General features: G+C 40.8%; 7 protein-coding genes and 1 pseudogene across 7 annotated transcripts; 3 read left to right on the forward strand and 5 right to left on the reverse strand.

The window, feature by feature from the left end:
- The first annotated feature begins 4,203 nt into the window (after positions 1-4,203).
- Positions 4,204-6,172, forward strand: LOC121980878 (pentatricopeptide repeat-containing protein At1g10270-like). The gene has a single exon (XM_042533142.1). It carries the CDS (start codon positions 4,296-4,298, stop codon positions 5,994-5,996), a length of 1,701 nt encoding a protein of 566 aa, XP_042389076.1. The 5' UTR covers positions 4,204-4,295; the 3' UTR covers positions 5,997-6,172.
- A 464-nt stretch (positions 6,173-6,636) lies between these two features.
- LOC121980880 (probable magnesium transporter NIPA4) lies at positions 6,637-12,858 on the forward strand. Its single transcript, XM_042533144.1, has 9 exons — positions 6,637-7,222; positions 9,095-9,151; positions 9,372-9,462; positions 9,551-9,711; positions 9,829-9,956; positions 10,029-10,166; positions 10,407-10,499; positions 12,367-12,472; positions 12,553-12,858. The coding sequence occupies exons 1-9, from the start codon at positions 7,048-7,050 to the stop codon at positions 12,654-12,656; spliced, it is 1,053 nt and encodes a 350-aa protein (XP_042389078.1). The 5' UTR covers positions 6,637-7,047; the 3' UTR covers positions 12,657-12,858.
- A 463-nt stretch (positions 12,859-13,321) lies between these two features.
- On the forward strand, positions 13,322-15,534 carry LOC121980879 (probable receptor-like protein kinase At1g11050). The gene has a single exon (XM_042533143.1). It carries the CDS (start codon positions 13,481-13,483, stop codon positions 15,377-15,379), a length of 1,899 nt encoding a protein of 632 aa, XP_042389077.1. The 5' UTR covers positions 13,322-13,480; the 3' UTR covers positions 15,380-15,534.
- A 1,106-nt stretch (positions 15,535-16,640) lies between these two features.
- Positions 16,641-22,946, reverse strand: LOC121979759 (beta-galactosidase 7-like). The gene is made up of 19 exons (XM_042531752.1): positions 22,802-22,946; positions 21,419-21,603; positions 20,180-20,275; positions 19,987-20,099; positions 19,814-19,880; positions 19,630-19,722; positions 19,409-19,552; positions 19,244-19,338; positions 19,059-19,167; positions 18,902-18,986; positions 18,722-18,840; positions 18,481-18,645; positions 18,231-18,412; positions 18,059-18,150; positions 17,865-17,974; positions 17,558-17,773; positions 17,294-17,439; positions 16,907-17,222; positions 16,641-16,832 (listed from the first exon to the last, which is right to left on the reverse strand). Exons 1-19 carry the CDS (start codon positions 22,944-22,946, stop codon positions 16,722-16,724), a joined length of 2,589 nt encoding a protein of 862 aa, XP_042387686.1. The 3' UTR covers positions 16,641-16,721.
- A 13,635-nt stretch (positions 22,947-36,581) lies between these two features.
- Positions 36,582-38,091, reverse strand: LOC121982987 (cytochrome b-c1 complex subunit 8-like). Its single transcript, XM_042535983.1, has 2 exons — positions 37,852-38,091; positions 36,582-36,871 (listed from the first exon to the last, which is right to left on the reverse strand). The coding sequence occupies exons 1-2, from the start codon at positions 38,019-38,021 to the stop codon at positions 36,823-36,825; spliced, it is 219 nt and encodes a 72-aa protein (XP_042391917.1). The 5' UTR covers positions 38,022-38,091; the 3' UTR covers positions 36,582-36,822.
- Positions 38,092-39,218: 1,127 nt separating this feature from the next.
- On the reverse strand, positions 39,219-43,429 carry LOC121980881 (bifunctional aspartate aminotransferase and glutamate/aspartate-prephenate aminotransferase-like). The gene is made up of 10 exons (XM_042533145.1): positions 43,174-43,429; positions 42,858-43,092; positions 42,657-42,750; positions 42,473-42,576; positions 41,552-41,800; positions 41,343-41,456; positions 40,932-41,015; positions 39,813-39,983; positions 39,611-39,724; positions 39,219-39,494 (listed from the first exon to the last, which is right to left on the reverse strand). Exons 1-10 carry the CDS (start codon positions 43,281-43,283, stop codon positions 39,354-39,356), a joined length of 1,416 nt encoding a protein of 471 aa, XP_042389079.1. The 5' UTR covers positions 43,284-43,429; the 3' UTR covers positions 39,219-39,353.
- Positions 43,430-65,795: 22,366 nt separating this feature from the next.
- On the reverse strand, positions 65,796-67,525 carry LOC121982988 (NAC domain-containing protein 37-like). The gene is made up of 4 exons (XM_042535984.1): positions 67,420-67,525; positions 66,944-67,165; positions 66,570-66,844; positions 65,796-66,452 (listed from the first exon to the last, which is right to left on the reverse strand). Exons 2-4 carry the CDS (start codon positions 67,104-67,106, stop codon positions 65,907-65,909), a joined length of 984 nt encoding a protein of 327 aa, XP_042391918.1. The 5' UTR covers positions 67,107-67,165; positions 67,420-67,525; the 3' UTR covers positions 65,796-65,906.
- Positions 67,526-68,623: 1,098 nt separating this feature from the next.
- LOC121979760 overlaps positions 68,624-70,854 on the reverse strand; it is a 6,580-nt pseudogene continuing 4,349 nt past the window's right edge.

The following is a 70,854-nucleotide window of genomic DNA, read 5'->3' on the forward strand; positions in this document are numbered from 1 at the left end:
TGGAAATAATACTAAATACAAGAGGCATACGATTCTAGTGTTTCGAATTTATTTTCGATATAGTGTTTCTTTGTTTTTTTTCTTGTGATTTGATTGTTCTTTTCGGTTGACCTAAAGTTATTTTAGGAAATTAAATATTAGCTTTCTATAAAAGGTTTTGTCTAGTCGGTGGTGGTTGCTCCCATATCCAAGAAGGCCGTGTGCCTCGCCACGTCAGTACTGGGAACCAATTATGGAAATTAATATTTAATGGAATTAATAACTTAAGGTGATTTGGGTCGAACGTGTTAAGTTCCGCAGGAGACCCAAGTCAAAACCTAAAAGAACAAATAGATTAAGTTTTGGATCAAACGTGTTAAGTTCCGCAGGTGATCCAAAATTTAATTTAAAAGAACACATGGTAGCTAGGAAAAGGTTCAGACCTTTGTACAAAATTTTTGTACAGTGGAACCTCTAGGTTTTCCGAGTAGCAACCAACACTTCCCTCGACCAAACTCAATGCCTTTCTCTTCGCTAAGTAAGCCACTTTCCTAAAAATCTCTGCATTCATCGATTCACGAATCTCATTCTTGAACTCAAGGATTCCTAACTTGGGATTTGACATGAATTTTTTGACAAATATTTTCCTAACCAACTTGAGGTAATGCATTTATTTTCAATCGTCCAAACACAATTGTTGTGTTTCTCTTCGAAAGTTTTAACTTGCCAGCACGTGTCGTTGGTCATCATCGAAACATGCATTAACCATCCACAATCATTGTTTCTACATTTTGCTCTAAGCCTCTTGCCATCATTCTTTACGAACATAACTGACATTCCTTTTCTAATGCAATAACTCTCAATTGCAAATTTTGCTTCTTTCTTTGAATTAAAAATCAGCCCAAGCTTCAATTGTGGGTTTCAGAATCAGTATTTTTATCATAAATAGGAAATTCTCGTATTTCATCATCATCATCAGAAGTTAATGGATTTCCAAAACCATCATCATTCACACAATCAACATCCCCTTCATATTGTTGCATCATATGAAGCAACTCATCAAAAATGTGTTTATCATAGTCATGTCTTTCTCTTTACTGACTCCTACATCATAATCCACAAAAGTTTCAAACAAACTATCATTTTCATCAAACTCATAATCACTTTCTTCAAATTCATCAACATCTTTGTTGATATTATCTATCTCAGACTCCCTGACATCTTTCTCCAGACTAATCAGTATGCTCCCCAACCTCGTCTGACCATCATTCTATTCAATGTATATTTCAACATCATAATTACTAGGAATATGGGGGATAATATCCAAAACATCTGTGTCATTTTCCAAATATCTTCCATCTTTCAATGTTTCTCCAAATTTATGCCAAAATTTGATAGATTGCTTGTCTTTATAGCCTATATCCTCCGCATAGCCCCACAATTCAATCATCCCTAAAATATCCCTATCAACATAGTCAAAATATTCGAATTATCCACCGATATATTTTTTGTCATGAAGACTAGATTTCATCTCCTCATTATAATAAAACTTAATTGTAAGGAAATCTGATTCACCACAAAGTCCTAGAAAAATATGCACAATTAATAATTAATAACTCAATGAATTAATGAGAATTATGACATAGTAAATCAGCAAAACATTAAGTACTTCATTTGTATATATCTTACCATAATTTGGAGTGTGATCCAAGCAAGTTTTACTACGTTGAGTCATTAAATAAGGGGAGAGCCAGTGTGATATCAACAAATCTACTTCACAGAGGATAAAAATAGTCTACAATGTATGGAAGCTTAGCTTGAGTTCTTCACTAGCTTTTTATCACTCTGCTTGGAAAAGAAAATAATGGAATTACATTACCCTTCATATCATTGAGTATGACTAGAATCATTTACAAATTTAATTTCATTCAAATACAAATTGAGTGAATGAAGTTTATATTTTACATAATCTCAACAAACGAAGTTTGGAAATGTCATTGTCGAAAACCTTTTGTTTTCTATGTTACAGAATTGGAGGAGCATACCTGTCGTGAAGAGCAAACACACAACAAAAGTTGCCCTAACTTGTCGGAGTTGCTCCAAAATCTCCAGTAAGTACCAAAGGAGGGGTTTTTGATCTAGCTGTACTTGCGTAGTTGTATCTGTATGAATGATAAACTAAAATCAAATAACAAAGAGAGGTGAGAGGGGAGGGGAGGGGAGGGGAGACCTATTAGAGGGTGAAATGGAAGTAGAGAGGAGAAAGAATGACAACAGTAGCAAAAATACACTACCTCTCCTTACATCGACGAACAATGCGTGAGTCTCTGCGATTTCTAGGGCAACTCCAGAATTAGGGAAATAGCGCAAGAATAGGTCACTTCCACTGGTTAAACAAGTCTTCCCGTCATTTTAACAGAGATTTGGACAGAAGGATTGATTTTGGAAAACGTTCGAAAAATGGAGGACTAAATTTGGTCAATTGAAAAATTAGGTACGAAATCGGGACTACGTCAAATAATGAGGGACTAAATTAGAAATTAACCCAAAAATAAATCTTTTTCGTTTTTTAAAACAAAGTGCATAATGGAAAAATACAGAAATTAAAAAGAGCAGAGACAGACATGGTCAATTTTACTTGGTTCGGAACCTTCGGCAACTTTTACTCCAAGACCCAGGTCCCGTTGACCTATCGATGGGTAATCCACTAAAATTCCTCTTTTGGTACCTCCGGAAGAGGGAATCAAGTGCAAAGATAATTCGGAACAGGTGCAACACACTACACTTGTCCTTTTGCAATAATTAAGTGTACAAAATAAAAGATTGCCAAACACTCTTTCGAAGAAGGTCGGCTTGAGCTTGGTGTTTGGGAAGCTTCTTAGCGGTAGACGAGCATGGCAACATCGTAGCAGAGTTGTAGCAGGAAGCTGGAGCATTTGGTGGCTTGATCGTTAGAGTGAGTTGTTTGATGGCTTGAAGGCGCCTTCTAATGCTTGAAGGCGCCTTTCATCCCCTGGAAGACGCCTTGGGTACTGTTCACCCAAGGCTTTTTGTACTCTACTTACCCTGCAAAGCGTGTTAGTCCAATAAACCAAATAATAATCTGTAAGACAAGTGTTAGCACAATAATACTAAGTAGTAATTAGACCCTATCTTCCCGAGACCAAGATCTAGTTAAGGTCTTAGTTTAGGAGTCCAAAATATACCTAAACTGGATCGACGTCTACTGTTCCTCAACCATGATACATCCTTACTGAGTCACTCTCTTCCAGTGACTTGCCTTTACTTGCAAACTTACAATTGGTTGACTAGTCTCTTGACCCACCAGGTCTTCATGCCAATTGTCAGGTCCGCAGACCCAACTAAACTTCTGTCGGCTGTTAGGTCCCGCGGACTCAACCGGACCTTTTACTAGATATCAGGTCAGCCTGTTGACCTATTTGGACTTCACACCAACTATCCAGTCTCTCGGACCTAGTTGGATTTTAACCTAGTGTCAAATCCTTCAGATCCATTAATTCCTGTACACTTGGTAAAGTACTTAGATCACGAATATACCTAACTTAACTCATTTGTCATTCATCAAAACCTGAGTTAGTGCAAATTGCACTAACATGGCCAACATTGACCCACTTGAATTTCTTCTTCTTCCAATCTTCCCGTTGGTGTTGTCTTTGCCTAATCTCTAGTTAAAACTTCTCAGTCAAATATCCGATCAACGTTGATCTACTTGACTCTTCTGGTCAACCTTTGACTGTCAACATTTTATATGGATAATTACATTTACAATTTTCATATATTATTAAGCATCAAAATTCAAATATTAAGAGTTAAATTTAAGTCAACTCAAATTTAATAAATCTGGTCAACCTTGACTAAACTTAAATAAAAAAAATAAAATTATTTGATATTTTAATTTCAAAAAATTTAAAATTTAATGATAACATTAATATTTTAAATAAAAATTGTAGTTAAAAATTGATGAATAATATATTTGATACTTTTATATTTTTTTAATCCTAACAAAAAAGTTAGAAAAAAAAATAATAAATTTTAACCGAAAGAATGTGTGCATATCGGAAGAGAAGAAATGGCAGAGAGTGTAAGAGACATAGTGTGCTGGATAATAAGTCGGAGAGTTAGGTTTGTAACAAACTGTGGGAATTAGATGGGGATTAATAAAAATATATTAGCATATTTTATAAAAGAAAAATTTTAAAATAGTAAAATCTAGGGTTCTTATTTCCATTCCGGCCGTTTTCATTGCCTCCCTCCGCAGCGGCTCCTCTTCCTTCGTTTTCCTTTCGTCCGCCGCCATGTCCTTCTTTCGCCACCTCCTCCTCCGCTCCCTCCGCGGCGGCTCCGTCTCCGAGCTCCGCAGCCCACGACACCTCGCTGCCATCTCTACCCCCTCCCGCCACTTCGCTTTCTCCTCTGCCGAGGAGGCCGCTGCCGAACGTCGCCGTCGCAAGCGCCGCCTTCGCATAGAGCCCCCGCTCCACGCCCTCCGCCGCGATCCGAACGCCCCTCGCCCTCCGCGCGATCCCAACGCCCCTCGTCTCCCTGACTCCACATCCGCCCTCGTCGGCCCCCGCCTCAATCTCCACAACCGCGTCCAGTCCCTGATCCGCGGCGGTGACCTCGACGCCGCCTCCTCCACCGCCCGCCACGCCGTTTTCTCCTCAGTCCGCCCCACCGTCTTCACCTGCAACGCCATCACCGCCTCCATGCTCCGCGCTGGCCGTATCGACGACGTCGTCGCTCTCTTCACCTTCTTTTTCAACCAATCCAACATTGTACCCAACGTCGTCTCCTACAACATCTTGATTAACGCCCACTGTAACGCTGGCCGTGTCGATGTGGCCCTCGATGTCTACCGCCACATCCTGGAGAATGCCCCCTTTTCCCCCTCCTATGTGACCTACCGCCACCTCACCAAGGGCCTTGTCGATGCTGACCGCATGCAGGACGCTATCGATCTTCTCCGTGAGATGCTCAACCGCGGCCATGGCGCCGACTCCATGGTTTACAACACCCTTATGGCTGGCTTCATCGACCGTCAAAACATGGAAAGGGCTCTTCAGTTCTTTGATGAGCTCCGCGATCGCTGCCTGGTCTACGACGGTATCGTACATTCGACCCTGATGGAGGCCTACTTCAAGCGTGGAATGGATAAGGAGGCTATGGACTCGTATCAATCATTGCTAGACCGGCAGTTCAAGATGACCCCTGCCACCTGCAACGTCCTCATCGAGACCTTGCTGAGGCACCACAAGCTGGCTGAGGCAGAAGCAATGTTTGAGAGTATGCTAAACAACCACTCCCCTCCTAGCTTTACGGCGATCAACACCGACACCTACAACCTGATGGTTAACCAGCGCTTCAAGGAAGGGAAGATCATTGAGGCTATCGAGACATTCCACCGGCAGCCCAGGAAGCCGGTCATCATGGACGTTGGCTGCTTCAATAACATCATCGGAAAGCTCTGCGCGAATGGGCTGCTTCCAGAGTCGGAGAAGCTGTTTGGTGAAATGCCTGAGAAGTCAGTTAACCCGGATGCAACAACTTACAGGACTCTTATTGATGCTTGTTTCAGTGTTGGAAGGACAGACAGTGCGTTGGAATACTTTGAGAAGATGATCAAGAGTAGTGGCGAAAGCCCTGGCTTCAGAGTCGACGTCGGAGTCTACAACATGATGTTCCATGGATTGGTGAGCGCAGGACGAATCAACCAAGCAATGGAGGTTTTTGGCAAGATGTGGGAGAGGGGAATCAGACCTAATCAGTCGAGTTACGAAGTTTTGATCACTGCAATGTGCAACGAGGGAAACCTCGATCGAGGACGAGAGCTGTTTGAGCAGATGCTGCGAGACCGTATAAATGCTACCCCTGAATTCAGTGCTTTCCTACTGGATGCTTTCGGTAAAGCAGGTCGAATCCAGGAGATAGAAGAGCTAGTTGGTGGCAGTCCAAGCAATGTTACTTCTCAAGCACAGCAGGTAGCTATTTCGAATTAGATACTTATTTGCAACTCAAAAACCAAAAGAGAATTGATCTTTTAAACTGTTGGAGGGAATTCCAGTTTAAGATATTTGTATGGGCAGTTTTGTTTAAGATAATGTCATAAGGCTATAGCCTAATTTGAAATCTACCATTGTATGAACAAAGAATATCTATTCATGGTGTTCACTTATCTATTTTTCTCATCTGGGCACCTGACCAAGATGACACTTGTGAAATTTGTTTAAGAAATTGACTGGATTTCAAATCATTTTATCTAGTTCAGTAGTTCCTCATTGGCTGAATCATGCATGATGAAAACTTGAAGTAATCCTTTGAGGCCTCCTACAGTTTGTTTTTCTCCATCCTTTGAATGTAACTCTTTGGGGTGTAATTGATTTTGAGGAATCTAATTTCTCTTTAGAAAAATCAATTATATAAATTCTTTTTAGAAAAAAAAAAATCTCCCAAAATTTCATGACCGCAAATGTTTCCTCTTCTATTAAACATTTTTAAAATATTCATTTTAAGTTAAAAGAATACATTTTGGAATAATAATTATTATTTAAAAATTAAGCATTTGTTAGTCCAAATCCAAAACCGACACACAGAACCACAACTGAATCCGATTGGGAGCTGTAACAATTGGCGGAACGGAACGGCCTAATTTGCCGCACGCGAACGGATTCACTTTTGTGACAACGATTCCTTTCCTTCTGTCGACCGCGACAACACGACGACTCTCTTCGATCTACTTCTCTTGTGATCTCTACGTTCTCGTTGTCCGATCCGTTCCTTGGAATTCAATTCTGATAATCCGATCTCTCACATCGTTTCCTTGGTGGTTCTCCGCCCGCTGCCGACGGATCTCCAGCGCCGCCTCGAACGCCCCGCCTCACGTATCTGGATCTGACGTAGCCGCTGCATGCGCCGCCGCCCGCGGGGGGCCGTCTGCGTGCCTGTCTACTGAGCCGTCACTGCGGCTGATCTCGTATAGCGGTTGAAGTGAGTTCCTGAGTAGTTCGGGAAGGGCGAGGTAGTAGCTAGGGTTCTTTTTTGGTGTTCGAGATGTCTCCCGCCACTGCATCGTCCGGCGGGAATTGGGTCGAGTCGTACACTGGAATGTCCTCAGATAACATCAAGGGTTTGGTACTCGCGTTGTCCTCTAGTTTGTTTATCGGTGCAAGTTTTATCGTCAAGAAGAAGGGGCTCAAGAAGGCCGGGGCTTCGGGACTCAGAGCTGGTGATTTTTTTTTTCTCGTTCTCTCTCTCTCTTTCTCTTTTTTTAATATTGTCTCCCAAATTGTTGATCTGCTGATTGCAAGTCTTAACATCAGTTAAGTAAATATAGTTTTAAGTTCGGATTTTCGCTTTTCTCCTCTCTCTTGTGGTGCTTTCTGCTCCTTTTCCCTCCTGCTTGATTATCAATCTGAACTGTATGATTTCTGTGATAATAGAATGTAAACTGATGTTTTATTGTCCTTAATTAAACAACATTTCACCTGATCACTAGTGCGATTAGGACATTTCTCAATGGATATTCTTTAGACATTTCTCATATTGGACTTCCTTTCATTTTTAGCTTGTGGTAGAAGTTGATACAACAGAGAGTTGGACACATCTCCAGTTAGTCTACTTTAGAAGCCATTCTTTCTCATACCTAAAAAAATATAATTTTTGATTTTATTGGGAAGCATAAAACGGATTTAACCAGATACCAGAACAGCCAACACCATTATCAAGCCTAGATAAATAAAAGGAGAGTTATAGTAGATTATTACTTGGATCATAAAACTAAATCAACAAGCCCCTGAAAATGTGTCTTAACTTTATTTGGTGGAAAGCAAATGATTTTACTAGCCATGTTGCCTGCTAAACGGAACGATAAGACTCACATTGCGGACCTAGAATAGTTGCATTGATTCATATGTGTGACCATTTAGTATATACCTATGTGGCTATGTCCAAGATTTATAACTGAAATTCATGGAGACAATTAACCCCCAGAGATTATTTGTGATCAATAAGGGGCTGCCTAAACTGTGAATAGCAACTGCCATAGAATTATGTAGTTAAAATTGCACCAATATATTTTGACTATCTAATGTTTTACTATCATTCAGATTGCTACTCTACTTCTAGTTATGGTCCTGTGTGCATAATTCAAAATTCAGATTCACGAATATTAGATATGGGTGCATGATTGAGAATGTGAAATTTACTGTCTACGTCAAAATTTTCCAAGAAGTCTATTTTTCTTATTTGATTGTTAAATGTGGATTATGGAATATTTGCATATTTTTTGGCTGGCAAATTTAATTGTCATATGATGCTCTTATTGCAATTATCCTGCAATTTTTCAAACATTTGTTTCTTTGTTCTGTGAATAATTTTTGTTTAAGTTCTTCCCTAATAGAAGAAGATTCAAGTGATTTGTTTTTGTCAAAATATTTGTTTATGCTTGTATTATACCAAGTAATGTTTGATGTAAAAGGTTATTGATGCAGAACTCTGCACCAGAAAGTAAAATTTTTTAAAGAGAGAATTGAATTAGATTTACTGCCTGTATGATTGCTATATATCACAGGTCAAGGAGTAGTTCTTTTCTTTCAGGATTTAAAAGAGTAGTAAGTTTAGAGGACCTATGGCATTTGATAATGTGGGTACTATTTACAGATATAGACAAGTTGGAGAATTAGATTGTGGTATGCAATGCTGGGGTATCAAGCTATTTTTTATATTATACCTTGATGGAAGTGATCTTCTTCAGGTGTATTATCATACCAAGTGGGAATTTGATATTCTAGGAAGACAACATGCCTGAAAATCACAAGAACATCGTATGACAATTTGAAAACTTTTCTCCCTTTAATTGAATCACTATTGCCAAACTTTTGAAATTCTGATATCTCTCAGTAATTACATGTTTGTGATCTTGTTGAAAGTTGTTCTAGCATTCATAATTTTGCTGGATGCTACATTCTTTACCTAATTTCGGCAAAACTAACTTATTACTGCAATCTGGCTGTTCATTTTTTTGTGCAATTATGTCTTCTATTTATTTTTTAAAAAATTACGTGAAAAAGTACCTAAATCTGTTTAAACTGGCAAACAGGAGCTGGCGGGTATTCTTACTTGTCTGAACCACTTTGGTGGGCTGGCATGATAGCAAGTGAGTACATCTTATGATTTCGGATATTTTGGTCTTAATTGGTTCCTTTAGTAATAAGATGGGTCATCATTTTAATTGCTATAATTAGAATATCACTATTGAATTGTGGCATACAATAAAATACTGAAATCAATCTAACCTGTGTGTTACAATTATTTGGGTTTATTTGGATACTTTTTCTGAAGTTTGAATGATAACAATATTTATCTTTTTGTAACAGTGATTGTTGGGGAAGTTGCTAATTTTGCAGCATATGCATTTGCTCCTGCCATTCTAGTAACTCCTCTTGGTGCTCTAAGCATAATCATCAGGCATGACCTTAATCATCACTATACATTCTGATACCTAGTGTTTCTTTACTCTGTCCAGCAATCATTAACAAAAAATTTGTGTTTCCAGTGCTGTACTTGCATATGTCATCTTACGGGAAAAGTTACATATTTTTGGCATTCTTGGATGTGCTCTTTGTGTTGTGGGGTCGACTACAATTGTGCTTCATGCACCCCAAGAACGTGCAATCGAGTCTGTGACAGAAGTCTGGGATCTGGCAACTGAACCAGGTATTAACCTTTCTCCCTTTCTCTTTCTGCAATATGTGCGTACTTAGGAGATATTCGTAGTCAGTAATGAGTCGTAGAACTTAGAAGAGCAACTAACATATGTTCATATTTGTACAGCTTTTTTGTCCTATGCAATAATTGTGCTCGTAGCAGCCTTGATACTTGTATTCCGATTCGCCCCTCAATATGGGCAAACACATATTATGGTCTACATCGGCATTTGCTCTCTTGTTGGTTCTCTCTCGGTATAAGACATATTTTCTACTTTTGTCAAAAATTTTGAGTATGGAAAAGAACTAATGTTATTTTATTGGCAGGTTATGAGCGTGAAAGCTCTTGGAATAGCTTTAAAGTTGACATTTTCTGGAATGAACCAATTGAATTATCCCCAAACCTGGGTATTCACAATTATAGTAGTTTCATGTGTCAGTACCCAAGTGAACTATCTCAACAAGGTATAAAGAGTGCCCTCTGAGCATCTTTTTAGCAATTTAATTTTGTCATGTTTGAAATATTAACTGCTACATCAGCCTCACTGGCACTAATATTAAAACATATTCCAATAGTCATTAAATCTGGTGTAGCAGCTTACTTCTTTAGCACAATTAGCACATTTTTAAAAAATTCCAAAAAAATGATAATGTTTATCTCTCTGAAGTTACTAATGTTCTTATCCCTTGTTTATATATTGTCAGGCTCTTGATACATTTAACACTGCAGTTGTGTCACCCATATACTATGTGATGTTTACATCATTAACCATTTTGGCTAGTGTGATTATGTTCAAGGTAACTAACTGCTTTTATCGTAGATGTTGTATCAGAGCTTCTACTTTGACATTTACTCCTAACTTTATTCTCAAGTTCTTGGTGCATTGGATATTGTATTGCTCATCTGCTATCCTTGTTTTATATTTGACTATTTGGGTCGGCACTATCAAGTTCAACTACTCCTATATGACTTTTTGGAACCTTAGTTTTATTTTTGTTTGAAGTTTACGTCATTATCATTGCCATATAATGGAAAGCTCTTAACTTAAAAGGTTGACGTGAAAACTTAAGTTTTCCAGCCCATATAATATACTCTTTGGTTTAGTTGGCTAAAATAAGTTTGATGAGGTCAATAATTACTTGAAGTCATCAATCTAGGGATTGTTTCAGCTCACATAATCCCATGCAATTAGTATACAATATTGTGTAATTCAATCGCCCAATGAACCAAAGACCATCTTAGGACTGCATATGCAATATTTGTTCCCTCACCGTGTAGGCCTCTCTCCCATGGAAAAGATGATCTATCTAATTACTACCATTGGTTTTCAACTTATTTTGCATGCACGAAGTTGTATGTTTGCCTCCGTTGGTACTTTTGATCCTTTACAGTAGCACATATAACAAATTTCTTGACCCCACGGGTCATGTGAGTTGGCAAGTAGTGGTTCGTTTACCACTTGAGAACGCGGGGTCGAACCGTGGGGCTGTCGGGGCGTAAATTCCCGGACCCTGTGCACCTCACCCCACCCACTACTTGCTTGCTCGGCTGCTATGATTTATCTCCCTCGTGATGGCCTGGGGTCGGGTGCGACGGGGGCACTGGGGGTGAGCGATTTCGCCTTTTGCCACATATAACAAATTTCTTTTATCACATTTCCTTTGGTCTATTTTTGTGTATATCCCATACCAGCCAATCAATTATGCAGGATTGCCGAACGAAACAAATTATATTAAAGTAATTGCCAAAAAAAATTTGAAAAAAAAGAGAAGTAAATGCCCGATTTGAGTAGCTCTTCATGAAATGCTGTAGTTTATGAACTGTAAGTACACAATAGTAAATTGAATCACAATTATTTGGGTCGGCTGTTTTTTAATTGAAATGATCCTTAATTTTTAAACTTGAGATGCATTGAGTTGTTTTTATCATGATGTTAGAGGTTTTTCTAAGTTTCAATCCTAATTTGTAAAGTTAACATTCTTTAGATTTAGCTTTGCAGTGCTAGTTAAATGAACTTGACCATTGTAGCGGTAGGTTTAGATGTAAAAAACATATGCAACTACTTATACGATTGATCCACCATATAATTCACATTGGGTATGCGGGTTCATACTAGAGTTGTTATACGATTGACCACCCACCATATAATTCACATTGGGTATGCAGGTTCATACTAGAGTTGTTATGCTACATTAACCTTGATTATCCATAATAACACCGGATAAGTACGCTTCAACCTATACAACCCATATAATGTATAAATCACATTGAACAATCTAATGCCTTTCTGAATGGCACTCCTAGTCATGCAGTTTAGGTGGCTGCATAAGCATACCCATTTCCAAAATGCATATGCATTTGAATCACTTTTTAAAACACTGGTCGAGATGCGCAAGTCAATAAGTAGACACTTCTCGTTACAGAATCTCTTCAATGATAAAATACCATTCTGTTTCGAGTGAACATGAAGAAAAGTGGTTTAGAATTGATGGGTATGGTTAACTTTAGTTAGGACCTTAATTTACTCTATATAGGATCATTGTGGAGATATAATATGTTTGGAATCATGTCTGATAAGATGTTTATGGATTTCAATTGTTTTGCTTTTGTGCCATGCGGGCTGTATGTGCACGTTAATGTTCTCGACTATCAATTTTCCCACAGGACTGGGATCGACAAAAGCCCACACAGATTGTTACAGAGATGTGTGGCTTCGTCACCATTCTATCCGGAACATTTCTTCTCCACAGGACCAAGGACATGGTGGATGGTTAGTTCCATCTCCAACTCGAATATGATCAGATTAGATTCTCTTGTTGCTGTCTGACAACCAGCTCCTTTATCTTGCAGGTTCGCATCACTCTAGTCGCCTCTCTAAACATGCCAATGAAGATGATGACTATTCTTCCGACGGCATTCCGCTCAAATCTCCAGACTCGTTTTGGCAACCATGACATATCGAGGTGATGCCCATTTTCTGCCGGTACCTCGTTTCATGACGATTAGTGTACCAAGAGAAACGGTAACACGTAGCCACGAAGCAAAGGCTCAAACCCCTTAGAAAAGAGAGACATTGCACATACAATGGGGGTAATTACATTTAGTTATATATGTAATTTTATTTTCATTTTCTAGAAAATTAGCCCTTCTGAGACATGAGTTCGAGTAGAATATAGTATGATAAAAATCGTAAAAATCTTCATGAAATGTTTTTTTTTTAAATATTTGATTGCAATGATCTTCTTCGAGAAGAACAGGGAGATGCTATTGCGTCCAAATAGCATTCATCTTGTCTAATTAATTGTCGACTGGTCAATGTTCCTCTGGCGGTCAGGACCAAGCCATAGCCGTCGGATGAAAGTCTCGCTGCTCTTGATTCTAGATGTAATCATTCTTCCGTCAGGCTCCACTAGATGGGCCGTTGTTTAGCTGCATGAATGACGACTGACTTTTGTAATTACAAATTCATTATTTCAATCTAAAAATTATTATATGCTTTTTGAAATTTATTAGATAATTTTAAATATATTTAATTTTTTGAAAGATGATCGATTTAGTGTCATAAAAATCAGAACAAATCAGAAAATATTCGTAATCGTAATGTCTTACCGTACAATTAATTGCTGCAGTCGGCCACGCAGCCCCCATTGCCCGGGACATTAGATTCGAGCTTAGCCGCCCCCTGTTGACGGTTTGACCTGCGACCTGATCTGGCTTTAAGAACACACCCTCTTCTTCCCGATCAAGCCGGAACCGACAACTGGAATATCGGCGAAGAATGGGGGCGATGTGGCGGTGCCTGTTCTGTTTCCTCCTTCTCCAGTCTCTTCCGGAGGTGAACATGGCGGTGGCCGCGGAGAGCACCTGCCCACTGAATCTGAGTTTTGTGTCGACCTTCCCCTGGGACGACGCCACCTGCCTCCCCCCCACCACCAATCTCACCGACTGCTGCCTCACCCTCCTCAGCCTCTTCGGCATGGGCACCGCGCAGCGCCTGCACGACACCGGCTTCTTCCGCTTGCCCGACGACCCCACCGCCGCCGCCTGCCTTTCCGACTACCAATCCAACATCTCCGCCGCCCGCCCTCACCTCTCCCCCTCCATCGTCTCCACCTGCTTCCCCTCCCCCGACCAATTCATCTCCACTTGCGCCGGAATCCACACCGTCCGCGACTGGAACGCTCGCATCGGGAACTCATCCAGCCTTAACGCCGCCTGCGACGGCGACCTCACCGACCTTGCTAGATGCGACGCCTGCGTCAGAGCCGGATTCAACGTCACTGCCGCCCTCACTGCCCTCGACGGCAACACCTCCAGCGCTACCCGCTGCTTCTACCTCACCGTCATCTACGCCTCTGGCGTCGTCAACCAGCTCGGCCCCGAGGATCCCCGAGCCGCCAGCTGCATCCTCGGCCTCGCCCTCTCCTCCCCCGCCCCCAACCGTCATAAATCCCACTCCGCTGCAATCTTCGCCTCCGTCTTCGGCGCTCTCGGTTTCCTCCTCGTCGTCGGCGCCATCGCCCTCTTCGCGTGGCGATACCGCTTCAAGAAGAAGAAGAAAAACAGCATCTCGACCTTGTCGGGGAAAAGCTCGAGATCGTACCCGCGGCCCAACACCGGCTCGATCTGGTTCGACATCCAGGAGCTGGAAAAGGCGACCGCCGGCTTCTCGCAGGGCAACTTCATCGGGCGCGGCGGATTCGGCGTCGTCTACAAAGGCACCCTTCCAGACGGCACCATGGTCGCCGTCAAGAAAGTGCTGGAGCCGGACGTGGACGGCGGCGACGAGGAGTTCCGCAACGAGGTGGAGATCATCAGCCATCTCCGGCACCGGAATTTGGTCTCTTTGAGAGGGTGCTGTATCTCGCAAGACGACAACGCCGAGGAAGGCAAGCAGAGGTACTTGGTCTTTGATTACATGCCCAACGGGAGTCTCAACGACCACATCTTCGGCAACTCCGGCAGGATGAGGAAGCCCCTGACGTGGTCGCAAAGGAAGAGCATCGTACTCGACGTGGCCAAAGGGCTGGTGTACCTCCACTACGGGGTGAAGCCGGCGATCTACCACCGCGACGTCAAGGCCACCAACATATTGTTGGACGGCGAGATGAGGGCGCGGGTTGCCGACTTTGGATTGGCGAAGCAGAGCAAGGAAGGGGAGTCCCACCTCACCACCAGGGTCGCCGGAACCCACGGGTACCTGGCACCGGAGTACGCTCTCTACGGGCAGCTCACGGAGAAGAGCGACGTCTACAGCTTCGGCGTCCTCCTGCTCGAGATCATGAGCGGCCGGCGGGCCTTGGACATGAGTGCGCCGGCGAATATGGTGTTGATCACAGATTGGGCGTGGACCTTGATCAAAGAGGGAAGAACAGAGGAGGTTTTTGACGCGGCGTTGACTAGGAACGAGGACGACGACGGCCGACCACGGCAATTGCCGAAGGGAGTGATGGAGAGGTTCGTGCTGGTCGGCGTCCTGTGCGCGCACGTGATGGTGGCGGTCCGGCCGACGATACTGGAGGCGCTGAAGATGCTGGAGGGGGACGTGGAGGTGCCGGAGGTTCCGGACCGGCCTCCGGCCATCGCTCTCGCCTCCGTCTACGGCGACGGCAGCACCTTTGCCGTTTCTCCTGCCTCGACCGGGCGTTCCCTGGACACCAGAGAGATGCTCAGGTAGCTCAATTCTGTCGTCAAGAACAGAAATTTCTTCAGGAAAAAAAAAGGGAAATTTGCATCCCCAAAGTTTTCAAATTTTATCACCTTAAATTTTGAGGGGAAAGTCAAACATTCATCTGAAATATCCTTTTAACTCAAATCTGGTTGTTTGAAATTCTTTCATGTCTTAATGCAAATCTTTATCCGTAGCCAAGTCAGAATCTATCGGACAAGCAAGTTCTTGTTTCTCTCCTCTGATCTTCCCGTTGACATTGTTAACATTTATGAAGCAGAGATAGAACATCACTCCATTATAATTCAACGTCGCTATCAATTGTTGTAAGATTTTATTTTTCTTGAATCTTTTAAGATTCACTCGTTGACTCGGTCAAATCAGTCCGATCTAGACTGCCCTGTCAAACAAGTCAATCCATGACGGGACGGGTTGATCCATAACGGGCTAACTATTTAACGGGGCGGGGTGGGCTAATCCGTCAATTTGACGGGTTGGAAAATTTCTAACTCAACTCATTCTAAAACGGATTGTAGGTTTGGCGGGTCAACCTGCGGGCCCATCAAAAATTTTTAAAAAAATTAAAAAATATTTCATATTTTCAACATTTTACTTCGAAAAAGTTTTCTATAATTAAATGTATATATAAACATATACTTTAAATATAAATGAACACAAATGAGTATTTATGTTGGACGAAAAGTATTATTTTTATTTCAAAACTATAACAAAAAAGATAATAAATTGGTCAAAAATTTAGCTTATATGTATTTTTCAATCCGTGGGTCAACCCAAGCCCGAGCAGGCCAATCCATGTGGGTCACGAGCCTAGGTGGATCGGCTCACGATGAATTTGGATTGATAAAATTTTAATTCAATCCGTTTAAATGGTTTGACGGGACGGAACCTGACAAGCTCAATCAAATTGATAACTCTAACTGCCGATTGACTTTCAGTCGATGAAAAGTCAAACTTCAACTGCTCAGGATAGTGTAAACAACGGCGCAAACTGCCCGTTCCTTGCGCTCTTTCCCAGCAACTTCTTGAAGAGCCTAAACAGAAATTTTCTAGGCCATTTTTTAAGGTAAATATTCATTTAAATTTATACGCAATCTATCTTTTATATTTCATTCTTTCATAAAAGGTCAAAATTAATGAGATAGTTTTACTGACTAAAGTCAAACAATGAGCGTCTGATGTTCAAGGTGACTAATGCTAAAAACATTGAACATAGCAATTCATTGTAAAAACATCTTATTTCCCTCTCTAATGTAACCACCATAGATCGCCACATTCATTAACTTTGATCGATTCAATCAATACTTTGTTTCGACAATAAGCTGCCTTTAGATCAAGTGCACTTTGCAACGACAAGGAGAGATTTCGAATGCCCAACACAAGGATCACCTCCAAACATGCTATTAGTTACGAAAATTGCACATTCTTCTCTACCGAGACAAGCCTGTTAAAACAATAGAGTATCATTGAAAAAACATCGATAAGATACAAGAAGTAACACGGTTGCGAGTAGCCTACCTTTTCGACGATAGCTTTTGATTCGGGAGAATGGCAACTACCTATGGCATAATTTCTTCTTACACAATCTCCAAAGGGAGTCCCATAACTCGCAAAATCTATCGATGAAATTCGTCTCCCTTGTTGACATTGAAGTTGAACATATGGGTCCTTGCTCTTCGAAAGCACTGATGGATAATAGGATTCCGATACTCGGCCACAAACACTAGAAATGGAGATGGTTTCGACTGTAATTGTTCTAGGATCACCACCGAGTTCCTCGAAGAAGACAAGGAGGTTGTTTGATGATTTTAGAAACGATCGAGGGATATGATACCTGAAAAAGTTTAGACGATTCAAAATTAGGAATGTGATAGAAATTTAAATAGTATGTGTTGTTGTTCTTACAAAGATTGTGTCGGTCTTCCACTTGGAGCTTTGAAAGATACCCAATATCTTCCAATGCTTTCTCCATTGATCCAAACCTCTCCCTTACCCATATTACCAAGATTGAGCACCACCGGATCATCGCCTTTTGGAGCATCAAACATCGTCTGCGAAGCATAAGGTGAGTTAACATTGATCGGTAAACCATTTATCGAGCAACCCGACCCAAACCAAACCAAACACGACTTGAACTCATGAGTTCATATACTAAGAACATATTGTTACCTTGTACCATATCAAAGGTCTATTTGTATAGCCTGATAAAGAATTCCATCTTGCTGTTTTCGAACCTTGTTCAGAGAAGATGAACATATCCTCTCCCCGTAAACCGACCTTATAGTGCCAAAGCCAATTTGTTAAATCTATCAAAGAACCTTGTGATCCTCGAATTCTCACACGTCGAAGTCCCACCACCCTCTTCTCAAGATATGCTCCTGAGTCCTTCAAACCGATCGATATTTAAAGCACAGATCATATCAGTTCACAGCATCATGGACATTCGGCTAACTAGTAGCAAGTGTATTGTTCTTACAGGAAGTCCAACCATAACACTAAGCAAAGCGATATCATTCTGTCCTTCCTTAAATTCGATGTGTTTATCGAAAACCGGTAGTGCTCCATCAGGATTCCCATGAACTGTGCCTGTTCATATGTAAAGGCATAGTTCTATGTTCATAGCAAAAAAAAAACAAAAAAGATAAATGATGAACAAGTAACAAAAATTACCTACTAATTTGCCATTTACAAAGACATGTAAGACATGTGCCCGAGAATCCACATGGAGTGTTTGCTGATTGTCGAAGTTCGAGTGGTTATAGCTGCAATTCAGATAAAGATTCAACTCATTCAGAAGAAGAAAAAAGGTTACAGAAATGATCAAGTATCAGAGTACTACTACCTTATGGTGTACCAAAGGTAATCAGTCACATCTTTCGTAGTTGCCATTTGTTCTAGGAGACCTTTTGCGGCAAATGAAGCCTTGTTTTGGTCACACACTTGGTCTGCAAATGCTTGCCATTGCTGATCTTGGTTGAGATACTGAACAGGTGTCGCAGACCGGTCACCGAATTGGGCACTCACCTAGCAAGAAAACCATCTTTAGTATAACTGAGTTCATAATAAACATTAGTGTATGAGACATGGATCACCTGTCCAGTACTAAAGGCAACATCCTTGCAGTTTGGTAACACACTGATTGATCGGGCCGGTATGCGATAAATAGTCTCACGGAAATGCAAAGCAGCAGCATTGCGTTTATCAGAATTTACAAGGAAGGCAACACACTGTCCTGAATCGGTTTCGAACACATGTGCCTGTGAAAAAGTTTTAGGCATTTTACTCGATCGAACAAACAAAACTTTGGTTGTGTTGTTCTTGTAGAAGTCTCACCTCTTGTTGCTGGCCAAGCGAAGAATTCGTATACATTCCCCAAAGTAATGCCTCTTGAGACTGCTTGATCACAGCATGAAGTTCCCTAAGGTGCCCCCAAGTGGGCATCCATATTAAGCCTAGATGCAATGCATGAGCATGGATGATCATGTTTCATTTTGAAGAAAATTGAAGTAGTACCGTATTCGTCGAGAGGAGCTTGATCGTAATAGTTCGTTGTAACGAACGATGAGGCAGATTTCCCAAAGTTTGTTCCTCCGTGATACTGAATTCAAATTTAGGAGGCATGTAACTGATAGCACTTACCATGTAACTTAGAGAATAAGAAGAAAGCTACCATGTAGTAGTTCACAAAGCTTCCATTCTTTTTCGCGATAAAGAGTGCAACCGAAAAGGCTATATCTTCAGCAGATCTTGGCCTTGGATCCTTTCCATAAACTTGATACCTATGCATCGTATGGCACATATATAGAAATGATTCTGAATAGGATGTATGAATTAAGAACTAGCTAGTGCACTTACAAGAAGGTCCAGTTTTCAGTCCATAGTGCTGGTTTTCGAGGGGAATTAGGCCCCGTAAAAGTCGATCCACAATTCAATCCATTGCAAGCATTGATCTATCGAAACAAGATGTAAAACCATATCGAAAACAGATTCATCTTGCTTTACAGTGACAAGAGGACTGACCACTGGATCAGGAGCATCATCTTGCTTGCACATCATCCAGGGAACACCGGTATTGAGGGCGACCGCCATTGATGCGGCCCAAGTGACATATGAAGGTCCCTTCTCATGGAATGCAGCCTCAACAGTTTTGTATTCATTTTCAATCTGCAACACCACCAAAAAATACAACAGAGTATCATATATAGAAAGTGTGCTCATGATTCATTGAGTGAGCACATTACCTGAGAAATTATAATAGGGCCACCTTGAGAGGCAAACAACCTCTCAGATTTTAGAAGATTCACAATCTTTGTCACAAATTTTTGCATGTAGAACTGCATTTGCAGAAACAAACATAGAAAGATTTTCACACTGTAAAATTCTTATGGAAGAAAAAGGTGTATTTAATTTGCCTTGAGCACTTACCTTGAAAGGATCATTGTTGCACCTATATACAATGTCAGGAACATCATGCAGCCAAAATGGCAATCCTCTGCACAGTTAAAATCAAAAGAAATTCAGCATTCAACTCAAATATTGAAGAAATGAGATTACTAGATGGAAAAAAAAAAAGAGAGAGAGAATAAAGCATTTCATACCCATATTTCCATTCAGCTTGTATAAAAGGTCCAAATCGAAGGCTCACATAGAGACCTTGAGAATGAACTTCTTTGATGAATCTTACAAGGTCAAATCGCCCACTAAAATTATACTAAAAAATGCATAAATAAATTGAATTTAGTTAATATTCCTACTTAGTACAATAAATTCAATGGATAAAATAAGACTTGCTTGTCCTTGTATAGGTTCATGGACGTTCCAAAATACATAAGTTTGTATCACATCGAGCCCTCCTTGCTTGGCTTTCGCAATTAGGGATGGCCACATCTACGAAGAATTTACTCATACTTAAGAATATTTTTCAAAACTTAAACCAAAACATAAAGACATGAACTATATTAAGCTCCTATATTAAGAAAAATGAAGGGGAATTAACAATGCCATAAAGGTTAAGTGCTTAAAAAAATAGAGCATCTACAAATACTAGTCTATGACAATTTGAAGCTTTATGTGCCTCTACTCCTCTCCTTTTCTCTCCATCTCTTCTCCTCTTTGAGTGAACTAATCGACAATTTTATCCATAATTGGTGTTCTTGTTCTTTTGGCATATGAATGCAAATTATATGCTCACTTTATTCATTTCAAAAAGAGAAAGAAAACCATATATTGATGCAATAATTTAGAAAGAGAAGTGTACAAGCAAAAATTAAAGAACAGCTTTTAAATTAAAAGTAAGGAATAAGAAATTTGGATCACTCATGTAATTAGAATTGCATTTATTCATCTGTTTCGACTGATTTAGTCTGTGTTAGGTGATAAACCCGTTTATGTTTAATTATCTTTCAGTAAAATATTAAATTCTAACAGTGAAGTTTCCCTTAATAGTAGTAATATGCAGAAAACAATTTCGACTTTTCACTAATAATTTGGTTTTACAGTAACTTTTAAACTAATATTTTCTATTTTCTTAGTTTGATCACTTCATCTTGAAATTCATAATATAAAAAATAGAAAAAATTTCAGAAATTTTTTATTGGGAAGCTTCAATTAAGATATATCAATGGGCTATTCAAAGTTTTACTTATATAATAAAAAAGAACTTAAAAAAATTCATTTTCAGCGTGTAATTATCCATTTAGTTTATTTGATTAAACGTGTAAACCACTCATCTGATAATTAAGTTGAATTATTCCAATCACCGAAAGAGAGACAACGATCGAATCAACTAATTAAAAACACAAAACACAAACAAAATATACAATCCATATATCTCTCTTTCATATACAACGAAGCATGCACGCTAACTTAATCTTATAATATATCTCAATAAACAATTACATTACAGTACAACTAACATTAATCTTCAATTAACAATTAAATAGCCTTTTTAAGACAAATTCAAAAACTAATTAATATTCAGGAAATCTTCGAGGGTAATGGATGGAGGCTTTAATTAATTTTGTCATTCACCTGAGGAGTGCTTCGAGGGTAATGGATGGAACCAGAGAAGAGCAACCTACGAGCTCCATTGATGATCAAAGCCCTTCCATCGTAGCTTACACCATCATCTCCTCCTCCTGCAGAAGCTATAGCCCAAGTCGACGCCAGGAAGAAGAACACCACCTTCTTCCTCAGATCGGCCTTCGTCTCCATTTCTGATCAATCTGCAAAATTATGTCTTTATTTGAACAGGAAGTAAGCAAAGATGGTGTGAGTGCATATATACATATATATATATATATAGAAGGACTTGGACTATATATATATATAATATATTAATTACCAAATAATATGAAGGATATATATGGAGATTAAATATGTGGGAATATTACTTGCCTTAAGTTTATGGAGAGAGGAAAAGAGTGATATTTTGATGACGTCTGATGAGTTGGTTGTTGTATTGTTATATATGGAAGAGACGAGTTAGCTGAGAAGAAGAAGAGGAAGAAGAAGAAGACGACTATAGCAATATGGAAAAACTAGAGCGGACAGAAGCCCCCTTTCTACAGCCGTCCAATGGGGAACTGATCTAATCCTGACCGTTAAACAGAAGGGAGAGAAGAAAAGTAGGGCTGGATTTTATTAGATGATGCCTTTATTTAGACCTATAGAATTTAATCCGAGTTAAAGAAGATTAATTATTTAACTAAAGAATAATTCTTAATTAAGTAATTTACATTTTAATTAAAAATTCTATGTAATTATTTCCCAATTATTTTAATTTTAAAATATTGAATTTTGTAATAATTCCCAATAATTAATTCAGATAGACTATCAATTAATTCTCGCTAAATTTCACTTTAAAATATGATAAAAACATTCTAAACGTTTAGAAAATTTTCAATCCTCATAAAATTATTTTAAAATTATATTTATTTATAAAATTAACTTACATCCATTTTATAAAATCTACATTTAGGCGTGTTTGGTGAGAGCAAATCAGCCTTGTAATCTAATTCTAACTAGATTTATTAATTTACTTGGTATCATTTTAAATCAGTAAAGATTACAGAAGACAATAAAATTTTACATTCTGTATTCCAAAGCTAATAGTATGTAATCCGGATTACATTCTAAGTCTAAGATTTAATATATCAAATATATCTTTAGCCAATTTCTTGCACCAACTAATTGTTGTTGCCGCCATTGGTCGCCGACGCCGCCGTCGGTCGTCACCGCCGCCGTCGTCGACCATCGCTAGTCGCTGCCACAACCATCGGTCGTTGTTCGTCATCGTCGTTGGTCGTCGTCACCGCCACCACCATCGGTCGCTGTCCGTCACCGTCGTTGGTCGTCGCCGCCATTGATCGTCGTTGCAGTCAGTCGCCTCCGGTCGCTACTATCGCCAATCACCATTGTCGCCGTCGGTCACCACCAACCGGACGCCCACCGTCACCACCGATCGCCTACCGGTCACCACCATCATCGCCGTCGTCGATTGTCCGTCGTCGATTGGTAGCCTCCAGCAGTACCACTGCTCGTCGTGAGCAAAGGTCATAAGATATTTTTGTCATTTTATAATAATATGAATTACATTCTGTTGGTGCAATTGACCTTTAGGGGTTCGATGTTTGACAGTGCACCCAAATCTGGTCAGTTTGACCAAGGGTTAATCCAAACAGAACTTGATGTTTGGAAGAGAGTGGTCTAGTTAGACTAAATGACTAGCAAGGAGAAGTAAGTCCTAACCGGAGGTTAGGAAAAGTGGAAGTCCTGGTGAGTGAAGTCAGACCCTAATAAGTAAAGCTAGGTGGTGGAAATCCTGGTGAGTGAAGCTAGGTAGTAGAAGTCCTAGGTGGTGGAAGTCCTGGTGAGTGAAGTCGGGCCCTAGTGAGTGAAGCTAGGTGGTGGAAGTCCTGGTGAGTGAAGCCAGGCCCTAGCGAGTGAAGTTAGGTGGAGGAAGCCCTAGTGAGTGAAGTCGAGCCCTAGCAAGTGAAGCTAGGTGAAGGAAGTCTTGGTGAGTGAAGTCAGGCAATGGAAGTTCTAGTGAGTGAAACTAGGCAACCCTAGGGGGAGATAACCCTAAGTTATATGTGACCGACTGATTTCTGGTCGACCGGACCAGTGAATCTTGAATTCTTTTAACACTATTTTACTATACTATTTTATCTATTGTGCTAACTCAATGTTGTAGGGAAGTCCAACTAAATCAACGAGTTGACTGGATGTCTGGAAAAAGGTAAGTAAAGGTAAGTTACTGGAGGAGAGTGACTGTGAGAACGCATCTCAGTTGAGGGACAGTAGGCGCCGATTCAGTTTAGGTACATTTGGGATCCCTAAACTGAGACCTTGACTAGTTCCTAGTCCTGGGAGGACATGAACAAATTACTTTATTTATTATATTTGTGCTAACACTTGTCTTGCAGAGTATTTGGACTAACACATTTGTTGTAGGGCAAAAAAACAAGCAAGTAAGCAAGCTGTCTTCAGGTGAACAGGACCCGAGGGCGCCCTCTATGGTTATGGAAGGCGCCTTGGTACTGTCCATGGAAGGTGCCTTCCATTGCTATAGAAGGTGCCTTCCATTGCTATGGAAGTCACCCTCCGCGGAAAAAATTTGACCGATTCACAGATAAGGTATAGCGAAGTCGGGAAAAATTCTATCCCATTAGAGGCGCCTTCCATGCTTATGGGAGGCGCTCTCCAAGCCTTTTATAAGGTAGTCTTGAGGAGGCATTGGAAGAACAACGATATACAAGCTACTGCGCATCCATTTGAGCTTCTGACTGCTCCAGGCTTCTGCTACGACTGCTGCAAAGCTACTGGGTCCGAGGACTATTTCGAGAACTTCCGATCACGACCGATAGATCGACACCGACACACGAACACTTTCACTTAGATCCTTAAGTGTCGATAACCTTTTTCTTGTAATTAATTACTACAAAAGAACAAGTGCAATGTGCTGCACTTGTTCAATTTTCTTGTACTCGACTCTTTCTTTCGGGAGTACCGGAAGAAGTTTTTAGTAGATTGTCCATCGATAGGTCCTTAGGACCTGGGCCTTAGAATAGGAGTCGCTGAAGGTTCCGAACTAAGTAAAAACCGTCTGTATTTTCTTGTATCTTAGTTCTTGCTTTCTTACTACGTACTCGAGTTTTTAAAAATCGAAAAAGAAGAGTTTTTAAAAATCACATGATTCATCCCTTTTCTCGTGCATCATGATCCAACACATTCCTTATAAAAAATAATAGACACCGAATAAAAGAATATAATCATCCTTAAAAAAAAAATTAAACGCATAGTATGACTCTTTCATCAAATATAATAATGTAATATTAATTATATTATAAATTTAATTACATTGCCAACTTAGATTATATAATGCCTGACTAATAAATTGCTAACTAAAAAGGTGGATAAATTACATTACAAATTTAATTACCTTACTTACTAACTTGATTATATTATGCCTGAGTAATAAATTGCTAACTAAAAAGGTGGATAACTTGTAGGGTGTATTTACTCGTCCAAAATATATATATTATAAGTACTATTAAATTATTATATATATTATTAAAGTTTATTATAGAATGCTACTAAAGTATATACTAGATGGTATTAAATTAACAAAAATAATAATTTGATATTTATTTATGTAGAGATTCATTTTAAAATTGTGAATAAGGGTTTAGTGTGAGTTCTATTTTAAAAACTGGGAGGTCAAAGAATGAAGGTCGCTTACATATGGTTCTGGAGCAATGACATTCAGTAGCTTAAGAAAATTATTGAAGCTTTCGTGCATTTAATTGTGGATAAAAACGAAAACAAAAATAAAAAATAACAAAATTGATCTTGTCTGAAGGTCAATCAGACAAAAAAATTAGAGATGTGGCACAGAGCCGACTTAAAACATAGGTCATTAAGGCCTATGCCTAGGGCCCTTATTAGATTGAGACCCATAAATTTTACATATATATATATATATATATAAATTAAATATAAATATTAATTTAAAAATATATGAATTTGGATATTAAATATTTAAAATTATGACTAAAATTAGTAGAGATTTATCTTCATTAGTAATTTTAATTTTTTACTAGTTAAATTATATTTAGTCAAAAATTTTAAATTTTTTATAGATTAAATTTGGATTTTTTTTTATTTTTTACTCATGTTAGATAATTGATAATTACTATTAAAATTAGATTTGTTTGGTAAATTTTTTTATTTTTTATTAAAATTTAATTAATAATTTTAAATTTTTTACTTATAAAACTTTAATTTATTAATCAAAATAAATTTTATTAATAAATTAAAAATATTTATTGGTTATACTTAATTAATATTTTTTTATAAAAATACTTATAAAAGTCAAAAACATATTTAATATTGTTGTATTATTTCTTTTTTAAATTTTATTTTTCTTTCATTATTTTTTTAATAATTCATCATCTATATTTTCTAACTAAATATTTTTGGCTAAATAAATGTTATTAATAATTTATCAAAGTTAAAATTGATAAAAAGACAGTTTAGTTCACGAAATTCCCGTCAATACGAGTGATCATGTCCGAGAGTCGAGGTGATGGACGCTGGGAATGTGGTGCTCCTGTTGACCGTGCGTGGACCTCCGATGAGACTAGCCTACAAGTACAAAAGCGTCAGTATCGAGCCAGAGAGTAGTTCCCCGACGAGGACCCTCCGACGCTCAAGTCAGATCTCCGGCGACAGTAGCAAGCAAGCAAAGAAACAAAAGTGGCAGCGTAACTATAGCTACAATAGAATAAGCATACCTTTGTCGAAGCTTGGTGTCCTTTATATAGGGCTCCCAGGGGTGTGTGTGCACGCTCCTCGAGGCGTGCATGCATCTCAAAGCTTTCCATGATAGGATGTGTCAGAAAAATGTACTTGACACCATATCTCAATAGCCTGAGCATATCTTGACAAGACAATGGAAGTTTCCGTCGTACGGTTCTCTGCCTGATCATACCGCTGACCATACTGTCTGTCTGCGGCATGGGTCTCGAGAAGGATATCAGTCGATCCTGCTTTTGTTTGCTAAGGGGTCGAGCGGGTGGGCCGCTCGGCTACTTCCGCTGTCTAGGCCAAGCGGGTCGGCCGCTTGGCTACTTCCACTATCTAGGCTTGCTAGGTTGTGTTTCCGTTTCATTGGCTGTGATATGATCTTTGGCCGATCGGGATGTCTGCCTGGCACATGTCCCGTCGGTCGACGCCTGCCTTAGTGATACTGGGCCTTTGAGCGTCGGAAGTTCGGTGCGAGACCGAGCTATAGTAACGTCAGTCCAACCATTCCTTAGTCCGATCGGCTGATAGGGTCGCCCGATCGGACGCTAGCCTCAGGGCATTGACCGTCTTGACTTTGACCCTTCACGTGGTGCTGACCCCCTGCAGGGTGGGGCCCCACCTTACCACTAGATCACTTGTCTCCCCCTTAAGTCTAGTCGAAGGAGGCTGCAAGTCCGACTGATTGGACAAGGTAGTCTGGTGATTGGTTGGCCGATCGGCCAATATGCTGGTTGGACCTCGATCGATCTATGTAGGATCGATATTTAAGGCCGCTCTACGTTCTGAGGGTTTGCACTTGCAAGATTCTTCCTTCGGCATCTTTGGATGAGTGCAAACTGCGCGGTCAATGCTGACGTAATCTGAATCTCTTCGGGGTTCATGCAAATCGCCACCATTAAGGCCGAGCACACACCCACGTCTAATAATGGCACCCATTAAATGCCACCCTGTGAGAGCGCGCCACGTGTCATCGTCACAGTCGTCGTATGTCTGAGGCGACAGACGTCGATGTGACGTTTGACGGTTTGAATTCAACGGTTGGATCTACGCTCCGATTACCGTGACCTAGATCGGACGGCTCCGATCGGCCGAGCCTAACCTTTATAAGGCCACTGCATCCTCCTCCTTCACTTTGCATCTTCTTCTCCGATAGCTGCCGACGATTCTGTGCGTGCAACCAGTGCTCCGGCGTCTTTGTGCTCCTCTCCCGCGACGACTTTTCCTTTTCATAAGCTCTTTCAAACCTTCTTGTCGTTAAGTTCTCACCGTCCTTTTCTCCGCGCACCATTGTTCAGGCGCGTGTTTTGCGTTTTTCCTTTTCGTCCCTCGAGCTTTCTGCTTTTCTCGCTTCCAGCCATGGCCAGTTCTTCTCAGCCGTTGGACATTGCGCTCGAACTCTGGTACACTAATATGGAGACCAGGTTCGACGCAAGTGACACTGCGAGCCTCGTAAATGCCTTTGACCTTCCATCTGACCACGAAATAGTTCTAGCCTCCCCGTCCGATCGACCCAATGACCCGCCGACCGGCACAATCTATTTTTTCCGAAACCAATTCGCGGTCGGTCTTCGATTCCCCATCCATCCTTTTATAACTGAGGTTTGTAATTACTTCTGTGTCCCTCTTGCACAGCTTGTCCCCAATTCCTTTCGCCTCCTGTGCGGTGTGGTCGTACTATTCAAAGTGCACAATATTCCCCTAACCCCTCGAGTATTCCATTACTTCTATTATCCCAAGCAATCCGAGCTGGGCACCTACCTCTTCCAATTTCGGGTCAGTTTGGTCTTTTTCGACAAAATGTTATCTTCCAATAAACATTGGAAAGATTACTTTTTCTACATGTGACTCCCCGAGCGACCGAGCTTCCGCACCAAGTGGCAGGTCGGACTTCCGCCTCAACCAAACCTGAAAAAGTATCGGGGTCGGCCGGACTACCTTCACGCGGCTAACCTGTTGGCCGGCCAAAAGTTCGACATTCACAAACTACTGTTAGAGGGTGTGATGTACATGTTTGGAGTGAGTTCGATCCGAACGAGACTCTCGAGTAGCCTAGGTATGGAATTTCCCGACCCTCATATCTTGAGTCTAACTGATTCTTTCCTTCTTTTGCAGCCCACATCATGTTGTGCGCCTAGGCAGCCAGTATAATGAACCTTAAGGATGCGGAGATCGAGGCGGCCGCAACTAAGGAAATGGTGAGCCTCGGCTTGACTCCTATCGGCTCTCACGAAGGCATCGTCGGGAGAGTGGGGGAACACCGACCATGGGCGAAGGCACCACCAAACGAACGTCCAGCGTAGACGTGGCGACCGACCCCCTCCCGACCTCTAAAGCGCAGCATGCCGCCCGAACCGAAGGCTCAGGGTCTTCAAGTGATGAGGTTCCCCTTTTCCGGCACAAGAGGCGTCGAACGGCCACCCCCTCCTGCTCTACCTCTTCGGCAGTGCGCGTCTTCGAGCAGGGGGCCACTATGTCTCCCGTGGTCGTTGCTAAGATGGTGGAGGCTACTTCCTCCGACCGAACGCCCTCCCTGTTTGCTCTGCCACTTGAGCCCATCGTAGCCTCACCGCTTGCCTCTCTTCCTCCGACTCGGTGAAGGATTCTACGGTCTAGCATTCTTCCTGCCTTGACTACTCAAGCCTCCGGCCCTATGGCGGCCTCCCAATCACCTCCGAGCGGCCGCCGATCCGTGACGGCCATTCTCCACCTCCCAACGGAGGAGTTTTTGGTGGTCGGTGATCAACCACTAACTCCAGAACATCAAATACTCATCCGCGGCCCGTTCTCCAAGATTTGGGAGGAGGCCCGAGCACGCGCCACAACCATGCCTCTAGGGTTGCTCACCAACAACCACCTACAAATGTCCACCGAGGGTATGTATACAATGATCCATTCATGATTTTACCTCCGCTCGGCATTAACCTTCTTCGGTTCTGCAGCAGTACTAGGTGGAGAGCGTGGCGATGTGTCGGAGTCTTGCCTTCATGGAGGACGAGCTGAAGAAGCTCAAGCTTTCTGGGGGAGCCTTTTCCTCCCAAGGGTCGTCCATTGCCCAATTGCAAGTCGATCTGGAGAAGGTCAATAAACTCCTAGAGGTTGAGTGGAAGAAGTTTGCTGATTAGACCATTATGCTGGGTCGGCTCGAGACTCAGGTGAAAACCTACGATAAGAAGATCGAGCAGACTGCCAACAGGAAGAACCAAGCCATAGCTGACCTGGAGTTGAAGAACCAGGAGGCTCAGAAGTTAGACGCGAAGCTGAAGGAGGAGGAGAACTTGCTGATCGTCGAACAGGACAACCGCTCGGATAGGGAGGTTGATCTTCAAGGGCAAGTGAGGACCCTTGAAGGTGCTCTGGAGTCCTCTCGTGCTGTCTTGAAGACTTACCAGGATGCCGAACCGAACCGCTTCGAGACCATGAAGCAAGAATACCTCCACTCGGAGAAATTTACTGAAAAAGTTGTTAATCAGGTCGTCCAGAGTTTCGAGCTGTCCATAACTGGGGTGTTCAACTAGTTGCAGGAGAACGAGCATATCTCTGGCTCTCTGACTGACGGTGTCATCGATCGGGCTCAGCTGAACGACTCGATGTCGGGCGAAGTCTTCGACTATCTCGAGTGAGGAGGGATCTTGTAACCTTTGAATGTTTGACTACCGCTCGACAGCTTTTGGTTTGTTATCCATGAAGTTATTTTGCAGTTCTTCCTCACATGTCTGCTTGTCTATCATAAGGCTTTTGACTATATAGCCCAGAGTGGGTGTCATGCTCGCATTTCAATGATAAATTCATCAAGGTCATACCTCTGGGTTTTAAGGTCGTCGCTCAACCCTAGGCTTTATAGTCGTCGCTCGACTCTGGGGTTTATACTCCCCGCTCGACTATGGGGTTTATAGTCGTCGCTCGACTCTGGGTTTATAGTCGTCGCTCGACTCTGGGGTTTAATGTCACCGCTCAACGATTTTGTGAAGGTCGGAGTTTAAGGTCGTCGCTCGACCGTCGATGGAGACCTGAGTTTAATATCACCACTCAACGATTTGATGAAGTCTCGGGTTTAAGGTCGTCGCTCGACCGTCGATGGAGACCTGAGTTTAACGTCGCCGCTCGACGATTTGATGAAATCTCGGGTTTAAGGTCGCTGCTCGACCGTCGGTGGAGACCTGGATTTAACATCGCCACTCGACGATTTGATGAAGACTCAGGTTTAAGGTCGCCGCTTGACCGTCGATGGAGACTTGGGTTTAACATCGTCGATTTGATGAAATCTCGGGTTTAAGGTCGCTGCTCGACCGTCGGTGGAGACCTGGATTTAACGTCGCCACTTGACGATTTGATGAAGACTCAGGTTTAAGGTCGCCGCTTGACCGTCGATGGAGACTTGGGTTTAACATCACCGCTCGACGATTTGATGAAGACTCAGATTTAAGGTCACCGCTCGACCATCGGTAGAGACCTGGGTTTAACGTCGTCACTCGAGGATTTGATGAAAACTCGGGTTTAAGGTTGCCGCTCCACCGTCGGTGGAGACCTCGGTTTAACGTCATCGCTTGACAGTTTGATGAAGACTTGGGTTTAAGGTCGCCGCTTGACCGTGAGTGGAGACCTGGGTTTAACGTCGCCGCTCGACGATTTGATGAAGATTCAGGTTTAAGGTCGTCACTCGACCATCGGTGGAGACCTGGGTTTAACGTCGTTGCTTGACAATTTGATGAAGACTCGAATTTAAGGTCGCCGCTTGACAATCGGTGGAGACCTGGGTTTAACGTTACCGCTCGACGATTTGATAAAGTCTCGGGTTTAAGGTCGTCACTCGACCGTCGGTGGAGACTTGGGTTTAACGTCGCCGCTAGACGATTTGATGAAGACTCGGATTTAAGGTCGACGCTCGACCATCGGTGAAGACCTGACTTTAACGTCGCTCGACGGTTTGATGAAGACTCAGTTTTAAGGTCGTCGCTTGACCGTCGGTGGACACATGGGTTTAACGTCGCCGCTCGACGATTTGATGAAAACTCGAGTTTAAGGTAGTCACTCGACCGTCAGTGGAGACCTAAGTTTAACGTCGCCGCTCGACGATTTGACTGGCCGTTCGTCAGTCCTGCACTCAAAGGGTGCAGGGATAAAGAAAATACATTGATTACATTAGCGCACCTCTCATCCGGTTCGGTATGGCTGGAGATGGTTCACGCTCCACGGACGTTCTAATCACCATTCGTCCTCATCCTCTAGGTAGTAAGCGTCCGAGCGAAGCTTTTCCATGATCCTGAAGGGTCCAACCCATGGAGCCAGAGGCATGTGATCAGCTTAGCTTTTTGCTCGGCCTCCAGATCGACCACAATGAAGGTAGTTGCTTTCGCTCGGCTCGGGTGGATCTGTACTTCTTCCTTCTCCTCGTAAACCAAAGTAGGGGGTTTTTCAGTTACGACGTTTACCTCCAGCCGGGGTGCTTTCTATGCGAACTTCGCCTCCGTCTTGACCATCTCGACATAGCAACGCCGAGCAGCCAACTGATCACCCTTTACCTCTCTTACCCGATCTTCCACCGGAAACTTGATCTTCTGGCAGAAGGTTGAGACGATCGCTCGGAATTCATTGAGGTTCGATCGGCCCAAAAGGACGTTGTAGGATGAGGAGGCGTCTACCACGATGAAGTTCGTGGCCCTCATCCTTCGGAGCGGCTCCTCTCCAAGTGATATGGCCAGCTTGATTTGGCCGATCGGCTGGACCTCATTGTCGGTGAACCCGTACAACAAGGTTGTCATCGGCAGCAACTCGGCCCGATCGATTTGAAGTTGATCAAACGCCTTCTTGAAGATGATATTGACCGAGCTGTCTATGTCAACAAATACACGGTGAATGGTATAGTTTGCAATTACCGCTCGGATAATGAGGGAGTCGTCGTGCGACACTTCAACTCCTTCAAGATCCTTAAGGTCGAAGCTAATCTCGGGCCCACTCGCATTCTTGCTGCTGCAGCCAACGACATGGATCTCCAGCTGCCGAGTGTATGATTTTCGAGATCGGTTGGAGTCTCCGCTGGTTAGTCCACTAGCTATAATGTTGATCTCGCCTTGCGCCTCGGTACTCCTATTTAGGGGTGAGCATTCGGTCAAAACCAAACCGACCGAACCGAATAAACCGAAAACCGAATAAACTGAATTTCTTTTCAACCAACCGAACCGACCGAATTTCCCTATGAAATCAAACCGACCAAACCGATAAAATATCGGTTAATTCGGTTTTCGACCGAATAGACCGAATTAACCGAATTTTAAAACTCTATTCGGTTTTACCTTTAAAAATAAAGATTTTATTTAATTAATTATATTTTAAAATAAAAATTAATTAAAATAATATTCTTATTCAGTTTATTCGGTTTAACCGAATTACAAAATTCAAAATCGAAACCGAATTAATCTAAAACCGAACCGAATTTTCAAAAAAAACCGAAAACCGAATTAACCGAACCGAATTTCTAAATTTGGTTGGTTCGGTTCGGTTAATTCGGTTTTTCCGAATTTTTGCTCACCCCTACTCCTATTCTCCTCCTCCCGAGCGGACAATCTGCTTTGCTAGCGTGCGGCTCGGTCGGGCTCGGCGCTTCTTCGATGGGGCTGCTACGATGATCTGCTTACTTCCTCTCACCGTTCAGTACCGTGGTGCCAGTGTCGTCGGTCAGGAGTGGGAGACCGACGGTGATAACTTCTGGGCGCCGGTTGGGCGACCAGATTGAATCCACGATAATCGCGGGTGTTGTGAGTTGCTGACTGGTGGAAGGAACAGAACATAGAGGTTCATACCTTCTCTTTTGATTTTGGACGCCCGGAGGCCACGTGCTGAACTGCATGAGGCCTTGCTTCCTGGTGTAGCCGTGTCCCTTCGGCTCGGGGTCCTCGTGGTGGCTGATGGTTGATTGGCGGACTTCGTTCGGTCGGTGTTAATGGTTCGGATGGCGTTTCCTTCCTCCTCGCCGCCTTAGCCTCTTCCACATTTATGTATTCGTTGGCCTTTTTCAACATGTTGTCGTAGTCCCGAGGTGGCTTTCGTATGAGAGATCGGAAGAAGTCTCCGTCCACGAGCCCTTGGGTGAACGCATTCATCATGGTCTCGAACGAGACCGACAGGATGTCCATAGGCACTTGATTAAAGCGTTGGATGTACGCTCGAAGGGACTCTCTGGGGCCTTGCTTCATGGATAACAAGTTGACGCTCATCTTCTGGTATCGTCTGTTGCTTGCGAAATGATGTAGGAATGTCGTTCAGAACTCTTTGAAGCTCCTTATTGATTCATTCGGCAGCCTTCTGAACCATCGTTGTGCCAAGCTAGAGAGCGTGGTGAGGAAGACTCGGCACTTGACTCCCTCTATATACTGATGAAGAATAGCAGTGTTATCGAACTTACTAAGATGGTCATCGGGGTCAGTCGACCCGTTATATTCTCTGATCATCAAGGGAGCGTAGTGTCTTGGTAGCGGATCTTATAGGATTTCCTCAGAGAACTGACGGTTGATCCGCTCGGGCGATGAATCAGCTCGGGGCGCCTTGCCTTTCCTTGCATCCCGCTCGGGTGCTTCATCTGAAGAAGAGTTCCTTCTTTGATTGGCTTGAGCAATCTCAGAGGGCATTTGAAACAAGGCTCGGTGGAATGGAATAGGCGCGGGTGGAGCCTCCCCGTGAGTGTCGGTTGACCCTTTATTCTGCCCCTAGATGGACAATTGCTCCGGTCGGTCTTCATGGGTCGCTCAACCTCCCGAGGCCGATGTTGCTTGTTGAGCCAACCGATCGACTAGCACTCTTTGCTGCTGCTGCTCGACTAATTTTGCCACTTGCGATTGTACAAGTGTGTCAAGCTCCTCTTGAGTGAGCGTCATCATGTGAACGCATCCAGCTTCATCCATCCTCTCGGCTCGGATGCAGGTGTGTTCCCACATACGATGCCAAATTTGATCCTGTCCAAGAGTCGAGGTAACGAACGCTGGGGATGTGGCGCTCCTGTTGACCGTGCGTGGACTTCCGATGAGACTAGCATGCAAGCACAAAAACGTTAGTGCCGAGCCAGGGAGTGGTTCCCCGGCGAGGGTCCTCTGACGCTCAAGTCAGATCTCCGACGACAACAGCAAGCAAGCAAAGAAACGAAAGTGGCAACGTAACTATAGCTACAGTAGAATGAACATACCTTCGTCGAAGCTTGGGGTCCTTTATATTGGGCTCCCAGGAGTGCGCGTGCACGCTCCTCGAGGTGTGCACGCATCTCAAAGCTTTCCCTGATAGAATGTGTCAAAAAAGTGTACCTGACACCATACCTCAACAGCTCGAGCATATCCTGACAAGACAATGGATGCTCCGTCGTACGCTTCTCTGCCTGATCATACCGTCGACCATGCTGTTTGTCTGCGACACGGGTCTTGAGGAGGATATCAGTCGATCCTGCCTTTGTCTGCTAGGGGGCCGAGCAGGTGGGTCGCTTGACTAATTCTGCTGTCTGGGTCGAGCGGGGAGGCCGCTCGGCTACTTCCGCTGTCTGGGCCGAGCGGGTCGGCCGCTTGGCTACTTCCACTGTCTAGACTTGCTAGGTCGTGTTTCCGTTTCGCTGGCTGTGATTTGATCTTTGGCCGATCGGGATGTCTACCTGGCACATGTCCCGCCGGTCGGCGCCTGCCTTAGTGATACTGGGCCTTTAAGCGTCGAAAGTTCGGTGCGAGACCGAGCTATAGTAACGTCAGGCCAGCCATTCTTTAGTCCGATCGACTGATGGGGTCGCCCGATCGGACGCTAGCTTGGGGGCATTGACCGCCTTGACTTTGACCCTCCACGTGGCGCGGACCCCCTGCAGGGCGGGGCCCCACCTTACCATCGGATCAACGAGATCAACGAGATTCTGAGGAAGAGTTTATTAAACGTAGTGGCTATAGTACACGAACCTATTTTCTCTAGGTCACACAATAATTTTACCAATGTGTCGAAACTTTCCTTCCTCGAAATTTAAAATGATTGATAATTTTTTAAAAAATTTGTAATTAAAATGTATATTAAAAGTATTACTATAATTTATTACTTTATTCTAAATTAGTTAATATAAAATATTTTTTATTTTTTAAATTTTACTAATAATAATAAAAAAAAGTGAGTCTTGCCCTAAGATAAAATTATTGCTATGTAACTTAATTGGTCACTACTTCTAATTGTATAAATAATCATAAGCAATATATGAAACTGTCATTTTAAATTTTACTAATAAAATTAAATGTCACCCACGTGATATGGTTTAGTTGACTAATATGGGTAGATATTGCTACAATGGGTAAAGTGTTGAATCTCGGCAAAGCCAAGAAAAATACTCTCCCCCAGTGGCCAACTGTAGCTTGGTCGTAGGGTCGGTCGTGTTAGGTTGTTAGGGTGGCAAATTCCACCTTTTACTATAAGTAACAAAATTAAATATTTCTAATAATATTTATTTAAAAAATATAAATTCTTATTTTCGCCTAGGACCGCAAGATTTATTTAAAAAATATTAAATTCTTTTTTTCGCCTAGGGCCTCAAGAATGGTTGAGACGGTCCTGATGTGGCACTCATGATGATCGCATGTAGACTCCGCTTCACCCTACAAAACATGTGACATCAGTGCCGAGCCAGGGAAGGGGTCCCCGCCGTTGATCCTCCGACGCTCAAGTTAGTCATCGACAATGATGCAGAAAGCAGAGCAACAAGAATGAATTGTAGCGCAAATAGTGTATATCGCGTCTTTCCGCTGATATTTGGACCCCCTTTATATAGAGCTCCTATAGCGCGCGTGTACGCTTTCCCAGACCCCAGGTAGGCACGCTTCTCAAAATTTCTCCTGAAAAGACTTGTACATAAAGTATCTGTGACACTATACCTTAATAAGCCGAGCATATCTCTAATGTGACAGTGGAAACTTCCGTCGTACGATCTTCCTGTCGACCATGCCTAGTGTCGGCACTAACTCCCAAAAGGATGTCGAGAGATAACCCAATGAGTCTGTTGCTGGGTCGAGCGGGTTAACCACTCGGCCGAAACTTCGTTGTGCCTTTGCCGCGTCCGCTCAGTCAAAACTCCACTAAGCCAAGTCCTGTTGCTTGGCCGATCGGGGTAGCTGATCGGCCAATATCTTACATGTCATCTTTTCCTTGCGTCCAACACTACTCCCTTGAACGTCGATCGTTCGACGCCTCCATGAGTCAGAGGCGGGGTCAAACCGGAATCTTCTCCTCCCGATCAATCACCTTGTCGCCTGACCGGCCAATGCGCTTATCCTTCGTTTGACTATATAATAACTGAACATTGACCGCCTTGACTCTAACCTCCATCATGACACTAACTCCTGTCGGGTGAGCCCCTCCTTATCACCGCATCAAAAACTAAGGATGATTAGCCAACTGTTGCAAGATTTTTATTAAAGCAATCGGTTCAATTTGACCAAAAGGGGTGCCCATTACACAATCCTTAGCATAACTAATTTTCGGAGACAAACAAACATCTCTATACTCGAAACTGCGAAATAATAGAACTTTTTTAACATCTTCAATGCAAATCAACACCAAAATGCTAGAGGATAACATGAATCCCCTTGGAGAATTCTTTAAACTCGTCGTCCTCATCGTCCTCCTCAGTACCTATGTTCAAGCTTCTCCTTCTCCTGGTAGTACTGAACATAACTGCATCAAAAGAGAAGATATCCACATAAGAATTTGGATACTACAACATAGGTTTTGTAATAAACTAAATCAGTTGCTACATAGACTATGAGACACATGATATAACACATCCTAATCGCCTTGTCCTACAAGGTGTGTCTTCCACACAAGTCTTTCATCTCCATCTTCCTCCTCCCTCTTCATCATTTCTTGCCACATACAAAGAAAACAATGTATACAACAGGGCTGGAATAAGGTAGGAGAACTAAGAGACTAACATTATCTTCATCTTATGAGTATGTCACTCCTGTACACCATAAGAAAACCCCACAAAAGGAAAAGGGGGCATAATTGTGGAAGTAAAATACCTGATAATCGAACAGATGAACATGTTCAAATTGAATCAAACTTTGGGGATTTTCACTAAATCTGATTATAGCCGTAACATAAAATATTGAAGGCGGATCAGGTGCTGCAACATGATAAAGCATACCATCTGCCATATAAATACAGTAAAGAAAGCCATCTGCTTTCTTGGAAACAAGTTTTGGGAAACTAGAACTTTTCTCTAGTATTGCAAGATTCCCATGTTTGACGAACAGGAAATGGGAATTAGAATTTCATCATCTCAAAGTCGGGAACTTGAGAATACAATCTAAATCAGTCAGATTCGGATATGAGAATTCTCAGGGATTCACGATAATAAAGAACTTTTGACAAGTATAACCATAGTCTATGATTCCAAGCATAAGGAATGAAATTTCAATCGTCACTTTCTCACTTTAGATCCAAATATATAAGAATTGAAACCCTAGCTCCTAAAAGTTAGAGATTCTTTTCCAATACGTAATTGGAACTTCTTCCGATAGCAATTGGTTCTAAGCAATCTCTAAACCCTAAGACGATTGTAGGTAGTCAATAAAATTAAAAATTTCCAACGAAAGCAAGGAATTTGCCTCTTTATTGAACCAAACCGACTGAGCAAAGAGAGAAAGACGTGCCTGTATGTTCCGATGAGAGGGCCGAGGAGCAGGGTGGCGCTGAGCCAGTTCTCGGAGACCTTGTGGTGGATCTTGCCCGGGAGATCCTTCCAAAGTCCGGGCATCACCTTCTGCTGGAATGGCGACAAGCCATAGATCACCGCCTTCATCCGCACTGGCGTCTTCCCCATCGTTCCTCTCTGCGATCCGAAGCTCTCGCCGCGCCGCCGAATGATCAGATGCCAACGCCGATCGATTCCTTTCCCGACCCACCCAAATATATATATTTGTTTGGGCTTGGCCTCCGAAACGTGGGCTTTGGACCATTTCATAGTTATCAATTAAATATTTTTTTGTAAATGCTGAAATATTAATATATACCATATTTAATCGTTAAAGAATATATTATCTCATCAAAATTACATATGATGTCACTAAATGTTTGTAATACAATATCTTAAATTATTTTTTTTAATTCAATTATTTAGGTCTTATGATCCAACTCATTCTAGAGATGACGATGGGCTCCATAAAAATTTACCATTGATTTATAGGGTAAATTCGAAAACGTAAATGATTGTTCATATAATGACTCAACAGTCTAGTGATTCAAATATAAGTGGTGAATTTCTCGAGTTCCTGATCCTAAGTGTATAGAGAATCCCAAGGTATACTTACCATTACATAGTATTCTGGGGCAAAAATAATACTATTTATTTATTATTTTTGATCATTTAAGTATCTAATTTTTCTAACTTATTAATAATAGAAATGATCGGGCCAACCATATAGAAATTTTCCACCAACTACCAAAATAAATCTTGAAGTGCAAGCATTCCAAGATTATCTTCCTATCGAAGGAAATTAAAATTGACATGTGGAGGCATAATTGACTGTGAAACACAAAATAATTCAATTTATTAGAGTAAAATTTGATATTGCTTACCTCAAATGACCCAATATCACCGGTCTTACGGTAAAATACAAACAGATAAATCATGAGGGGAACATTTTGCCCTAGCTCAACAACAATCCTTTGTACAGGGGAGATCAAACATCCAACGAGATATTTTATACTCATTAAAAATTGATCCCAAGATCTATTGAAACAAACATTCATATAGATACTAACTACGCCAACCCAAGCAAAAATAATCGCAAAAAATGATTACGCTATCCCAAATTATGTGAAGGGAGCATAGGTTAGTTTATAACCGATAGTCAAATGACTAGAGGATGGAAAGAGTTTTTTTTTCCTGATGACACACATCGGAAAAAGAATTAACCCCTTATTCCATTATAATAAATTAATCATTCTCTAACCAACTTGGCACTCCATGAGACCAAATAATCCAATTTATGCAGTCTATGCAAGAGCAATCAGTACATCACTTTAAATTCAAATTTATTCATCTAACCAAATTGTTGATATTCAAATACTTGCGAATTTATTTCTCTTGAGAGAATCACACTGTTTTCATCCTTGCCAATAAATCAACTACTTTGTCTCTACAAGCAATAAGTTAGACAGCAACAGGTGGTTTAAGTAGAACCATGGCTTCTTTTATTTTCTTCATTGCTTCTTGCAAGGTTGACAGGGATGCAGCATAAGAAATCCGAATGCATTTATCATCTCCGAATGCATCTCCCGGAACAAGTGCAACCTGGTGCAGCAGGAATCATGTTAGATGATAGTGAAGATGACGATGATGACATTGGCAATGAATACAATGGTGATAACCCGCTAACAGATGCACAACTTGGATGACAGCAAACTAACCTGGGCCTTGTCCAAAAGAAACCGGCAAAGGGATTCAGAGTCTTTAATGTTTCCAAAACCTTCAACCACAGATCCATAATAGGAGCTGAAATCTATGAACAGGTAGAAAGCACCCTGTTGTAGGAGAATATTTGTCATATTAAGACAATGTAGATCAATAAAAATGTGAGAAACTGATAAAAAAAAAGGAAGAAAAAATAACCTGGGGCTCTGATATTTTAACACCCTCCAATTCCCCAAAGCTTTTAACTAAGAAATCGCGTCTTTCCTGGAATGCTCTCACCATCACGGAAACGGCCTCACCACCGGCGTATCCCAAACCTAGAGCTGCAAGGCCAGCTTTCTGGGATATGCTGCTAGCGCCAGAGGTAGACTGCAACAGGTACATGATGAGAAAAAAAAGAAGAGATAATAACAGTCATATATGCCTGAAATTTAGGTTTAATCAAACATGACCGCTGAAGAAAACTATGGAAACTATTAGCTACTCGAGCAAAGTCAAAAAAAGAAACTTAACAGGGAAAACAGTCCTCCATTTTCTACTAAAATTCTAGACCAAAGAATAGCTTCCAAGAATGCAGCAATATCAAACCAAATTGACCATTCAGATGTGAATATCATGCAAGTGCGCTAACGACTAAACAACTAGTTAGGTATAAACCAACCTATCAGTGACTTGAAATTATAGAGGATTACCTATTATTGAAGTGAAGCATAATCGTCATGCTAGACTTCTTTAGGAGCTTTTGTCTATGTTTCATCAAAGATGATAAAGATGGAATCTAGTCCAATGCTTGTTCATCTTAATGTTGGTGTTTTTATTTAACATAGAATTAATAATTCATCTTTTATTGTTATTTAAATTTAATTCCGAATTTTTTATCATAAAAAGACTAGACACAACAACTATATTTGATCGATGTTTAGCATCTGCTATCTTTAAAAGATAAGCCAATCTATTGCAATGATGTCCTAGTCAAGAGGATAACCAAGAGGATAGTATCTTCATAACACATTACAGTATGTGATATCTATATATTTCATTCTGGAATCCAACAAAATCTCATTTACTCGAAATCATAGACATATCTCCTTCTAGGTTGGTGGTAAGTGCATATATGTTGACAATTTACAGCTATGCAGGTAAGCATAATAATATATCGCGTATTGCATAAGATAGGAATCAAGGTTTTTTATTCTCTATTACCTGCATATGGAGAAAAAAAAAATGATGTGAAACAACAACAGACAATCTAATGCTAACTATAAAAAAAGTATTCTATCCAGAAGTCTTAGTCCTATCAAGAAAATGAAGAATTACCTGGCTTTGAATCTTTCCACAAGCTGCTAAAAAGTGTTTAGGACAGGCAAGGTACCCAAGTCGCCAACCAGTCATTGCGAAGGCCTAAAATTTAGCAACCATCAAATCAGAATTACTTTTTCATTGCTTGCAAGTATTAATGTCTTTAAAATGGTGTTCAGAATAAAATGAATGCAAAGTGTTCAGGTAAATTCAGCTGTAACAGAAATGTAAAAGCCTGGCAAATGACTGAAATTTATGAGCCTCTAAATTTCTTTACAGTTAAGATCAGATCAGGGTAACTAATAGATACAATAACAAGAATTTTATTCAAGATTGGTTCCAACTTTACTTACATATATTTGCCGGCATAGCACTTTGAGTAGCTAAAATATTGAAAAAACATAAGGGTGAATAAAACAAACTAATTACCTTAGAAAAACCATTTACAGTAAGAGTTCTTTCCCACATTCCAGGTAATGAAGCAAAGCTTGTATGTTTGGCTAGTGGATATATTATGTGTTCGTATATCTCATCTGATAACACCTGAAAGACACATAAATATCAAATGTCATCACTATCTTCGATTTAGAAGCATGTACTATGTACTGACAAGTAAACTTTGTGTCCAGCAAGCTAACCAGAAGCCTTGGATGTTTCCTGACTATATCAGCAATCTCCTCGAGCAGTTTCTGTGGGTAAACGGAACCAGTAGGATTGGATGGTGAACAAAGTATAAGCAGCCTTGAGTTCTCATTGATCTTTGAAGCAAGCAAGTCAGGATTCAGAAGAAAGTTATCTGATATGTTTGTTGGAAGAATTACTGGATCTGCGTCAGCCAACCTAGCCATCTCAGGATAGCTCACCCAATATGGTGCTGGGATCAAAACCTACAAAAGGAAATCAGTGCACTTCCACGTGAGATACTAGGCGTAGCAGCAATTTCCAGTCGGTGTTGGATAAATGGGCACCTGAACCCATTTAAAGGGGACAAGTAATCACAAGAACCCAAAACAAAACCAAATCCATCCCTTGATGTTAGACACAACAAGTTCAAAACCATCTCAAGATTGTGGTCATAACACAGTGCTGGAAATAAAACTGAACGAGAAAATTTGTTTAATTTCATTGGAGATGCCAAGTGCTCTGTGTATAGAGAAATTCAGTCAATGCTCTAAAACAACCAGCCATATTGCTTCAACTATGTAGATTGGCTACATCCAATCTGTTTCTAGCCATCAATACTAGTAGATGAATGTTCTATAAATGGAACCTACAAGGTTAAAGTGCCAAGTTAAGATTTTTTTTAAAACATGGAAGTGGTTAATTCACATGCAAGTGCAATAATATTTTGATGAATGTAAACAAATGATCGTGATTTGAGGTCAAACAATGGTTAACACATACAACAAGTACAATTTGATTCAAGTATATTATTCTGTATCATCCAAGTATAGGAACGAGTATAGAATTAAAGGAAAATCCATACAAATACCGGATATAGTCAATGAATGACAAAAGAAAACTGTAAATCTGTAATAGGCAAAATTGATAAGTTGTACCTCATCGCCTGGTGAACAAACTGCGAGCACTGCTTGCATAATAGACTGTTTGGCCCCATTGCTAACCAAGATTTGATCAGGTGAATAAGTCACACCATTCTCCTCTGCCGTTGTAAACAGAAAGCATTGAGAATTTAGCATTCAAACAGAACAAACGTATCTATTTGAATTCCAACTCACTGACCTTCAAGCTTATGACAAATCGCCTTCCTAAGTTCCAATGTCCCAGCATTTGGAGTATACCTAGTATGCCCTTCTCGAATCGCATTGATTCCGGCCTTCACAAGCGTTATTCAAACAGAAAGAGCTCAACTTATGAAATCATACGAAATATCATAACTTTATCAAATTAAGCCTAGATAACTAACGAAACGGAGAGATTCACCTCTGCGATAGCAACAGGGGTATCAAAATCAGGCTCACCAGCAGCCAACCTGATGACGGGCACACCAGCCTGAACGAGGGCAGTAGCATGATCGGTGATGGCCATGGTCTTTGAAGGCTTGAGCGAGCTCACCCTGGGATTGACTGAGGCATCGACAGGCGTCATTAGATCAGCGGATGGCTCCAACATCGCCCTCAGTTCGGTCGAAAGATGGAGTCCTTTCCTGCTCCAAGCCCTGCCGAGTGGTTCCACCATCAAAGCCAACTCGAATTCTCTAAAAAAAACATCCCCTTTTTTGATAAAAACAATAACTTACTTGGAGAAAGGCAAGATCTTTGGCGTGGAATCCAAGTTCTGGTGAGACCGGAGCGGAATGAAAGATGGGGAGGAAAATGAAGGACGGCGGACAAAGAGAGAAGACTCCATCGATGGCTTGCTCCAAGATTACACAACGCTGCACTTGAGGAGTCACAGCAGGGCAATTGGTTGGTGCGTATTAATAGAAAAAGAGATTCTTTGCTCGTCTTCCCCCACCGAACGCACCTACCAACTCTTAGACTCTTAGTTCTTCGCCCACCAAACCCCAAACGAATCCCCGTTCCGTTTTATCGCAAGACGGCTTCGTAAAAATAAAAAACCGAGTTATCGGGCACCGTAGCAGTTTAATAGAGTATCTGATAAATAAGATTAGGAGGGTAAATGAATTAAGATAAATAAGATTAGGAAGATAAATAAATCAAGTTATTTATTAATTATTCGAAATTCAATTCGAAAAAAATTTATTTGAGCTTGTTTAATAAGATTCGTTAATATAAATAAATCAAGCTCAAGTTTTATAATATTCGGCTCCTTAATTCGTGAACATGTTCATTAAGTTCATAAACTTTTAAATAAAAAAATAATAATTTTGATATTGAATTTATAAATTTTAAATTCTATTTATGCACAGATAGATAAATATATTAAATTTATTTATTAGAATAAAATTATAAATTTTAATAAAAATATTTTAATTTACTCTAAATATATAATTTAATTTTTAATCAATATTTAAATTTATAATTTATATTTATTAAGTTCATTTAGTCTAAATAAAAGTTTGAATAAGTTCACGGACCATAAATATATTCATTAAATAAAGTGCGAATTTGACTCGATTATAAATAAGTCAAACTCAAATATTCAAGAGTTCGATTCGATTACATCCTTAAATAAGATGGATTTATCGAGTCTGGTATATATATAATAGGTCGTGTTACTTTAAATATTAGATTCTAAATAAATAAGATGGTCATGGATCGGTAGGGATTCTCTGGTCCGTAAATTGTGGATCAGGGAATGATCTATTGATGTGGACCCCTTGATTTGGATGGATCCCACCTATTTAAAAATGGGATCCATCCAAATCAAGGGTTCTCATATAATGGATCGTCCCTTGGTCTGCAATTTACGTACTAGAGGATCTGCTCTCGTCATGGATATGTTCCATAATGAACTTAATAATAATTTTAATATTCTTTTAATTATATAAAATATATTAAAACTAAACTTTGACACTAATAAATTTGTTTTTTAATTCATTTATCTAATCTTAATAATGATTTTATTTATTTATTTATTAAATGCATACTTATTAAAACCAAGAAAACAATAATTTTATTTATAAAATTAAAATTTTAGTTAAAATACAAATAATAATATGTAAAAATATAGGTATCTTTGTTAAAACGTTTTGAGATTTTTTCTATTTTTAAAAGTTTATTTTTCAAGTTGTAGAATAATTTGTAGTCAATATATTTATCTTTGCCAATTTTGTAGGTGCCATCTAAAATATTTAAAATTTCTGTCAAAAGGAGGTTATTCAAATTAAAAACTCAACTACAAACAACTTAAACTTGTTTATACATCCTAAATAGAGAATTTAATATTGGTGAAGTTTAAAATAAAATTATATTAATATTTTTTTCTTTTCACACTGAAAATAAATTTAAAAATTATTAATAATATTCTTTAGTTATTTTTCATATAAAAAATATATACTATCATAGTTATTTTAGTTCCACATTTTAAGATTAATAACACCATGAGTAGACAAACTTTTATAAATAACTTGGGCCGACAACGTCAAAAATCATACCTTTCTCGATTTTTTTGACTAATTAAGATCAAGTATAGTATATGTTCCTGTCGGGAAGCTGAGAAGATGAATCTGCCGGAATGACCTGTTTGGAATGTTGACCGCACCTCCATGACTCGGATGACGAACTATCTTCTATGTCGACCAAGTCATCGGAAGACCTCCGGTCAACGCTACCTGTAGCCAGCGACCGGGTCGCCCCGATCTCTGGCACCCCGATGCTCGAGGTAGGTCCCACGAATATATAAGCAGTCGCACAATGATAGCACAACTAAATAAATACCAAACGAGTACAGTGACGTACCTTGGCCTCGAGAGCACTCTCGGATAAGTCAGCGAGCTAGTCGTAAAGTTGATCGAGTCATCGTGCCCTGGAAGAGTGGATGCATCTGAGCCAACCGAAGAAGAGCTAAGTCCGGTGGTGACAACACGGAGCCGGATACGGCCTGGATCCGAAAGGTGACACACAATCAGAATACAACGGCAACATGACCAGTATGGGACATCGGCACGCGGGCCGGAATACAACATACAATCACGACTCATAGGCCAGTTAGTAACAACAACTCACAATACCAAATGGTGGCACGAAAGACAAAGCACAACGACTCGATGGTCGAATACACAACAGATGGTTGTCGGAGACACAGCGATGGATCGGATCTGCGCCTAAAATGATGGAGACAACGGCTGTAAAGCCACTGTGGTTGGCTGTAGAGCCATCTAAGGCTGCTGGAGACGATGACCAAACAAGGAGGCGTGGCCGACACAAAGCGCCACAGGGAGTGCACAGCGACAGCGGCCCGGAGGCCTGAGGCAGCGGTGAGATCTACCCAGCACTGCCCGCGGCGTTGATGACTCACACATGGGAGAGAGAAGGGGTGTTAGTTGTTGGGACCGATGTGCCCGCTAGAGGGGGGTGAATAACGTCTTGTCGCGCGCTCGTCGATTGCGTCTTGATGATGATATGCAGCAGAAATAAATTACAAGACTCACACAACGCTAATAAGTAGATTTATTTGGTATCCACCTCAAGAACAGGTGACTAATCCAAGGATCCACACACGACACGCTCCTCCACTATGAAAATTCTCCTTCTCAGTCGCAGCCGAAGGCAGAGAAGCTTTGTACAAATTCTCATACACACAAACAACTCACACAAGAAAAAGAAATACAAATACAAGTAAAAACACTCTCTTCTTGCTTACTTGTTGCTTGTTGTTGCCTCTTGAACCTTGAGAGAACACTCTCAAGAGCCTTCAAGAACTGGCGGTGAAAGTTGGAGAAGCTCGTTGAAGATCGCAGAAAAATCGTAGGAAGAAGATCGCAAAAATCTGCGGAGAAAACGCTCCGCAACGGCTATATCCTGTGCTCCCAATCGATTGAAATCAACCCCAATCGATTGCCACGTCAGCTCCACACAATCCCAATCGTCCATCACCTGCATCATGCGCAACGGTCACTTCCCAATCGATCGACCGATCGATTGGGACTTCTTGAATCGATCGCTCGATCGATTTAGCGCCTTTCTGTGGTCTCGCATCCGCGTGAGAGCTTCTACTGCCCAATCGATCGACCGATCGATTGACAGCTCCCAATCAATCGCCTGATCGATTGGGAAAATCTCTGTGCTCGTGATTTCACATCCCAATCGATTGGCAGATCGATTGAGCCTTCCCACAATCGCAGCACAGTCCAATCGATCAATTGATCGATTGGACCCTGGTTCAATCGATTGACCAGCCTGAACTTGACTCAATCTCAAGTCCAAAGTCTCCAACGTAACACTACAAAAAAAAGAAGCTATAGGACCGGTTTATTTGACTTGTAGGAGCGGTTTTCCACTGTTGCTATAAATATTGCAACGGTTTGGCAAGCGCACTTGTTGCCACCGTTGCTAGGCCCAGTTAGAGTGGAAGATAAAAGCGGTGGTAAATGTTGTCCTAACCGCACTAAAATGTTAGTTTTCCCACCGGTTAAAAATCACTCTAATATATCTTCAATTAGAGCGGTTTCTAAAACTGATCTGAAATCTATATTTAGGTACGGTTGTTAACCGATTTTGAAAGTGAGGATGTTGAATCGGTTGACCAACCGATTGTGAAACATGGATATTGCTATGGTTATTAAACCGTTGTAGAAGGTGAAAACTAGGAACGGCTTACGAAATCGCTTTTGTTTGCACATATTAGGAGCATATAATAACCGCTCCTAAATGTGGGTTGCAAGAGCACTTCTATTCACTGCTTCTATATGTGTTCATGTGGAACGATTTCTTAATTGCTCTTGAAAGTCATATTTCGAAGCGGTTTTTTGTAATTTTGGAATGGTTTAACATCAATTTTTAAAATTTTTTGAAACGGTCTTTTGTAGATGGCAGATTTTGTATTTTTTATTTTTAAAAAACTCATTTATGTTTCTTTATAAATCATTCCATAACTCAACATAATAAATAGATGGAAAAAAAACAATGGCATTCCATCATAAAAAATCAGTACATAATCCTTACAAACAATCATTGTCAATCAAAATAGCATATTATTCATCTAAAAACATATTATTTATTTCCAACCCTAATATAAATCAAAATATCTTTTTCTCAAATTCTAGCTGCTACCGTTTGATTTCTCTCATGGACGAGGTATACGGATATTTTCTTGAGCGTTTGATAGAATACTCATATATTGTTGCAGATTTCTGCCATCACACTTGCCATCTACAAAAGAAAGTGGATTTTACATCATGCATTTATACAAGTAATTTTTAATAACTCATTTGTTAACATCAAACATGCTAATACCTGTCCCGGTAACATTTCGGGCCCTTGAGATCCCCCAGTAGTTCCAACCATCATACTTTGCATAATACGGATAAAATTTTGGAATTGTTGTTCCTGCATCCGCCTCATCGATTGCTCCATCTCGGTTTTCCTTTGTGCTTCACGTGCTTCCATTTCTGCTTGTAGTCATGCTTCTCGCTCTGCCTCCCTAGCTTCCATTCCATTTATTTTTTCTTTCATTTCCTTGAACTTTTCTGTGGCATCTGAAGCAGTGTCATATCCTTGGCAATGGCTACGTTTATATTGGTCAGGAAAAACTTGGCTAGGCAGTGTACCAACTCCTAAACATCGAACTCGCCCAGAATGCTCAGGCCCGAACATCTCACTGCATAAAAAATAATTAGTATCATAAAAGTTATAACTTTAGCAAAAATTAAATGTGCTCATTACCGAAATGCTTGCTAATGCACTTGTCTTGGATCTATTCCCTCCGACATGTCTTGGAGATGGTGTTTCACAGCCTCATTCAATAAAGCCTGACACAAAAATTGTGAATAACATTACAAAAATATTGACAAGTCATTTTAAAAAATTGAAACAGAATTCTTACCTCATGTCGTATAGCTTCATAGCAATAGGAGACCTTCCTTTCTTTTTACTATGACAACTTAATTCTAATATTTCAATATGAGCAGGTTTTACACCATTTTCCTGAAACTAATCAACAAATTGCGCCAACTTAACTAACACCAACTATATTCTAATCACTTTAATCAATACTTTAAATTTCGACCCTAAAAATATAGAATTTATGAATTAAAAATCATATAGAACTTATAAAAACAATCATTATATATAATGCTGACAAATTTATCTTCAAATGTTGGAATATTTATGCGTCCTTATGCATGAATTCTTCATTTTTTATGAGCATTTTCTCTATTAATTTTTTACATTCTCTGCAATAGGTTAACGAAAATGCATCATATAGACCCATCTATATGTACAAAATAATAAATTTATTATTACTACCTCATTCTTCTTCCAATAGTCACATAAAGTTTCTCAAACCTTGAGTGTCAGCTTATGAGGGACAGGACGAATTTGCAAGAGCTCATCTAAAGGAATATTTGGGTCATAAGACGTTGCCTTCACTTCAGCCCCCTATCGCCTCCATGCAACTCCCATCATTTGCATCACAATTTTTTTGTGACGAGTAGGGATACAAAAATGTTCCTACGAATATCAAACAAATTATATTAATTTCTAATTGAAATTTGGAACTAAAATATTCTCAACTTACAGTTACAGATCCCCACGCAAGATCCAAATGATTTTTAGGTATTTTCCTCCGGTCTAGAAAACTAAGGAGTAACAAGTTTCCATTTAGAGTAATCGTTCCCACAAAATTTGAAAGCATGGGTTGCATTTCCCCATAAGGTTGACCCCTTTCATTAAATCTTACAACTAGTAAGTCATTGGGACCTAATGAATGAACATCCTTCATCACTGTCCTGCCCTGTGTATTTTGGCTCCTTTGAGATGAACCTTAAAAAAGTATTTAAAACATAATATTAATTCATTGAAAAAACATAATGTTACTTCATTGTAAATTCAATTAGCTATTCATATCCCAAAAAAAATTCTAACCTTCCTCATTATGCTCAACATTGTGTTGTAAGTCCAATTCAGCATTTTGTGTTTCCGACGGAGAGTGCGGCAGTGGTACATCTTGTGGTTCATTTTCACCATTTAATCCTCTATTATTTGATTCTTCTCTTCTAAATCGTCCTCTGGTATTTTGAAGCAACTTTTGAATTCTTTTGTTCACCATTTTCAAAGTGAAGCAATTCCTACAAAAAAATAGACAACAAGTGTGTGACATTTTTCAAAAGATGATTACATACTCATATTTATGTTGCAAATTCAAACTCTTATCCAGATTTTATATCTTTAAATTTTGACAATTCCAAAAAAAGGCCGGAAAATTAAGATCAAACAATTTTATCTGCAAACTGGCAACAATAAATAAAAGCTAACAAAAGATAGTCAAAAACATAACGAGATATCAACATCTTTAAACCACGAAAATAAAAATTAATCACGCCTAAAATGATATGATAGTCTGGGACAGTCATCCAAAATTCTAGAAACTAGATTCAAATATATATATATATATATATATATATATACATACTTCAAGCAAGAAATTACCTCCAAGAATCAAAATTAATTATAATGTTCTCCCTAAGAAGTATCGGTAAAAGGAGATGAGTAGATGAAGCAATATATATCAATACATTAGATAGGTAAGTTTAGGGTTCTAGAAATTAAAAGCGGGAATCACGAAAAAAAAAACAAAATAATGTGAGCACTAAAAAAAGGGGAACCCTTTCATAGCCAATAAACATGGTATTTTAGTTTCTATTTTGGTAAAATTTTATGGTTAGAATCTCATGAACCATTTCCATTGCATCCATTTATATTAATAAAATATAATTATATTTTAAAATATAGACAATGATAAGATGGATAATGAGTTATTATAATGAGTATTTAAATAAAAATACGTGAAATGAATTGTTTAGTTAACATTTTTATTTTATGATTTTTAAAATATATACGGGTCATTTTCCTGCAAATGGTCTTGATGGCTAGTTTATAATTGAAATTGAAAATTGATAAAATTGAAAACACACAATTTAAAAATAACTTTAGCACATAAGATTTAACTTTCTCTTCATTTACTACAATTGTTTGGCGTTATGTATCATACTCTCCAAATCATGCTATATATACTGTCGAACATGTGAGAATGAATCTCATGAATGCACTCCGTGACTATTTATCATTTCACACCCATTAGACGATGTATCATGTTCATCTCCATGAATCTCATGAGTGCAGATGGTTTGAACCGTTTTAATAAAAAATAAAATAAAATAAATGCAAGGGATCGAATTAACTGTAAGCATAAGAAAGATGGTCTGCACACATCGCAAAAATAAGATTGGTTAAGAAAATCCTTTGGTCTTATATAGTACAGAAATTAAATTAAGCATACAACACAAGTAATTCAAATTATGCAAGAAATACACTTTGCTAATAGCATATAAAATATAAAACGAAGCTTAGGCCTTGGGCCCCTAAGTCTTGGAAATCTTTAATTCTTCGTTCTGTACCCTCTTAAGCCTTGCCCCAAAAGTGAAGTTACAGGGCATGAAATATGCTTCTTGTAAATGGTCAAATTGTAAATTGTAGTTTTAAATTTATTTTAGTAATATATCAAAAAATTTATTTGTTCCCTTTCTCATATTTATTTAGTATATGTTTCTGCATCAATTGTTTATTTTATTTATTTCATTAATTAAAGTATGTAATGCATTTCACATTTTGATTAATGAAATACACATGTTACGTGTATTTATTTTATAAAAATTTTGATAAAGATAAGAAGATAAAATTATTAATAAGTTTTAAAATTATTTTAGGTATGAAAATAAAAAAAGATATTAACATAATTTAATTTTGGACTTCACCAAATCAATCGAGATTCGACAGTTTATATTGTTATCTATAAAATAATTCTTTAATAAAATTAGAAGATGGATTCTATGCGTATTACCTATACAAGTGAGTTAATTTCCGGTGACAGAGAAGCCAACAATGATACAGAAATTGGATTGTTATTTTTTCTAAGAATCTCGACCGGAATGTTGGATTTTTAAGGAGTAAAGAGAATGATTCATGATTTGTTGTGTGTATGTGGGGCGTAGGGTTAAAAATTGAGGAAATTTAAATATTAATAATAGGCAAAAGACCCTAGGTTAAAAAAATATATGTGACTTTGTAGAAACGGTTTTGTTGACCACTTTAAAAAGTCTAATAAACCGCTGCCAAACAAAAAATTGAATCAGTTTATAAAACCGCTCTTAAATTTCATGACGTTCAAAATGATTTTAAATAACTGATGCTTCAATTAATCAGCTAGATCGATTTTTCAACTGCTCCTATTACTCTTACCTTTTACAAGCGGTTTCATTTAACCACTCTTGTTGCTACACATATTTAGAGTGGTTAATCAAACGCTCTTAGAAGACCGATCCTAAAACATTGGTTTTTTTGTAGTGCAACTCCCAGTCAACCGTGATATGTTAGGTCTCCATGGCTAGCATTTGGCCACACCCGACTAACCTCAAACTAGTCTTCTAGCCTCCTCCATCAACCTTGCGTCTCTCGGATATCTCCCCATCCTTCACGCCTTGCCTTCAGGAGCTTCCTTCGACCTCATCCTAGTTGTCAAATCTTCCTTGCCAAGTTACACTATGACTTATCTTGCCAAGACAACATGCTTGGACTTACGCCCTTTGCCAAGATCACACTTGGACTTTCCAATTGCTTGGCTCCTCACCAAGACTTTCTCCTCTGTCAAGATCACACTTGGACTTTCCAACTGCCTGGCTCCTCACCAGGACTTTCCACTTGCCTGGCTCCACACCAGGACTTTCCAATTGCATGGCTCCTCACCAGGATTTCCTCTTGCCTAGCTCCTCACTAGGACTTTCCCGTTGTCTGGCTCCTCACCAGAACTTTCTCCTGCCTACCTCCTCGCTAGGACTTTTCCGTTGCCTGGCTCCTCACCAGGACTTTCCAAATGTCTAACATCCAGTTAGGACTTTCCCAGTCAAGTATCCTGTCAACCTTGACCTACTTGATTTGTATTCTCATCAACCTGGTCAGTCCTTTGACCATCTCCACAACTGGACGATTGCTCCAGCAATCTCCTTATATTGTCAAACATCAAAACTTAAATCTTGACTCAAGCTTGACCCAACTCAAGCTTAGTCAAACTGGTCAATCTTGATCTAGGGAAATTGCCCCAACATTAGTGACCGGCGGGAGAGCCCCCGTGTGACGACGTCGGCGTACATGGGGTGGTCGACGTCGGCCTCGTGCGTACGCTTCCTCCAGTGGGTAGCGGCGACTTCCGATCACTAAGGCAGGCCTCCCCCTCTTATCCCTCGGTGGAGACGAACTGCTGCCGAGAAGGGAATCCAACCAAAAAACATCATTGTAGCGCTGGAAAACCCCGAAGCAGAGAGAAAGAGGGGGGAAACAGAGGAGATGGAGGTTCGCCGGCGAAGAAGGAGTGGGCTATACTGATCGGCTGGGCTGCGACGGTGTGGAGCAAAGGGATGATGGCAACGGCGCAACAAACACACAAGCCGAAAAACCTCCTCCTCTCGACACGAAGAACAGGGGCACCTATAAACTCCAAAGCCCTAATAGTGAAAAAATCCAAATGCCCCTCCCTTATTCCCTAATTACTCCCCTATACTCAGCCACATCCGCATCAGTATCTATTCTTATCAGTGTTTATTATAGTAACTTGTAACTTGTTGTTGGTTCTTGAGCACTAATTTAAGAAATATTTTTTGTTGACATAAATGATCAAGTTACAAAGCCATGATACAAGTATATGAGCATTCATAATGGACATTGATCTATTCTCGACAAAAGTCAAACAAACAATCCTCCTCATAGTAGTCAATTACAGTTTCTCAATTTATCTCTTCACTTATAGTCATGTTGCCGACTATGTATAGCTGATTCTATCTTTTACTACTGATGTGGATATGGTTTAGGGGCAAAGAAGGAATTAGGGAAAAGAGGAGGGCTAATTTGGTAAAATCATTGTGTAGGGTTTTAAGAGAGAGGGGCACTGTTGAGAGGGGGCCTTATTCTTCATGGAATTTTCTTCACCCCCACAATGAAGAGGAGATCACCTCCGTTGGCACCGTTTCGCTCATCGCCGGCGAGCCACCACCCTTCTCTTCTACACTCCTATGGTCGGCATGCGCTTTTGGTCACCATCTCCTCTCCTCCTTCGACACCGACGTTGCCTTCCCTTCTCCCTCTTCACGCCACTGCCGTCGTGGCCGCCGCTTTCTCCCCTGTCGCCGAGCGGCACTGCCGCCTCTTCGCGCCTTGGCCACCACACTGACGCACGCAAGGACACCGCTGCCTCTTCCTTTCTTTCCTCCAGGCCGACACCACTGAGGTCGCCACAGCCGTCACGCTGCTGCCCATCGCGCTGACGCCTCCTTCTCCACTCTCAGCCCCAATGCACGAGTCGTGCCTCCTTTCTTCTCTACGACGACGCTGCCAGAGAGCATCGCCGCCACCCCAGTGTTAGGACCTTCGGATAGCGGCTAGAGAGGGGGGGTGTGAATAGCCGACCTCAAATTATCGTTTCTTCCTACAATTTTGGTTAGCGCATCGGAAATAAAAAGTAAAAACGAAAATGGAGAAGATCAAACCTCAAACGCAACGATATAACGAGGTTCGGAGATGATACTCCTACTCCTCGGCGTGTCCGTAAGGTGGACGAATCCTATCAATCCGTCGGTGGATGAGACCCCGGAAAACCGGCTAATAAATACTCCTTCTGGGTGGAGAAACCTCACCACAATTCCTTTTGCAACAGCAATAATGGAGTACAAAGAATAGAGCAAGAAACAATGGACAATATGAATGTAAAAACACCCTACCAAGTTTGCTTGTCTTCTCGTTGTCTGCTGGAGTCCGTTGATGAAGCAGCAACTTCACGGATCCAATAACAGCAGCTAGAAAACCAGCCGATGGAAGCTCACACGAAGCTTCAGAAACACAGAGCTCAGCAAAGCTCAAATCACAGTCTCGTGAGGAAGAGGAACTACTTCCTTCGTCTACTGTAGAGGTCTTATATCCTGCACCTGCGAAGAAGACAAAGAAGAATCCAGAAATCTAGCCATTGAGTCACAACGGCTAAGCCTGGACCGATCAGGCTCCATCCTGATCGGTCCAGGAGGACCCTGATCGGTCTGTGGACCGATCAGGCCCTAGTCTGATCGGTCCCCAGACCTATCCCCAACTCTCTGTGAGAATCGATTCCGAAGCCTGATCGGTCTGTGGACCGATCAGGCTATAGGTGGATCGGTCCACAGACCGATCCCCCTACCTTCTCTGCCTCTGATCGTTTCCTGATCGGTCTACAGACCGATCAGTTAACCCACAGAAACATTCTGTTTGGTTACTGATCGATCACCAGACAGATCCAGACAATCAGAGTATCACTGGATCGGTCACTAGACCGATCCAATGTCTTAGAGCTTCCCAGCCCTAAACCCTAAAGCCTTCCCGGTCTAGAGAACGAGCTACCGAGCCCTCTCTGACCTAGTCCGGAGAACGAGCTACCGAGCCCTCTCCGACTTCGTCCGGTCCAAAGAACGAGCTACCGAGCCCTCTCTGACCTAGTCCGGAGAACGAGCTACCGAGCCCTCTCCGACTTCGTCCGGTCCAAAGAACGAGCTCCCGAGCCCTCTCTGACCTAGTCCGGAGAACGAGCTACCGAGCCCTCTCTGACTTCCACGTCCGGTCCAGAGAACGAGCTACCGAGCCCTCTCCGACTTCCACGTCCGGTCCAGAGAACGAGCTCCCGAGCCCTCTCTAACCTAGTCCGAAGAACGAGCTGTCGAGCCCTCTCCGACTTCGCATGCCAAGCTTCCATACTTGGACTTCTCCCGTGCCAAGTCTCCATACTTGGACTTTTCCGTGCCAAGCTCCCTGCTTGGACTTTACCGAATCAAGTCAACTCAAGTCGGGTCAACCAGGTCAACCTTGACCAAAGGTTGCACCCACAATCTCCCAAATTTGTATTCTTGTCAAACATCAAGATACAACTTTTCTATTCTCGTCAAACATCAAAATACAACTCGAGTCAGGTCAACTCGAGTCGGGTCAACCAGGTCAACCTTGACCTAAGGTTGCACCAACAATCTCCCCCTTTTTGATGTTTGACAAAAATCATAATCAAGTTAGGTTAACCCGATAACCTAACTTAGGTTTTCCAATAGTTCTCCAATGCTCTTCCTTGAGCATTCTCCCCAAACTCCAATGTTCTTCCTTGAACATTTTCTAAACATTCTCCCCCTTTTTGACACACATCAAAAAGAGTGAATCAAGGTCAAGAGTTTCTTCCTAATGAAAGTCTCATACCTTTCATTGAAACCCTTAATTTCCCCCTTGATACTAAACACAACAATCAACATAGTGATAATCTCATATCACTCATCCTCAGAAATCGAGTAAAAACTCCCCCTAAAAGTCAACTCCCGCTTGACCAATAGGTAAAAACTCCCCCTAAAGGTCAACTCCCTCTTGACCATTGCACCAACAATGTCTTGGAGAGTTTTAACCCTTTAGAAATCACCAATCTAATCAGCTGAAATTTCAGAAATTTCAGACAGCAAATTTCAGAAATTTCAGACAGAATTTGGCATGCCCGATCGGTCACCAGACCGATCAGGAGCTCCCTGGATCGGTCTAGTGACCGATCCAGCATCCCCTGGACCGATCAGGGAACCTCCTAATCGGTCACACATCTGATTTCTGATTTCTGAATTCCTTCCTCCCGAAATTCAGAAACCCCTATAAAATTACAGAAAATTTCAAAAATTATAAAATTTTGAGAATACATTCCTCAGAACATATATTATCATGGAAAAATAGTTTTCTATGAAAATAATTTCCATTTTCAAATCTTGATACAAAGTTTAAAAACTTTGAAATAGTTCAAGTTTACCTCAACTTTGTATCAACTTGCTCAATGATGAATGCTATCACTAGAAAAGCTTCATCAAGGTTTTTCAAATCAATTTTGAAATGATTTTAAACCATTAAATTTAGGACCACAATCTTAGGGCTAAATGTACATGACTTGTACACAAGCTTTCCCTATGATCCTCAATTTAGAATTAGGCTCATCTAGGTACAAGAACTATGCACCTTGATCCTAACTCATAATCCTAATATCTCACACACATCTAAGATGTATCAAAACACATCCAAGTCAATTTTGATGTGAGATATGGGTTTAGGTCATCTTAAGTTAAGTTCTCATGTATTTTCTAAACAACAATTTGATCTCCATATCAAATTGTGTTTTTATCCTTAAATCAAATTAATTGATTATAAATGCAAAAGATGATGACATGGCATATAATGATATCATAAGTAAAAACATGTGCCAATGTCATGATGTCATGGCATAAAGTATGAAACTTAAATAAGGCATGACATATAACTAGCCTAAGCATTATCATGACATTTCAAATGATAGTAAATTAGATATGATGTCATGACATGACATATGGCAAACAATACATGGCAAATAACATATAAAGGTATAGAAAATACCTAATTCTAGCCTTAGTTGCCATTTTTGATAATTTTGATCATTTTACCATAAATTCTATATTCCTAAGTGTAATAGACCTAAAATCATATACTAAAGATTTTTAGATCACTATGTGCCAATTAGATTGACCCTAGAGAATTCCTCGAATATGGTTGGCACATGCTAATCACCTTAGGAATAATTTCTTAATCTCATTTTCAAGGCTTGATTACACCTTGAACATTCCTAAAGTGCCACATTTTTCCATGATTAGGTTAACTACCTATTCAATTAAGGTTGGCACACTCTAATTCATCTAGCGTGATGGAATCACGCTCCTAGGAACCCAATACCTATTTGAGCTCATTGGGTTCACTAAATATTCACTAGGGATGACTTCCCTAGCAACCCTCCTAATGACCCTCCTAGGCTTTAAAGCCTTGGTCATTTGAGACTCATCAAGATCAACTCTAGGGGTGACTCCCCTTGTGACCTTGGTGATAGTCTTCCTAGCCCTAGGTCTTGTTCCATAATCGAATGGAACATTATGGTAAGTGGGCTTGACCACTTGAGACTTAGGTTTGTGACTCAAACCTCTCATGTCCTTGGGCTTTGGTTTTTGACCCTTAGACCCTAGAGTTGACTTCTCTAAATTCTTAAGGGTCTTTTCTAAATTGTCAAGTCTTGACCTCAAGACTTGATTTTTCCTTTCCTAATACCTCAAGTTTTAATTTGTCATTTATCTTTGAGGTATTCCTAGGCATATGTCTAGTTGTTTTGGGATTTCTACCTAGGTTCTCCTTCGCCTTAGATGAGTTAATTCTAGGGTTAGCATTTCTAGAATTGTCCTTACCTAGGCTAACATGTTTGGCACCTAAGGACATGTATCGGATTCTATGGTTATCATGCTTATCATCATTGGCAATTGCAATAAAGCTACTAGCATGTTTCTTATTAGAATTGCAATAATGTGCCTTAAAAGATACCTTAGGGTTTGCCTTAGCTCCCCCCATAGATGTGCTTGGTCTCTTGTCCTTGTGAGGTTGCCTCCCCCTCGGACATTAGCTCCTATAATGTCCCCTTTGCTTGCATTGGAAGCACACCACGTGCTCCTTGCCCTTGCGTATCGGGACTCCGGCTTCCTTGACCTTTGGCGCCGGTGGAGTCTTCCTAATCCTCTTTGGACATTTACTCTTGTAATGCTCAAATTCCCTACACTCAAAGCACATTATATGTAATTTACTTGAAAGTAAATTGCTTGAGTTACCTAGGGTTGAGGATGGTTGTATGCTTTCTTCTTCATCCCTTTCGGAAGTAGAGGCTTCTTCTTCTTGCTCCAATCTTGAAAAAGAACTCTCCTCCTCCTCTTCCTTAGATGTTGAGTAGCCCTCAACTTCTAATTCCTTTCCTCCATGATGTGAGCTACTTGGCTCACTTGACTCCTCTTCATGACTTGAAGTGGTGCTCTCCTCATGGAACTTAGCCAAGTTGTTCCATAATTCCTTGGCATTGTTGTATCCACCTATCTTGCACAACATTTCATTAGATAATGAAAATTCAAGAATTTTCGTTACCTGATCATTGATCATGGATTGGTGGATTTGTCCCTTCGTCCACTTATTCTTCTCGAGAGGTTCTCCTTCTTTATCCACCGGAGGAGTAAAACCTACTTGGACACAACTCCAATTAACTAGATTAGTCATAAGAAAATACTTCATTCTTACCTTCCAATATGCGAAGTCGTCGCGATCGTAGAAGGGTGGAATCGTGATGTCTTCTCCAAGTTGATCCATTCTCTAGCTTGTGCTCCCTCGGGTGTTAATCCGACGAAGAGCAACCTTGCTCTGATACCACTTGTTAGGACCTTCGGATAGCGGCTAGAGAGGGGGGGTGTGAATTGCCGACCTCAAATTATCGTTTCTTCCTACAATTTTGGTTAGCGCAGCGAAAATAAAACGTAGAAACGAAAATGGAGAAGATCAAACCTCAAACGCGACGATATAACGAGGTTCGGAGATGATACTCCTACTCCTCGGCGTGTCCGTAAGGTGGACGAATCCTATCAATCCGTCGGTGGATGAGACCCCGGAAAACCGGCTAATAAATACTCCTTCTGGGTGGAGAAACCTCACCACAATTCCTTTTGCAACAGCAATAATGGAGTACAAAGAATAGAGCAAGAAACAATGGACAATATGAATGTAAAAACACCCTACCAAGTTTGCTTGTCTTCTCGTTGTCTGCTGGAGTCCGTTGATGAAGCAGCAACTTCACGGATCCAATAACAGCAGCTAGAAAACCAGCCGATGGAAGCTCACACGAAGCTTCAGAAACACAGAGCTCAGCAAAGCTCAAATCACAGTCTCGTGAGGAAGAGGAACTACTTCCTTCGTCTACTGTAGAGGTCTTATATCCTGCACCTGCGAAGAAGACAAAGAAGAATCCAGAAATCTAGCCGTTGAGTCACAACGGCTAAGCCTGGACCGATCAGGCTCCATCCTGATCGGTCCAGGAGGACCCTGATCGGTCTATGGACCGATCAGGCCCTAGTCTGATCGGTCCCCAGACCGATCCCCAACTCTCTGTGAGAATCGGTTCCAAAGCCTGATCGGTCTGTGGACCGATCAGGCTATAGGTGGATCGGTCCACAGATCCCCTCTCTCGCCTCGATCGTTTCACGATCGATCGTTAACCCACGTAAACATTCATTTGGTTACCGATCGGTCACCGCACCGATCCGCATAATCGAGTATCGATCGGTCATCGATCCAATGTCTTAGACTTCCCCTAAACCTAAAGCCTTCCGGTCAGAGAACGAGCTACCGAGACTGCTCTGACCTAGTCCGGAGAACGAGCTACCGAGCCCTCTCCGACTTCGTCCGGTCCAAAGAACGAGCTACCGAGCCCTCTCTGACCTAGTCCGGAGAACGAGCTACCGAGCCCTCTCCGACTTCGTCCGGTCCAAAGAACGAGCTCCCGAGCCCTCTCTGACCTAGTCCGGAGAACGAGCTACCGAGCCCTCTTTGACTTCCACGTCCGGTCCAGAGAACGAGCTACCGAGCCCTCTCTGACTTCCACGTCCGGTCCAGAGAACGAGCTCCCGAGCCCTCTCTAACCTAGTCCGGAGAACGAGCTGCCGAGCCCTCTCCGACTTCGCATGCCAAGCTTCCATACTTGGACTTCTCCCGTGCCAAGTCTCCATACTTGGACTTTTCCGTGCCAAGCTCCCTGCTTGGACTTTACCGAATCAAGTCAACTCAAGTCGGGTCAACCAGGTCAACCTTGACCGAAGGTTGCACCCACAATCTCCCAAATTTGTATTCTTGTCAAACATCAAGATACAACTTTTCTATTCTCGTCAAACATCAAAATACAACTCGAGTCAGGTCAACTCGAGTCGGGTCAACCAGGTTAACCTTGACCTAAGGTTGCACCAACACCCAGGAGACCTTCGGTGTTACTTGTAGCGACCTTTGGCCGAGCCCGCCAGCACGCCAACTGTTAGAGTGTATACTAAAAGTCTAGCTTTTGTATAAACATTTATTTTATAAATAAAGAATCACATTGGTCAAATGTCTACATTTATATGTTAAGTGTAGTTGTTCAATTAATTTTATTGTAGATAACATAGTGTGTGGTGTCACACACAGAAGATCATGTTATCAATTCCTTATAAATTATAAATAGTAGCTCACGACTAAGATGGAAAGGAACAAACCATTGGAATAGTCGTAGTATAATTTGGTATTAGTTTATCTTAACTATAAACTTACACTAGTACACTCTGAGTATATTGAGCAGGATCATTTAAGGTAAGTTCTTTTTATACTGACTGAATAAAAGAACAAGAATTTTATTATTGGGGAAGTGTGTGCTCTTAATCCTGATATAATAACAAACACATATATCTAGTATTTATTTCTTTGACTTGTCAATGGGTGAGATTTAGTTCGATAAATCAAGAGGCTCGATAAGTTGGAAAATGATATTATTTATAATGTGTGTTGTTGATTATAGAAGGAAATTGTGTCCTAGTAATCTAGGTTGATAATGTCCCCAAGAGGAGCTCATAAAGATTGTCATATAAGTCATGCAGGTGGACTTAGTCCGATATGATGATAAGGTTGAGTCGTACTATTTTTGGACTAGATATTAATTAAGTGAGTTATCAGTAACTCATTTAATTAGTGGACATTCTATATCTTAAACACAGAGAGACTAACGCAGTCATGATAAGAAGGAGTCCAAAATGTAATTTGGGATTGGTGCGGTAGTTCAATAATAATTTTTTAGTGGTATGAATTATTGTTGATGAAATTAAGTTGGGTGTGTTGGGACCGATGCCCCCGCTAGAGGGGGTGAATAGCGTTTCGTCGTGCTTGCGTTGGTTTACTTCGTCTTGTTGTTGTTTGCTTCTTGTGATGATGTGCAGTAGAAAATACAAGAAACAACACACTACAACGCTAACACGTAGATTTACTTGGTATCTACCTCAAGAAGAGGTGACTAGTCCAAGGATCCACACACTCACACACCCCCCACTATGAAAATCCTCTTTTACGGTAACTGTCGAAGGCAGAGAAGCCTTACAAGCTCACAATACAACAATAAGCAAGAACAAAGCCAAATACAAATAACTCATACAAGATTTTATACAATAAAACCCTAGCTTCTTCTTCTTCTTGTCGTAACTCGCCTCTTGACTTTGGCGTGTCTCCAAGAATCTTCAAGACTGGCGGGGAGAGCTGTGGAAATCGCCCTTGCAAGCTCGTGTAGAAATGAATGAAGTTATATCGAAGAAATCACACGCCAATGTCTTTATTTGCGCCAACGGTCGAATCACAATCGATTAGATTGCTCCCAATCGATTGGGAAGGCTTTGGATCGATCGGCCGATCGATCCAAAGTACCTCTGTGCTATCTGGAAATCCCCTAAATCGATTGCCCAATCGATTCACTGTGTTTCGTGTGATTTCCATAGATATCGCACAAAAATCCAACCTCCCAATCGATTAGCCGATCGATTGGAGGCTCCCAATCGATCGATCGATCGATTGGGAGGCTTTCTGTGTGATCGGCAAAGGCTCCCAATCGATCCATGGATCGATTGAGAGAACCCTTTGTCGCGGGTGCTCTCCCAATCGATCAACCGATCGATTGGGAATGAGCCAATCGATCGGTTGATCGATCCATCTCCTGTGGACTTGCCCAATCAAGTCCAAAGCCCCCTAAAACCAACATCCGATCAATCCATGACCTATTGGTACATCATGCCTAGCATCCGGTCATACCCGACCAACCTCGAACTAACCTTCTAGCCTCCTCTATCAACCCTGCGTCCCTTAGATATCTCCCATCCTTCACGCCTTGGCTTCAGGAGTTTCCTTCGACCTCATCCTAGTTGTCGAATTATACCACCACACTCGACCAACCTCGAACTAGCCTTCTAGCCTCCTCCATCAGCCTTGCGTCCCTCGGATATCTCCCCATCCTTCACGCCTTGCCTTCAAGAGCTTCCTTCGGCCTCATCCTAGTTATCGAATTCTCCTTGCTAAGTCACACTAGGACTTACCTTACCAAGATCACATGCTTGGACTTACAACCTTTGTCTGGCTCCTCATCAGGACTTCCTAATTGTCTTTGTCAAGATCACACTTGAACTTTCAGTTGCCTTGCTCCTCACTAGGACTTTCCAAATGCCTGGCTCCTCACCAGGACTTTCTCCATTGCCTAAACTCTAGTTAGAACTTCCATACGTCTAACCTCCAGTTAGGACTTTCCCAATCAAGTCTCCTGTCAACCTTGGCCTACTTGACTTATATTCTCATCAACATGGTCAACCCTTTGACCATCTCCATAACCGGATGATTGCTCCAACAATCTCCTTATATTGCCAAACATCAAAACTCAAATCCCGACTCAAGCTTAACTCAACTCAAACTTAGTCAAACTGATCAACCTTGACTTGGGGAAATTGCCCCAACATGGTGTTCGGGGCGAACACAGGAAGCTTAATTTCATCGGAGACCAAAACCAATTCCTCCTCTCGGTCCCTATCGTAGCCTCTTATAAAGTATTATGTCCATCCATACTCACCTTCTTACCCACCTTAAGGTGGCCGATCAAGCCTAGCTTGGAGCCCAAGCTAGGGCCGACCAAACCAAGGTGAGTTGGTTTCATTAGGTGGCCGACCCTAGCTTGAACCCAAGCTTGGTGTGGTCAGCCACATTAAAATAAAATGATTTTATTTTTTAAAATCTTTTCTTATGTGGATGCCATGGTTTTAAAAAAGAGTTTAAAATTTAAATATTTCCTTTTATAATTTTCTACAAAAGATTAAGTGAAAGGTTTGATATCTTTCCTTATTTGTAGTTAAAAGGAGGATTTTAATTTTTTGATAACCATCCTCATGATTTTAAAAGAGAGTTTTAAAATTAAATCTTTCATTTTATAGTTTCTACAAAAGATTAAGAAAAGATTTGATATCTTTCCTTATTTGTAGATTGAAAGGAAGATTTTAATTTTAGAGAAAACTTTAATTTTTATAAATCAACCACATGTTTTAATAGAGATATTTTAATTTATAAAAGTTTCCTTTTATGACCAACCACGAAGGGAATTTTCAAAAGAAAAATTTTATTTAAAAATTTCCGGAAACAAATTAGGAAGTTTTAATTTTGTGTTTAAAACTTTCCTTGTTTGGAGGGATTAAGGTGGTCGCCCATATATAGTTTGAAAGAAAATTTTTATTAAACTTTCCTTTCATTGGCAAAGAGAATAAGGAAGTTTTAATAAAACTTTCCTTATTTGCTAAGACCAAGGAATATAAAAGAGAGGGTAGAGGTGTCTCACCTCAGAACAATATCTCTTCGATTGTTTCCTCTCTTCCTTGGTTGGTGGCCGACCCCTCTCTTCCTCTCCGTCTCCTATTCTTCTTCCTTGGCCGATGGCATCTTCATCTCAAGGAGTTTGGTTGGTGGTCAGATCTTGCTAAAGTAAGAAGGAGAGATAGGAGGTCTTGTTTCTTAGCATCCCTTGGAGTTTGGTGGTGGTCGAACCTCATCTTCTCTTGGAGTTCTTGTGGTGGTCGAAACTTGCTTGGAGAAGAAGGAAGCTTGGGTGATTCTTGTCTCGGTAGATCATCGCCCACACGACGTCTGAGATAAGAAGAGGAATACGATAGAAGGTCAAGATATTGTTGCTTACAAAGAAAGGTATAACTAGTAATTCTATTCCACATCATACTAGTTTTCTTTGTATAGATTTTGAAATATCAAACATAAGAGACATATGATTCTAGATTTCAAATTTGTGATTCAAGTTTGTGTTCTTTTGTTTTTTTTTTTCGATCTTGTGATTCGATTATTCCATTTGGTTAAACCTAGGGTTACTATAAGGAAATTAAATATTAAATTTCGTTGAAAGGCTTTGTCTAGGAAGTGATGGATGCTCTCATACCCAAGAAGGCCTAGTGTCTCGCCATGTTTAACCTGGAAGTCAATCTTTGAAATTAATATTTAATTAAATTTGTAATATGGTGAATTTGGATCAATAATGTTAAGTATCGTTTGCGATCCAAGTCTAAACCTCTAAAAATAGATAAGTTAAAATTGGAATCAATAATGCTAAATTCTGCTTACAATTCCTAATTTAATTTCTAAAGAACACAATAGGTTGTTAGGAATGGTTCAGGACTTGTACAAAATTTTTGTACAGGGAAACCGGTACAATATTCCGAGTATCAACCAACACCAACAACCCACTGCCCTCCTCTTCCTCTCTTTCTGCTACCGCAATAGTTGTCAGAGCCGCTGCCAACACTACAATCCATTGCCACAGCCGCTTTTCCCCCTTTTTCGCACGCCTCCTCCATTCATTCTCGGTCACCGCCACCCTTATCGTCAGTTAGGCACGCCATTGACTATCCCTTCTTTTTTCGGCGTCGTCACTCGCTCCACAACCCACGACAAGTAGTTCTTAGTCGTCGACGCCAATGCGGGCACCTCAGATCAGTCGATCCGGTTCTCCGGCGCTTGATCCGTAGTGTCGTATGCCTCCGATGTCGATCGGGCCCTCGAGCCCCTACCGTCATTATGTTCTGACCGGACTTGTGTAATATTTTTATGTCCCAGCCTTCGTGGCGCCATTATATCTCGGTATGCGTGTCGATCTCATATCCAGTCCGCGTGTCGATCTCATATCTCGACCTACGTACCACTAGTACTTCCTGACCTACGTGCCGCTATTATCTCTCGACATGCAGCTCATCTTCTAGCTCCGTGTCGTGTCTTGCTCCGCTTCGTCGGATCCAGTCCTTCATCCGGCTCAGAGTTATCTATTCTCTCTTCCGAGTCACAATAACTCGAGGAGCGTCACATCCGAGGGCGCCCCCTAGGCCAGGGTACGTTACCATACTCACTCTCCATTCATTTGATTATTCTAGCATTAGTCTGTTACTTATATATTCGTTGGATTTGTCTCAAGCTTTGGGGTACCAGAGACTGAGGCAATCCGGTCGTTGGCTGCAGGTAACGTTGACTAGAAGATTTCTGAATACTTGGTCAACATAGAAGTCATCTCAGCATACCCCTCTCTGAGACATCGTGACTCGGTCAACATTCCATTCACCTCATCCGCTGGTCCGTCTGACTCAGATTCCGGACAGAATCAACTACAAAATATATGAATATTCAATCTTACAATATGTCATTATTTGATTTTGCCGGAATAAAAAAAATGTAGAAAGTTAATCCATGACTAATGATCGATAAATATGTAGTAAAATTGTAATCTTTTTCACCACTGCATTAATCAATAGAATTACCAATATGAAAGTTCGAACATTATAATCCCTCAAAACAACCTTCAAAGGTTGAACTTTTGGTGCTTTAATCACATTTAGCTGAAATTGTATTTCTAGGAAAGTAACTTATCAATCAGTTTCCAATCAACAAATTGACCATGACTATTATCCTTGGCATCAAGCTCAGTACTGCCCACAATATTGCCTTCAAATTGTTCTCTAGACCATAAGCTTGAAGAGGAACTTACTTCATCTGATGATCGCGCAACACGAAGAACGTAATCATGGTTATCTTTGTTAGAATCAAGCAATTCATCTGATGACAACTTTGGTATGAGCCAGGGAATCTGCAGAACCTGATCATCTTGAGATTCTTTATTAGAATCAAACAATTCATTGGACAGTTCTTGAATGTGATGAAGGACTTCATCGTCATGATTATCTTTCTTAGATTGAGGCAATTCATCCTTGTGATGGAAACCTTTCCCACAAAATGCTACTCTTTGTGAAGAAGACACAATGAATTCAAGAGTTTCATATCCTGATTGAGTGTGTTCAAGAACAGATTTCGGATAGTAATTGTGCCCGAAACTGTCCAAATTAGGCCTTTGATTGGGGTTTGGTTTCTTGAATGCTCTACAAACAACCCATCCTTCTTCCTGTGTCAAGTTTTACACATCAAAATACTTCAGTATGCATGTGTTTCATACATGTATTAATATGATTGTTTTTCACTAACATACACAGCTTGAGGATGATCATTATGATTGACCTACCTGAGTTGGGTCATTTTCATTGGATTGAAGACGATATTCATGGATGATCCAATCTGTTTTCTTCCCATTTGGTGCTCTTCCCTTGTAGAAGACAAGCGTTTTGCGCATCCCTATTACCCTAAACTTCGATAACACCGGCTTGTCTCGACCGGTTGCCTTCCAAAATCCAGCCGAAGTAGCTCTATTCGTCCTCGTCCCACTTGGATACTTCCTATCCTTGAAGCTAAAGAAGTACCATTCTTTTTGCTCCTCATGTACTCCATGCTTGCACTTATCTATATATTTGTTAATTTAACCAAAGTAAAAGATAGAAAATTAGCTAGCAAAGTACTTGATCATCGAGAGAAGTAATTAATTAAATTAAGTATGCTGACCTTGAAGATCCCAAGGTTCTATTCGATAAAGATCGACATCTTGAATGATATCTAAATCAATCTCTTGAGAAGCTACCTTTCTCGCAAGGTAGTAACCCACCAGCTCTTCTTCTGTGGGGTGAAACCTGAAACCCGGTGGAACGACGCTGCTCTCTCCTTCCATCTCAAAGAACTAATATATACTGCACTTATTAATCTACCTTCTGATCGATCGAAGCACTCCTGAATTATTACAACTTTCAAGTTTATTTTGCAATTGAAGCCTTCCAATATAAGTTAGTAAGAAAAAGCTAACTAGAAAACATGAAAAGCACTACTGGCAACATATAAAGAGAGAGATGTTTCTTTGAGTGCACTACAACTTATACAAGATGAATGGTTGCATGCTCAATGTTAACGTAGAACACACTCTTAGTGTATATATTCATTCAGTAATAAGTACATAATCATATATATGCAGAGTTTAAGTAACTTACAGATTGAAAATGTTGAGAGAAGGGAAGCTCACCAGAAGAGAAATTGGAGGAAGAGGGAGAGGAGGTCTAGGGTTCGTAGAGGCATATATATAGTGTATTGCATCTCTCTTTCTCTTCAGAAAGCGATGTAATATATATATATATATATATATATAAAGAATTAAAGGGGAGGGAGGTTAGGAGCCATCGAGTGCGCGTGCAGGACTGATAAATCATGGAATATGTAACACATTTTTCACATTTTCTACAACACATTATTCATATTAATCCTCAATTACTTTTTTGCAGACTATGATCAATCAAGAAAAAGCTTTCGTATTCGATACAAAAGTTTGGCCTGAAATATTTAATCAACTCCTATATGTAAACGTACCTAACTATAGGGAAATTCTTCCTAAAGCGGCAATATAAATATATGATTAAACCAGCATTTACGGTATTGCTGTTGCGGCAGCGCATGCCTTAAAAAAGAGTTGATCCAAAGTTTGTAGGGCACGCTTGTATCCATCTTGCAAGACACTGACTTTCTGCCCGTATCCTGTTTATACATTACATTATTAGGTTTTTTTTTTCCTTCTTCCTTCTCCTTCTGTCTTCCTTTCTTTCTCTGTGTCGATCGATCAAGTACAAAGTTAAGTGGAATACAAGTTAAATGTGTTGTTGGGTTTGGAGTGCTTGCCGCACATGATTAATTATAATCTGCCCGGATGAGCCATGAGCAGGCTATAGTTATAGTATTCATGATCACTGACAAGCATCCTAAATTAATAACGTCCAGTATTGTTTTCGCTACGTATCGATCGTATTATAGAATTAGAATACTTGTGTTTTTCAAATTACGCAATTTACATTTTCCACGAAGTATTTTTAAATTTAATCGTGACAAAAAATAATGAATGAATGATTGATTGATGCAGAGCTACTTAATTCAATCATCATCAAACGTCCTGCATGATGGCCGCCTGGTTCCGGTTGTGTCGCCGATGAGCTAGGAGTTGCTCCTCCAGCATGCGGAGGGGGACGAGAAGGTCGATGACGAGGTAGATGAGGCTGGTGACGGCGAGCTTCGTTCCAGCCGACGACGAAGAGGCCAGCAGCGATCTGCTTGAGGAGCTGCACCCCGCCGACGCCGCCGTAGACAGCGACGCCGAAGGTGTCTCCGACTTGCTGCAGGATGCGGGAACGCTTGTGGGTCGGACGACCTTCATGGTGAAACCACGGCTGAGGGGATGGCCGCCCATCCTTGCACCAACCCTTTCATCCATTAATCAACAGCAGATCCAAAATTGCAGATTTTCTAAAAAAAAAAAATATAAGATTTTGTTTACAAAATTTTCTAGGAATTAAAATAAATATATCAGGCTTTGCTCTTCTTTTATGTTTTATTTTTTTTTTAAAAATAACTTAATGGAAATTGGGTAGTAGGAGAAATTAATTTCTCCAACCATGAGAGTAATGGATTATATGCTCTATCTGCAACATAAACTTTTAAAAAACTTTATGAAAATTGTCTTAGGGTACACACTACGCGATAGTCTTTCAGAACAGGAGCCAGACCATATGGATTTTTTTCCCTTTTCATTTTGAATAGTAGAGCAAGGACAAGGACATTCCAGCGAGTTGTTTACATTTCTCTTTCGGTTAAATAAACAATTTTTTTTTTCTAAAAAATTTCCATCGCCGCACAGGTTGCTTAGCTTAGATCCAAAAGGAATCTAAAGATTGACTTTTGAGAACAGCATTTAGCAGGCTGAAGTTATTGCTTAATAAATTACGCCTATTCGACAATAGAATAAATAAGTCAGAAGGAAAGAGCTACCAAGTCTTCACGGATAACGCCAGCTACAGATGCCCACCATATGCAATTATGCATGGATCAGTACTGAGATTTTCCTCGTTCTACAAAGATTAATTTTAATTTTACTGATGATGAAATATTTTAGTTGAGATTATATATGTGGCAAAAGTGACTCGATCACCAGTTATGATCTTTATTTGACCTGTAGTTGGGCGTAAATTAAGGCGAAGAAATGGACAAAATGAGTATACATACCGGCAGCGGGAGTGATGCAGACGAGGCTGGTGATCATGCCCTGCCCTTCACCACGCCGATCACCGACGGCTTCTTGAAGAAGGTGACGCCGAGGCGGGTCCGGACGAGGAGCAAGTTGGTGGCTGCGCAGATGTTGGTGTTGAGCACCGCTATGTTGGCAGAGTAAGGATCACCGCCGTTGAACCCCGCCCAACCCATCCACAGAAGTCCAGCTCCCTATTCTTGGTCGACCTCGGAGGTGAAGCCAGTGATGCCGGAGGAGAGGTGGATGGCGTAGCTGTTAAAAGAATAATAGAAATAAGATAAAAATACGAGAGTAATAATTAATCTTATTGTTCATTAATACTTGTCGTCAAGATATTACAATATATAGGGTTTAAATAAGTACTCGGTCAATTAACCAATTAATAAATAATAGAATAATTCTAAAAATTATTCTAATAATTATAACAAAATTATTAGAATAATCCTAAAACTAATTTGATTTGATTTGATGATTTGATCTGATCAATTCTGGTAATTCTCTTTTATCTCTTTTACCCCCCAACAAATTTAACGGAAGATCTTTGACGTTAAGTTTGCTTGCTAACTTTTTGAAACGTTGTCTGGATAATGACTTAGTAAAGATATCAGTAATTTGATCCTCAGCAGAGATATAAGAGACGGATAATTGTTGAGTTGTCACACATTCACGAACAAAATGAAAATCAATCTCCACATATTTTGTACGAGCATAAAAGATCGGATTTGCTGTGAGATATGTTGCTCCAATATTGTCGCACCAAATTTTTGGTGCAATATTTGATGCAAGATGAAGTTCAGAGAGGAGTGATTGAAGCCAAATAATTTCAAGCGTTGTATTTGCTATAACTGTATATTCTGTCTTAGTACTTGAACGAGATACCGTAGGTTGCTTCTTCGAATTTCATGAGATAAGATTTCGTCCAAGAATATTGCATATCCATTAGTAGAGCGTCTATCTTCAGGAGAACTTGCCCAATCCGCATCACTATAGACATGTAAATCTCGAGTACGATTGACGATATAAAAGAAGACCATGTAGAATAGTACCTTTGAGATAGCGAAGTATTCTTTTTACATTATCCCAATTTTGTTCGGTTGGAGCATGCATGAATTGACAAGCACGATCTACTGCAAAAGTAATATCAGGGCGTGTGATAGTGACATATTGTAAGGCTCCAACAATGCTTTGATAAATCTGTGGATCAGACAAAGCAGGAGAGGATGAAGATGGAGAGTTGTTTATAGCAATTGGTGTAGAGACCGGACGTGCTCCATCCATTTTGGCTCTTTGAAGAAGTCAGTAATGTATTTGCTCTGAGAGAGAAGATAGTCATCCTCATGTGGAATAAGCTCAATAC

This window comes from Zingiber officinale, chromosome 5A (genome assembly GCF_018446385.1).
Source record: "Zingiber officinale cultivar Zhangliang chromosome 5A, Zo_v1.1, whole genome shotgun sequence".
Lineage (NCBI taxonomy): Eukaryota > Viridiplantae > Streptophyta > Magnoliopsida > Zingiberales > Zingiberaceae > Zingiber > Zingiber officinale.

Coding starts and splice junctions, on each gene's coding strand:
- LOC121979759 (XM_042531752.1), bottom strand. CDS start 22,946: ATGACCTTTGCTCACGACGAGCAGTGGTACTGCTGGAGGCTACCAATC. Junction 20,276..21,418: donor ACCCTCGAAGCACTCCTCAG/GTGAATGACAAA, acceptor AATTCTTCGTAG/ATGTGGCCATCCCTAATTGC. Junction 17,223..17,293: donor GGAAGACCGACACAATCTTT/GTAAGAACAACA, acceptor AAACTTTTTCAG/GTATCATATCCCTCGATCGT.
- LOC121982988 (XM_042535984.1), bottom strand. CDS start 67,106: ATGGAAGGAGAGAGCAGCGTCGTTCCACCGGGTTTCAGGTTTCACCCC. Junction 66,845..66,943: donor AGAACCTTGGGATCTTCAAG/GTCAGCATACTT, acceptor ACAAATATATAG/ATAAGTGCAAGCATGGAGTA. Junction 66,453..66,569: donor ATGAAAATGACCCAACTCAG/GTAGGTCAATCA, acceptor AACTTGACACAG/GAAGAAGGATGGGTTGTTTG.
- LOC121982987 (XM_042535983.1), bottom strand. CDS start 38,021: ATGGGGAAGACGCCAGTGCGGATGAAGGCGGTGATCTATGGCTTGTCG. Junction 36,872..37,851: donor CCTCTCATCGGAACATACAG/GCACGTCTTTCT, acceptor CTTTTGATGCAG/TTATGTTCAGTACTACCAGG.
- LOC121980880 (XM_042533144.1), top strand. CDS start 7,048: ATGTCTCCCGCCACTGCATCGTCCGGCGGGAATTGGGTCGAGTCGTAC. Junction 9,957..10,028: donor CTCTTGTTGGTTCTCTCTCG/GTATAAGACATA, acceptor TTTTATTGGCAG/GTTATGAGCGTGAAAGCTCT. Junction 10,500..12,366: donor CTAGTGTGATTATGTTCAAG/GTAACTAACTGC, acceptor ATTTTCCCACAG/GACTGGGATCGACAAAAGCC.
- LOC121980879 (XM_042533143.1), top strand. CDS start 13,481: ATGGGGGCGATGTGGCGGTGCCTGTTCTGTTTCCTCCTTCTCCAGTCT.
- LOC121980881 (XM_042533145.1), bottom strand. CDS start 43,283: ATGGAGTCTTCTCTCTTTGTCCGCCGTCCTTCATTTTCCTCCCCATCT. Junction 43,093..43,173: donor AAGATCTTGCCTTTCTCCAA/GTAAGTTATTGT, acceptor ACCACTCGGCAG/GGCTTGGAGCAGGAAAGGAC. Junction 41,801..42,472: donor TTTGTTCACCAGGCGATGAG/GTACAACTTATC, acceptor TTCCTTTTGTAG/GTTTTGATCCCAGCACCATA.
- LOC121980878 (XM_042533142.1), top strand. CDS start 4,296: ATGTCCTTCTTTCGCCACCTCCTCCTCCGCTCCCTCCGCGGCGGCTCC.